The sequence below is a fragment of the Artibeus jamaicensis genome, unplaced genomic scaffold (genome assembly GCF_021234435.1).
Source record: "Artibeus jamaicensis isolate MK-2021 breed Jamaican fruit bat unplaced genomic scaffold, CSHL_Jam_final contig_1832, whole genome shotgun sequence".
NCBI lineage: Eukaryota > Metazoa > Chordata > Mammalia > Chiroptera > Phyllostomidae > Artibeus > Artibeus jamaicensis.
In genome coordinates, this window is record NW_026521362.1 from 1,105,283 (window position 1) to 1,177,371 (window position 72,089).

Consider the following 72,089-nt stretch of genomic DNA (forward strand, 5'->3'; position numbering starts at 1 on the left):
TGACATTAGACTGTACATTGAGAACCCCAAAGATTTCACCAAGAAACAATTAGAACTGAAAAATGAATTTAGCAAAGTGGCAGGATACAAACATTAATATCCAGAAATCAATTTCATTTTTATATGCCAATAACAAACTAACAGTAAGGGAAATTAAGAAAACAATGCCATTCATAATTGCTACAAAAAGGATAAAATACCTAGGAATAAACATAATCAAGGATATAAAAGACCTATACTCAGAAAATTATAAGACACTGAAGAAAGAAACTGAAGAAGATACAAATAAGTGGAAGTACATAGTGTGTTCATGGATAGGAAGAATTAACTTCATTAAAATGCCCATATTACCCACAGCAATCTATAGATTCAGTACAATTCCTATCAAGATTCCAGTGACATACTTCCAGCCAAGATGGAGGCATAGGTGGAAATACTGTACCTCCTCACACAACCAAAATTAAGGACAACAAAGATTTAGAAACAAAAACACAACAAGAACAGATAGAAAATTGAACTGTACCAAAGTCCAACAACAACAAACTATTCATCCAGACCAGTAAGAGGGGCAGAGATGGCAGCCCAAGTAGAGGGGTCACAACAGGAAAAAGCAGTGGCTGCCAGACAGATCCAGACTCACAGGAGAGTTTGTTGGAGAGACCCACAGGGTCCTAGAATGTACACAAGCCCCCCTAACCAGGAACCAGCGCCAGAAGGGCCCAATTTGCCTGTGGGAAGTGGCAGAGGGGACCAAAATCCGAGATAGAGCAGAACAAACGTCATTGCTCCCTCTCTGACGCTGCTCCACGTCACAACCCAGGGACTGGGTTGACCCACCCTGATGAACACCTAAGTTTTCACCCATCACATGTAACAGGCGCCAACAGACCAAAACATTATGGCTCAAGCAGAAGAACAGCTCAAAGCCCCAGAGTCAATACTTTTAAGTGACCAAGATATAGTCAACCTATTGGATGCACAGTTCAAAACATTGGTGATCAGGATGCTCACAGAACTGGTTGATTTTGGTCACAAATTAGATGAAAAAATGAAGTGAAATGCACAGGGAACTAATAGTGATGGGAAGGAAACTGGGACTCAAATCAATGGAGTGCACCAGAAAGAATAAAGAAACAACCAGTCAGAAAATAATGGAGAAATAAGAATTCAAAAAATGAGGAGAGGCTTAGGAACCTCCAGGACATCTTTAAACATTCCAACATCTGAATTATAGGAGTACCAGAAGGGGAATAGGAACAGCAACAAGTAGAAAACTTATGTGAACAAATAATAAAGGAGAACTTCCCAAATCTGGCAAAGGCAATAGACTTCCAGGAAGCTCAGAGAGTCCCAAAGAAGGTGGACCCAAGAAGAAACACACCAAGGCACATCACAATTACATTACCCAAGATTAAAATGAAGGGGAGAATTCTAGAAGCATCAAGAGCTAAGGGGACACTCACCTACAAAGGAGTTCCCATCAGACTGTCAGTGGATTTCTCAAAAGAGACCTTACAGGCAAGAAGGGGCTAGAAAGAAGTATTCCTAGTCATGAAATCCAAAGACCTACATTCAAGATTTCTGTATCCAACAAAGCTTTCATTTAGAATGGAAGGGCAGATAAAGTGCTTCATAGATAAGGTCAAGTTCAAGGAGTTCATCATCACCAAGCCCTTATTACATGAAATGTTACAGAGACTTATCTAAGAAAAAGAAGAAAAAATATGAACAATATGAACAGTAAAAAGACAGCAAACTCACAGTTATTAACAACCAAACCTAAAACAAAAGAAACTAAGCAGACAGCTAGATCAGGAGCAGAACCACAGAAATGGAGATCACATGGAGGGTTAGCAACAGGGGAGTGGGAGGAGAGTTGGGGAGAAGGTATAGAGAATAAATAGCATAGACGGTAGGTAGAAAATAGATAGGGGGGAGGGCAAGATTCGTATGGGAAATGTAAAAGTTAAAGGACTTGTGACTCATGGACATGACCTAAAGGGAAGAAATGGGGGAGGGGTGTGCAGGGTGGAGGTGAATGAAGGGGGGGAAATGGGACAACTGTAATGGCATAATCAATAAAATATATTTAAGAAAAAGATTCTGGTGACATACTTCACAGAACAAATAGTTTAAACTAGAACAAATAGTTTAAAAATGTATATGGAATCACAAAGTCCCTGAATAGCAATGGTGATCCTGAGAAAGAACAAAGTTTGAGAAATCATGCTACCTAATATCAATCTATACTATAAGGCCAAAGTAATCAAAACAGCCTGGTACTGGCATAAAAACAGACATATAGATTAATGGAACAGAACAGAGAGCCCAGAAATAAATCCACACCTTCATAGTAAATTAATACTGGAGAGACAAAGCAAGCATGTACAATAGACTAAAGGTAGTCTATTCAATAAATGGTATTGGGAAAATGGGACATATACATGCAGAAGAATGAAACTGGACCACCTTCTTATACCACATACAAGAATAAATTCAAAATGGGTCAAAGACTTAAATGTTAAACCCGAAACTATACAAATTGTAGAATAAAACAGGCAGCAAAATCTCAGACTTTGCTCATAACTGTTTTATCAGATATATATCCCCAGGTAATAGGAACAAAAAAAATCAGTCTTTCTCTTAGAGTTTTTTTTACTTCTCCAGAGTGATGCCTGACTTTTTAATTATGATACCAAGAGGCTGAATCTTAACCAGGTGGTTCACAGTAACTTCTGGAACTGTTTCTATCTCACCTAAACTGTCTTTTATATTAGAAAGGTTTTTCTTCCCTTTCTTATTAATATTCATGGTTGTGATAGGCCATTCATCTTTAAATTTCAAACTTTAATTGTATTACACTTATTTAAGTGTATTGAATGCCTTCAACATTTGAAGTCTGACAGACTAGAAGCTTCGGGAGGACAAGCACTGTGATTATGTGTCCACCTTGTCAAGTGCTGGGTCTTCAGAAGAGATTCATAAATGCTTGGTTAGATCAACAAATCCTATCTTCTCTCTAAAAGCTTTCAACACTCCTCCATTCATTTCTATTCAATCAAATATTATTTAATGCCTAATATGCACAGGCAGGTACTACATGCTGATCTATATCAATGCAAAGAAAAAAAACAAACATTGAAAAATTACTTTAATGCTATATTTTTATAAAGCCAAGGTATAAACATTTCCTTTCTCCCATGTTTCAATAAAATTATATTTGCACTTTCATATAATTGTGGCCATACACAATTTCAACAATTGTTTGTATTATTCTACCTGCAAAATTCAAGTATTTGGTGATCAGGGACCAGTCTCTTTCATCTTTAAATTACCTGCAGTTCTTATGCAGTACTTTGTATGTAGTCAATGCTAACCAAATGTCTGTTTAGCTAAACTAAACCATTTAGGCCACAAAAATCATTAACACACACAGCCCTTACATCATACATATATATTGCCAAACTTCACACTCAATAGTCACATATCAAAACTTCAGCTTATGCTTGTGATTTATGTTTTTCATTTTTATTGTTGTTGTTACTGTTACCTTTACACAAACAGTGAGAATCATGCCTTCAAGCCCGAGATTCTACGCCTAGGTTAGACTCAACAGTAGGTGAACCATTGCCCACCGTACACAACATAAAAGTCTCCACTTTGCAGCCCCAAGCTGAACTTTATTAGAATCTAATTCCAGACAGGAGTGTTCCCATCTCACTCTTCACAATTTTGGTTACAGCTTATCTTTTTCCTAATTCATTCACCAAGTGATGATTTATAGAACAGACCTTAACTCAGTCATATTGATCTGCCTCTTGTGGTTATTATGATGGAGTCAAATTTTACTGCATTTTCGAGATTAAAATCCTTTGTAGCCCTATCAAGTTTCCTACTAATACTTTCAATGGCTTTGATTCAGTGCAATTTCCTTTTTTTTTAACAGCAATCATCTTACATGTTCAAAAGAGAAATAGAATACCTTGGGAGCAACATTTTAAGTAAATGAAGACCTTTATTAGAAATAAAAACAATTGTGTCAGTCCAAGTTGATGCATGGGTTGCACTTCCAGATGCGATCATAATTCATTTTTAAAAATGATTTTATATTAGCATGTCCTGGCATTTACAAGGAGGTGAGATGGTAGTTACAGATATGCATACATACAAAAAATTAATACAAAGCTAAGCTCGTTTCACTGTTATTTTATTTTAACAAACTATATGAAACTTTTGGTTTGGGGAAAACATCTCCACAAATCATCATTCCCTGAATTTGGTCCCCAAGCTGCTCACCTTCTCTAACATGGACTCTTCCACACTTCACTAAAATAATGGGCATTGTTAGAGGAAATCTTTCTCATTTCCCAGCTGCTTCATGTGAAAACATGTTTATATGCCTCTTTGGTCTCAGAAACGTGTCCTTCTGCCTTTCAAAGCTTATGTCCTCTGCCTGTGCCCTGAATCCCATTCCCTCCTGTGCACTTTCTTCCCCTTCAATTTCCCATCTCTGCCTTGTCTTCAAGCTCTTCTTGTCCAAGAAAACTCCCTACTTTTGCTTACAAATGTATGTACATTAGATCTCTTCACACAACAAATTCTCTTTTATGCTTTATTGTCCCTCATAGACAGGTTCTGTTTCCCAATTTGTTTTCCCTCCTAGATTTTAAAACTAACTGATCCGACTGCCCTCATTTTTGTATCTATCACTTACCCTCTTATTCCTATATATTCTCACCTAGCATCTGTTATGCTCCTGAAATCACACTCTTAAAGATTTCATTGTCTTGGTGATCTCTTCGTGTTCCAATTCAAATAATTTATCAGATTTTGTAATGCTCTGGCTTTCTGGAATTTCTCATAGATATAATTATAACCAATATCTCCTGCTTCCTGAAATATTATCCTATCCTTCTGATTATAATTTTCTATCTTTTCATTTGCTTATCTTATTAAAATTTACTAGAAGCAAAATATCTTCAACTTTTTGCTATGCACTCTGATTTTCTCGCTATGGTTTTCAACTATTCTGTCTTTCATTATTAAAAAAAAAACTTATCATTGTGTCTCTCTCCCTCTCTCTTTTACCTCCAAGTCCAGGTCATTGCTTTATGGCATTTCTAAATATCTTCTTTACCCTTGAAAGAAGGGGGAATAAAGGAGCTTTGGTGTTTTTGCCTCAGAAAGAAGAAATTTATTTTTTGAGAGGGAAGAGCAAATGGAGCAGGATCTCACCAAGAAGAAGTCGAAGCCCCTCAAAATGAATTGGGGTGGCTAGGTTCAATCTTTAGTTCCAAGTGGCAGTCCTCAAGCCCACCAGGAAGAGAAAGAATGATGGCTGAGAGACCATCTCTGAGTGCATTTATGTTGTGGGCAGCAGGGCTCAAAAGCAGCATCACATAATAGGAAAAGCAAAAGAAGTGATGCTGAGGATACAGACTCTCTCAAATTTAGAGCCTAGTTGCACCCTAGTTTTTCAGCCCCAAGTAAACTCAGCATTCTTTCATAATCACATTGAAGGCAGAGGCTGGGAACCCTTCATAGTAACTGAGGTTTGAGGTTTTTGCCAACCAGGGCAGAAAGAAATCAGAGCAGATTAAACTTCATTTAGAGATATAGATATGTTGAATCTTAGGGCAACATTATACTCCAAATTTATATTATCTGCTTTGACCTCTCTCCTGAATTTCAGTTCTGATTGTAGAATGTACATTTTTTTCTCATATGCTACATAGTGACCTCTAAATCAATTTATCTTACAGTAGGGTTATATCTTAGGTTTTAAATAAAACTGCAGAGGTCATGTCTATAATGATGCCTTTCTCTTGATTATTTTCATTAAGATAAATTCCCAGAAGTGGGCTCACTAGGTCAGTATCAGTGTCAGGTGACAGGTGAGAACTCAGTGAAGCTCACTGCAGCAGATTGTTTATTGCATACGGAAAACTGAAATGAGTGGAAAAGACTTTGGGATAAAAATCTGTTACTGTCTGTCTGTTTTTACATTTATACTCTCTCAAAAACATCAGCTGTTGACACTCTTTATTGTGATGAAGGATCTGGGGGAGGGAGATTTCCTGTGTGTTGGGGGACGTTTAACAGCATCTCTGGTCTCCACCTACTAGATGCCAGTGCAACCAAATGCAGGCCTGGCTGCTTGCTGCTATGAAAAGCAATACTCAAGAAGCAGGTGCTGATGTAAAGTGGTTTATTCAGATCCTGGCCATCTGGAAGACGGGGGACTCATGTCTCCAAGCCCATCTCCACATCTCAGTGGAGGCAGAGGTTTTTATAAAAAGGAAGAAGGGAATTGAACAAAGAGATCAAAGAAGGGGGTTGGAAAGCTCTCTATACACAGATGAGCATAGTCCAATTTGATAAGATAAGTGATGGTCTGGTGTGCATCATCCTGGGTTAGTCAGCTGGCTCCATGCTTCAAGGCCGACAAATCTCCCAGAGCTGGGTTGCCTGAAGGTGGGAGTCTGAGTGGTCTGAAGTGAGTTTCTAGGATTCTCTTTTTCCCCCTTTCAACAGCTAGATTTTATTTTATTTCAGCTATCTCCATAGACGCTTTGTAACACATCCTGGGCATTTTGCCACTTTGTTCTTACAGCCTGTTTCATAGTGTTGGACTATAGGCCCTATATTGAATAATTCCAGGTTGCCACATTATGTAGTAGATCCACTTTGTAAACACTAAAAACAAGGTATGTTTTATAATAGTTGTCTCCCTCAAGTATCCTCTCTGTGGTAGATTTTCTTAAACTTTCTTAAATTAACCTATTTTGTTGTTGTTGTTGTTGTTCAATTACAGTTGTGCCACATTTTGCCCTGTTGCTCCCCCGCCTTAGGATTCTTATATAAACATGCTGTTTATCCACAAGCCACGTGTGAGTCAGAGTCAGCACTGAGAGGAGCAATGTCAAAAGAGTGGTGGGGTGGGTTACAATCCCCACTGTTACACCAGGAACAAACAAACTCTTTCCAAGCTATAACAATCTAAAATGTCTGCACATAGGCCAAATGTCCTCTGGGGGACTAACCAGTTTCTTTAAGTCGTAAGCAGCACCCTTTCTTCCTCCTTCAATGGGCGTGTGAAAATCACCATCATTATTGTTAAAGGAAGAGAAGCACCTAGGAAGAAGTCAGCCCATAAATGTAACAGCTTAAATGCTAACCAGCTTTGTAGAGTTTGTTTGTGATGAATAACTATTTTCAGACTGCATTTCAGCCATTTATATTAAAATGCTATATCAGTGCAAAATAACAGAGTTGCTGTAGGCTGCCACCCAGCTGCTCATTTCCCTGTCAAAAGCTGTTTCTCCTCAGAGGTAATCTGGGAAGAGGCAACTTGCCACCTTAAAGAATATTGGCGGGTGTCAAATGGAAAGACACTTCACACACACACACACACACACACACACACACACACACGAATGCATTATTTCTGAGAAAAACAATGCATATTGGTGTAAAGGTCAGTGTAAATTTACTGAATCCAACCATAGAAGATTAAAATTTAAAGGTTTTTTTAAAAGAAATTTTAAATTTGGAAAAATAAATCCTATCGAAATTTTAGCAACAATAGTGGTTTAATTCCCAGGAAGGGCCGTACCATCAACAAACTGTTGAACAAGGGCGTTCATGTATAGGGACCTGATTTTACTCATCTGCGAATCCCTAGTACCTGTAACAGAGCCGTGAATAGAAGTATTCACTATATGTTTACCATGTTGAATGTCATCTGGTCATTCCTAAATTGATGACCTACAAGATTTTTCATTTGAATACTTACTTCTGCAGTTCTCCCTGCCTGCTGGGCAGCTTGCTATCCCTCTGACCTTCTGATTTCAATGTGAAGTCGTATGTTTCCCCCAACACAGGTCTTTCTTCAGACGTCTGCAGTTCTGTGGCAAGTCTGTTTACCCAACTGACCAGAAATAAAATTTCAATTGACTCTGATTTTTCACAGTAGTTACTTTACCTAGTTTATGTCTCTCTACCAAACCTGTTTCTACCAAAACACCAACCTAATCATAGTGTCTTCCGGTGGAAGTTCGTGGACCTGGCTGCTCATCACCAGCAGTGAGACCCTGAGCGTGTCTCTTGGTGACTTTGTCCCTCTGTTTCTCTTCTGAAAAGTAAAGGGGCTACACCCGATCCCTGTTTCACAAACAGCAAGTCACAGTCTGTTAGAAAATCTTAAATATAATATGTTCCCATTAGCAATCTCTAAAATTTGAGAAGAATAGAGCAATAAATGTCAAATGTCATCATAGATACTAAGGCTAAATATGGTTATGTTCAACTTTTATTTTCTATGTATGTGTGTGTAGATAAAGCACACTTCTTTACTATGACTTATTCAGGAAAAAAAAAGAGGTTGAAAGCCACTGCACTAGATGATCTGAAAGCCCTTCCATTTATAAATTACATGATTTTTATTCCGGGCCTTTACCATTTCATGCATAGATTACTTCAATAGCCTTTTAACTATTCTACCTGCTTAGAGTCTCTTCCCCTCCCAGTCCATCACATACACTGCCACTGAGATGCTCTTCAGTAGCTTTTTCCAAGTGTAATTCCCAGACTTAAAAAACCCTTAAATTACTTCCGTTTGGAAGAAAGTCCTCATACTTATCTTAAAATAAAGAGTTCTCCCCCATCTGGGTCCATTCTGTCGTTATAACCTAATCTTCCTCTGACCTGTACGGACACTGGTTTCCATCAAATGTTATAACCTTCCAGACATCCTTTCCAGACGGCTGCCCCCAAACTTGGCCCATCAATTGTTCCAGCTTGGAATACTTTTTCCTTTACTCCATGTATCCTAAGTTTATTATTTCAGATACGTGCATCTATTTGAATTTTTAAAAGTCTTGGTAATATATAATCAAGATTATTTTGACGAAGTTTAAATCATTTAAATAGAACAGAAACAATAAGTGTCTTTCTAGTTGTTAAGCTTTCACTAAATCTCTAGGTAATGTTTTAAACTTTTCTTCATATACATTCTAGGAAATCGCCTTATGTATAATAAGCACTTAATAAATATTTATTAACAGCAACTTCATTAACTTTAATGATGAATTAGTATCTGCTTGTGTTGGGAAAGAGCCAATGTTGTTTATTTTAATTCATTCAACTTAATAGTAAGATGAAAAGTTTTTTAAAAGCTTTCAAATCAAAATTACTTGTTGAAATAATTTATAAATCCATTAAACTAGGCAAAGCCTTGGGGGCGGAATCCTGAGAATCAGGGCCCATTTTTGCTACTCCCTGACAGTTCTTTAAAAATGGGAGACAGAAAAGGTTGGTGAAAACAAGCAGGAAATCCAAAAAACTAAACTTCCCTGATACTCTCACTGACTTACTGTTCATCAGAAGTTTCATCATTTGTGATTCTGATTTCCTTTTATTTCTACAGGTTCAAGCTATTTATTAGACCTCTTGGTCTCTTCTTTAATGTGCCTGAATGGACAGTAGGTTTCTGTGACGTATTAGCAGTAGGCTTTCTACCCTCCAAGACAGACAAGATGGCACTGGGGGAGACATCAATGGTGATAATTTGGGGGGTCCTGGAGCAGCCCCTTAGTAAGCATCATGAATAACTTCCCCACGTGGGTCAGCGAAAGTTTAAACTGAAACGGAGAATCCTGAGAAACCAAGATAGTGCATCCTGTCATGGATAGAGTCTAGTGGAATGACTTTCTCACAGCCTCAATTCGGTTTGACGTGGGAGTAAGCCCACTTTAATTTTTCCAGTTTTCCATGGAACTATGATCCACCTGCTCTTCTTATAAAGAAGAAAAAAGACTATGGCATTATCACAGGAGTCCACACACAGGAAGATCTTAGAGGACTTTTTAACTTTTGAACCTCAGGGTTGTAAAACCCATTATCATCTGACTGCATAAAAATAACATAAATGTTATAGACCATAAAGCTTTGAAGTACAGTTGTAAATTATATAAGCATATCTGTACATATACATATTCATGTTGAAATGCATTCACATGATGAAAAATATTCTTTGCTCCGTTGCTGCAGTGAGTTTCCTTTCTAAAATATGTTCTGGGGACATCGGCAGTGTCTCCTCTCTTTGCAAATGACTAATGCGAGAAGGGAACTTTGGAAATTACATTGCGATGTAATCATCCATATTGTGTATTGTGGATAAAATTGATTAGAATAATATTGAAACTCCCCCCAAGGGACTCTACAATTATAAGTCAAGTCCCAAATGGAAAAGGTTTTTTGAAAAGTTGGCAGATGTCTTAATGAAAATGAAGCATTGCAGTAATATATTAGGGCAATATGTTCATTATTGACAAGCAAATCACTAAACTATATAAATTACTGGATTAGACAGGCAGAATTACTTTTCTTTCAGCGAATGGTTAATCAAATATTACTGTTAAATGCTCATTTGTTTAAGTTTTTGATATGCATACTAACAGGCAAATGGTTGCCCTTCACTTAGAGCTTCAAGTTGCCTTCAATACCAAAAATCCAAATATTTAAATTTATGTCTATTAAGAACCAAATTCCACCACAAAATCGAAGTCTCCTTACCATCCACAGTCCACGGTAGAATATGTAAAAACACAAAGATTTTGTATTTCCCCTTAATACACATGTTTACTTGGCATTTCTATTTCCTTTTTTTTTTTCCTGTTTTTGTTTTTAAGCAGCCTATCATGGAAAAAAACAAACCAGCATTGGAATAAATCCGTGAGGAACAGAGAGAGCTATTTAACAAGTTAGGTAATTACATATCACCATTTCACATGCTGGGGGGTTGTAAATGATTTAGAAGTTTGCTTCTGCATTTGTTTCCAAGGATCTGACCAAGCACAGAAGCTCCACATTTATCAGCAGCTAGGGCAAATTTATTCTAATAGGTATTTATTCCAAGAACAGGAATCTTTCTGTTTCATATTGCACATGAATATTAAATAAACTACCTGCTGGCAACTACACAATATTTTAGTCTCTAATTTTAAAAGTACACTGTATTTTAATACCTATTTTTAAACAGATATCCATTTTTATGGAGCAGTACATGAGTTGTTGATGGATAAATCAGCCAAGCATGGTTAAAGAGAGCCTAATCTCCAGCTGGTACCAGCCCCATTTAATTGTATCTCCTGACCTCACCTCACCTGAGCCTGCATTAAAATCATAATACAGTTCAAGTGTAAAAATGATATACTGTTTGTTCGCCCTGTTTATAAAGGGGCAAACATACAGTTAAATTCATATGTTTAAAATTAGTGTAGTCATTTGAAAAGGTTGAGTTAGATCAAACTGCCTCTCAGCGTTCTCTCTGCCCTTTTTTATTCAAATGACTAGGCCTCCATCACCAGATGAGAGAGGCTGTTAAGAAAGTTGTAGCGGCTTTTCCTGGATACCCAGAAGATCAAACAAAGCTTTCAAGCATCATTTAATAATGGAACAGTCCATTTTTTAATGTGTTCAGCAGGCAATCAGACAGAAACTTTGGGGTGTTTGAAGTCTTTACAAACGCAGTCAATATTTCAAAACGGCCTGATCAGCAGCCCTTGAGTTTATCTCCCTTTTCATTAGGGTAAAATGTTGTCTTTAAGTTCTGCGGTACTTTTATTTTTATAAATTACAGACCCTAGGTTTTTTTCTTCTTCAAAAGCCAGGGCGTTTGTGTGTTTGTGTTTTAAAGTGCTGCTCCAGCCAAACCTATATTGATCTTAACAACGTCTCCAAAAGCTGAATTAAGAAAATTGAAAATGGCATTGCTCTCAAATTCTGATTCAAAAAAACAATTAGCTAATACTCATCACAAATAACATTTATTGAGATCATTCTGTGCGCCACAGAGACCTGATGCTGAGTTCCTGCAACACGGAATGCACTAGAATGTGTATTCCCCCTCTCCCAAGTGGGGACCGCGTCTGTTTTACTCACCACTAAACATCTAGGGCCTAACACGGTGCCTAGGAGAAAAAGATGCCCAATGAGTAAGTACAGAATCAATGAACCAATCAATCTCTTGGTCTCTACACTGACCCTGTGCAGTAGGGCATATATTTATCCTCATTTTACAAAAGAGGAAACAAAAGTTCAGAGAACTTAAGTAAATTGCCCAGGATTACATCATTTTAGTGTCAAAGCCAGAATCTGGAACTTCGTCTATCTGATTCCGGAGTCCGTGTTATGGGCTGTGATAACAGTTCAGTAGCAGCGGTTCTCAAATGCGGGTGCACATCAGCCCTCCTCATGGGCTGGTCCAACCCAGCTCACTACCTCACATGCCCCATAGTTTCTTTTCTAGGAAGTCTGAAGTGGTTGGTTTTCTAACGGGTTCCCAGGTCAGGCTGATGTTGTTGATGTTGACCCCACAATCTGAGAAAGACTGGCCATGTGATCCAAACTGAGTCTTCCCAGTACAATAAGTAAAAGAAAATAAAAGTGTGTTCAGATCTACTTCTATCTGTGCCAGTTATAACCTTTGGTTTTAAAATAAGCCCTTTTGATTTCTATAGTTTATAACACAGATCATTTCCCACATCCATATCTACTCACCCAGAGGTCACCACAGTATGTATAACCGGTTCTGCACAATCGACCCATTGACCATTTTCATTGACCTGATGGATGCAAGTCTCTTTCCTGCACTAATTTTTACCCTTTTCCAGGGAGTTTGTGCCAAAACTAGTATATCTCTCTGAACTTAGATAGCATTAAATTGACTTCAGAATGATAAAAACCCAATATGCAGAAAAAGGAAACTCAAGGTCAGAATATTACAGTTACTCTGTTACTCTGTCAAAAAACAAAACAAAACCCAACCAAACTTAACACAATACTATATGTAACTCTCCTGGAAACATTTGCTGAATGAATGGTGAACTTAACGAGAGTTGGAAGTCTGAACTTTTTTAGTTGTATTTTTCTTTCTTTAAACTTTTAATTGATTTTAGAGAGAAGGGAAGTGAGGAAGAGAAGCATCAAAATGAGAGAGAAATATGGATAGGTTGCCTCTTTTACGCACTCCCACTGGGGATTGAACCCGCAACCTGTGATCTTTTGGTTTATGGGACGACGCTCTAACCAACTGAGCCACACCAGCAAGGGTGAAAGGCTGAAATTAATGTCATGGGAGAATCTGTGGGAGTATTTACTAGTTGTGGAATTGTGGTAGGATTTTTATCTTTTGTGTCAAGTGTAGCCAGGTACCTGGAAGGAACAAAATAAACCTACTCATCACCCTGGCTGATGTGATTCAGTAGATTGAGCACCACCAGCCTGTGAACCAGAGGACTGCTGGTTTGATTCCCAGTCTAGAGCACATGCCTGGGTTGCAGGCCAGGTCCCCAGTATGGGGCTCACAAGAGGCAACCACACATTGATGTTTCTCTATCATTCTGTCTCCCTCCCTTCCTCTGTCTCTAAAAATAAATAAAATCTTTTTTAAAAATCTATTCCTTACCATGTATTTTTCTTAGACCCTTAAGGTAAAATCAGGGCCAATTGTTCATTTATTTGTCATTGATTTATCCCCTGATATCAATTGTCCTCAGAACACACCATAGCCCTCACCCCTCTCTCCTGGATGCCTGGAAGCTCATGCGAATGGATCTGCCATCTCAGGACTGGCCGTCCCGGTCTCTCAAAGTAAACCTGCCAATTACTTTCTAAGACACAGCCCTGGAGATAGTATCCACTGGATCAATAGCTGTCTATGATACCATAACATTTGGAGATAAGATTTATTCTCGTAAACTTTATCCTGTAAGACCTCTTACAATTTTCCTGCTTCCTGAAGCTCTCACCTTTCTCTGACATGTGTTCATCCAGCCAGCTTTGCTGAAAATCTTGCTGATTCCCCAGGGCACCATCTATTTAGGCATCTGTGTCTTTTTTTTCTTCTACCTTTCCACAGCCCACATACCTACAAATATTCAGGCCCCGATACACACCTTTTGTCTACTTCCTGATCTTTCTTCAAAACATACTCTGAGTGCCACTTCCTCTGTGTCTAGCTGTTTCTCTAATTTAAGAGTCTTGCCTCTTGCTTCAACAGCACCCTTATTCATTTTCTCCCATAGGACCCAGTGCTCTGTACTCGTACAGGCAATTTACTTGTCTGTCTCCTCTTCTGGACTATATACTCCATGAGACAAGTGCTAGATCTTTTTATGGAACTGCAAATTCCCAGCACTGGTAGAGTGTTGAGCTTCTTATTAAGATTCAAAACTTACTTTGTGACTAAATGAAAGCAAAAAGAGAGAAAAGAGAAAAAGAAAGAAGGAAAGAAGGCAGGAAGGAAGGGATAAAGAAGGAGGGAAAGAGAGAAACAGAGATCAAGATAGAGACAAAGAAAGACATAGAGAGAGAAAAAGTGTTTAAGACTCTCTAAGTGGTTGTCAGGTGGCTCGTGATTTTATAGTTTGTCAAAACCAAATGATGTAGCGGAAAGGATGGCAGATATGGAATACCTCCTCAAGCAACTCAGTAACCCTCTGATAACTCATCTGTAAAATAATAGGTTCCTCAAGGTACTTTTCAGTATAAAATCCTTTGATTGGTCACTTTGGAAGAAAAAAAGGAATTCAATGAAATATGCCTTAAAATGCAGATTTTTTTCTTTGTTAACCTGCAATATTTAAAGTATTGAGAAGGTCTCAACCCTAGTAAAAAGTCACCTCCTATTCTTTGTATTTCATCAGATTTTTATATAATAATCTACATTCTAAGTAATTATGAGTCTAAATAATCTAGTAGCATCAGTGTATTACCAGTTTACGTGAGGTATCAGCTTCTTAAAATAATGATGGGCAAAGTGTTAAGAAGAGTCTCCAATCTTTAAGTCTGAGCCAGTTACTGGTTTTCAACTTTAACCAATGATCCTTTTTCAAACAAAATCTCTTAAAGCAAATATAGAAAACTTTTAAATATTTAATCTATAAAAGGGACTGAAGTGGCATCTCTTGTTTGATGGAAGCAGTAGTGGAACGGGGTGGGGCTGGAGTGCGGGCATCACCAGCCTCTCAATGCCATCCACCCTTCAGACTCGGCTGTTGGGGGCACTGAGTACTCCTTGGAGCTCAATTTGAAAACCATTGTATCTAACCCAACACTGTAAAAAAAAAAAAAGAGGCAAATGCGATTCAGTGATTTGTATAACATCTTGGCAAATGAGTGCTGTTGCTGGGATCAGAACACAAGCCCTCTGTTCCTCACAGCAGTATCGGTACCATGGCATCCCTGTGTATTTTTAGGGCTAAATTGGGTTTAGTGAAACATTACAGGATTTGTTTAACCCCCAAAAAGAACCCCTTTCTCGTCTTTCTGTTTTCTAATTAAGCATCACTCCATGAATAATCATACAGTTAGTCTCTTCACACAGATGACTTACGGTGCTTATTGATTTAGAACCCATGTAGAAGGTTTTTATGTTCAAGGGAATGTATAAGTGATTAATCACCAAAAATTCTTACACTATATCCTAGAAATGATTCCAGCTATGTCACATTTGTGGCCATGAGCAAGGCCTTATAATAGGATTTCCAGAACACCAGAAGCAGAACTGTAAGTGAAGCAAGGGTTCTCTGTTAAAAAGTCACTTTTTATCTACTGCTTTTAAATAAATAGCACATAGAAACTACAGGTGGTGAATAATTCCCTGATCAAGGTAAAGAAGAAGTTTTGTGCCTTTTTTAAAACTGCTTAGGTTTTTCCAAAAACATTTCAACCTTTTCTTTTTTTAAAACATCATCTTTTGAGGCCAACTTTATTGTGTTTTCAGACCTGTGACTTTTTGCTCTCATTGTTTAGGCAAATCAACTGTGAGAAGTAATTATCTCCTGTAAAGAGATCTCATTTTCTATACATGTCCATAATACTAGAAAGAGATGATTGAATCACAGATATTCAGGGTTAATTGTAGAGATTTTGAGCAAATGCTCACAATTCTATAGTAAATGTTTATATTTGTCACTTCATATTTGTCAAGGTCAAGAAATAGTAATGACTCTTGGGAGTTTGTAAAGGTGTTTTGTTGTAGACCGCTCTGCCTGATTTTAGGAATTGTATCTCTACCCCTTGTGGCTAAGGGTGAGAGACGACCTTTGGAATGCCAGCCACAGGAGACAAAGCCTGTCTCTGGTAGCAAACGCTGCCTCAGTTCCTCTCCCTGCCCCAAAAGCTTGGTCAGAAGTCAATGACGGGTAAGACCCTTCACAGCAGGGGGCAACCTAAGCCAGACTCGATCACTTGGGAGATCACTTGGGAGTCCTTCATGGAAGGACTCTGGGTGCTGCAACAAAGAGCAATGGGCTCTCACCCCTCCCCCCACTGCCGGCTTTGACAAAGCCTGAGTCCCCATGTCCTCTGGGAGAAGCACTTCCTGGCTCTAATCTTCTTAAGCCTGAATACCTGATGGGGAGAGGTGCAGCTCTTGCCTGGACAGAGCATGCCCTGGGGAAATCTGGCACCACAAAGACTTGCTGATAAACCTGTGAAATCTGCTATGCTAAGAGTGCTTTCATTCATATGATAAGGGTCCAAGAGGAAATGGATATGTCTCCCAAAGTTTCTGCAACTCTCTTCCTGACAGACACTCACTCAGACTGAAGCCCTCAGATCTCTTTGAAATATTATCTACTGTTTGATCCTTGCCACCCTGTATTCCTGCGTATTACAACCCAATAAAAGGCTATGGAGAAAGGTGCTCGGGGCCTTTTTCTCCTTGGAAAAACTGGCCACTGCTGGCCTTTGTCTCCCCTGAGAAACTGGACACAGCCTCCTCCTTCCTCCCCAAGCAGATCTCATCTTGTCTTGGCCATATTCTTATTCATTCACGTGTGTCCATGGCACCAGGGGGACTCGTGGAGAGGTCACCCCCACAGTGTTTGGCATGCTTGCCCTATTTTGTGGAAGCCACCAGTCCTTATAAATATGTGCTAATAAAGACAATAGATAGCATTTAAGTATTCATGATATGCCAGACAGGTCTTGTGTGGTTTCACACCTTTAACTCATTTAATCTTCAATAAACTGTACAAGTTAAGTACTATTACATCTCAATTTTAAGAAAGAGGAATCTGAAACAGTGGGTTTATATAAAATCGGCAGGATTACATAGTAATGAAGTATCTGATCCCCAGTGGTCTATGCCAATGTTCTTAAACATTCTGTTACACAACATCTAATGCTAACATTGGGTAGGATCCCTTTGGAAGGATGGCAGGTTGATTTAAAAAAAAAAAAAACTGTCAAATTTCCAGTCAAAATGGAGCCATAGGCAAGACACACTTCACCTCCTTGCACAACCATAGGAAAAATTACAACCAGATCTCAAAACTAATAACACCCAGAACCATCAGAAAATTGAGCTGTATGGAGGTCCAATAACGAAGGATTTTAAAAAGATACTTTCATCCGGACAGGTAGGAAGGGAAGAGTTGCTGAGATGGGTGGAGAGATGGTGCGGTACAGAAAGGCAGAGTCAGCAGCAGTGGAACAGATGGGAGGGATGCCTTTTGGAGTGAGTTATCCTGGCTCTGGGCCAGACCACACAGCCCAGGGTACCAGCACTGGGAAGATAGATTCCCATTACCTCTGGCTGTAAAAACCAGAGGGGGTTAGGCTGGTAGAAGAAACTGCCAAATTTCCACCACTTAAAGAGCAAGCACAGTTTTAGAATGTATGAAAACCCACCCATTCTGGAATCCAACAGTAGAGTTGGGCAGCAGGAAGGGTGCCAGTTGCACCCAGGAAGGAAATGGGGTGACTGGGAATGGGATGAGCTCCTGGTGAACTGCCAGAAGCCAGGCATTAGCACTCTCTCCTCTTGGAGGCCTCCCCACACAGCCACAAAGTAGTGAAGCAGGTTGACCTACCCTGGCGATTACCTAAGGCTCCACTCCACACAATTTACAGGTACCTTTTCTACATAGGCCATGCTATTAAGACAGAGAATAAAAGTACCTCTACCTAATACACAGAAACAAACACAAGGAGGCTATTAAACTGAGGAGACAAAAAAATATGGCCCAAGTAAAACAACAGAACAACACCCCAGAAAAAGAACAAAGCAAAATGGAGATAGCAAATCTATCAGATGCAGAGTTCAAAACACTGGTTATCAGGATGCTCAGAGAACACCTTGAGTATGGCAAAAAAATAAAGGAAGAAAAAAAAATCATGCTAAGTGAAATAAAGAATAAGCCACAGGAAACCAACTGAGAAGGGAAGGAAGCTGGGACTGAAACCAGTGATTTGGAACATATGGAAGAGATAAACATTCAACAGAACAAAAAGAACAAAAAACAATTCAAAAAAATGAGAATAGGCTGAGGAACTTCTGGGACATCTCCAAACGTACCAACATCTAAATCATAGGGATGTCAGAAGGAGAAGAGAGAGCAAGAATTTCAAAATGTATTTGAAAAAATAATGAAAGAAATACTTCCTTAATTTGGCAAAGTAAATAGACATACAATTCCAGGAAGCTCAGAGGGTCCCAAACAAGTTGGAGACAAAGAGGACCACACCAAGACACAACATAATTAAAATACCAAAGGTTAAAGGTAGAGAGAGAATCTTAAAAGCATTAAGAGAAAAACAGAGAGTTACCTACAAAAGACTTCCCATAAGACTATCAGTTGATTTTTCAAAAGAAACCTTACAGGCAAGAAGGGACTGGCAAGAAGTATTAAAAGTGATGAAAAGCAAGGAACTACAACCTAGACTATTCTATCCAGCAAAGCTATCACTTAGAATGGAAAGGCAAATGACATCTCAGGAAAAAAAAAAAAAGAATGTAAAGGCAGATAAAGTTCTTCCCAGACAAGGCAAAGCTAAAGGAGTTCATCACTATCAAACCATTATTACATGAAATGTTAAAGGGACTTATTTAATAAAAAGAAAAAGAAGAAAATCATGAACATTAAAAAGGCAACAAATTTACAGCTACCTACAACTGAATCAAAAAAAAAAAAAAAAACCGACCAAACAAACAAACAAAACAACCTAAGAATTCAACTAGAACAGGAACAGAATCATAGATATGGAGATTATTTGAAGGGTTATCAGCTGGGATGGGGAAGCGGAAGAATGGGAAAATCACAAAGGGATTAAGAAGCATAATTGATAGGAACAAAATAGAGTGGGGGAAGTTAAGAATAGCATAGTAAATGGAGAAGCCAAAGAATTTAAATGCACGGCCCATGGACATGAACTAAGGCTTGGGGAGAAGATTGCTGGAGGGAAGAGGGGTACAGGGTGGAAGGAAGCAAAGGGGGGAAATTTGGACAACTGTAATAGCATTATCAATAAAGTATACTTTTAAAAAACTATGAGAGAAATTTTATTTCCCCAAACAACACTCTTATCTGAGTGACTTACAAACTTTACATTACAATAATTGTGGGGCTCTAATGACCCAATTATCCATAAACCCACCATTGAAATATATGTTTAGAGCAATTTTTCTAGCCTTTTATCTCCCCTTGAACTTTTAAAACTGATTTGGTCTTGGCATAGTGAAATATGACTTGTCATGTTTTCCCTATTGTAAGATCTAAGAACACAAGGATAGTGTCTTATTTATAACTCTAATCTCTTCTTTATCAGGGACCATGTCTTACTGATATTGGAAATGCTACTCTGTCTCCTTATTTCCCACTAAGTTTTCTATAGAATCAAGGAATATTATATTCCCTGGCCAGGTGTATGCTAATAAATGTTTAACAACCTGCTCTCTGGAGGAATTTGTTTAAACCCTGCTTTGAAGCATTTGCCAATTCCCATGGTGTACCTACTATTGCCATTACCAGTTTCAAGCAATTTACTTACATTACATTACTGAATAGAGTTAGAGATTCTAACAACAGGGTCTTGTCAGCTGTCAGCTGTAAGCCAGTAAAGACTCCAATCCATCACTGCTTTGCCCATGAAAAAATCTTTAAGTCCCACTGAAGATGGAGGAAAGAGCTAAATAATAGGAGGTGTGAGTAAATCTTGATGTTAGGGTTTTCGCATAACCTCCTCTGGTCCCATGAACCTTCACAAACTTGGTGAGCTGCTTGTTCCCACCATTGCCCTTTTAAAACATCTGTGAAGACCATTCATCAAGACATTAACCCCTTTTTCTACTTGTTCAGCTTACCTAGTCAACTGTTAAGTCTTCAAGAGCAGGAATTATTTTATCACTATTTTCTGCTCTTGAAGAGTTTACTGGTCCAAAGAAAGTATGACAAAATTATTGAAGAAAGGAATGATTATACAAAATCATTCTTTCAGTTGCCATCATGGGTGGCAAATAAAGTTCCGGAGGGATGTCTCAGTTGCTGGGATTGCTCAAAAGTATGACAAAATTATTGAAGAAAAGAATGATTATGAAAAATATTATTCTAGCACTAGACATTGTACTTATTTCTTTATTAGCAAGTAGAGGTCATGAATATCAACCTGGATTTTGACCATAATGTGGAATTTGCCTGCCTTGTTGATTTATGGTTAATCCATAGCATTACCCTTTAACATAGGTATTTGTAATTGGTGATTAAGTTCTGTGAACTTATGATTAAGGAGCAATTAATTCTCTATACTTAACACTAATGAAATTTCATGTGAAATGAAAAGTAACTCCAGAATTAGCATTTGCATCTACTTAGAAACTTGTCTCCATTATATAAGAAATAGAAACAGTGTACTTCCACTCCATCCTATGCAAAGGTTTGTGAATAGAGTAGAAAGAGCTGGGTAAAAAAAGACACACAAGCATACAGACAAATAAGCAGAGAAGACTAACTTAAATTATTATAAATGTATTTACAGAGTTAGGTTATCAGTTTGATTGCAGATATGCTGGATAATAGAATAAAAATGGAATTTTTTATCCAGCAATTTTCACATAAGCAATATTATTAAAATGAAGACATGAAGGTTATAAAGGAGCATATATATAGTCCAAGAATAAATGCATCAGGCAGCAGGGTTGGTGAATGTTTCAGTCGGTTTGGACTAGGTTTTGTAAAAAAGGAAAAACTACTCAAATTTTGTGAAGTCTTAAAATATCTGCTTGCTGGATGCACTGTTCAGAGTGGGAAAGTTCACCCATCTTTTTATTGCTAGTAGTGTTCTCAAAAACTAAAAGCAGATCTTTGCCACATTACTGTTCTAGAAAAAGTAAGAGAGAGTGATGAATGTGTAGGTGGAAACAGGGAAGGAGAAGAGACCAGCAGAGGAAGAGACAGTGGTAACAACCCAATAAAGCCGCGCGTGACTGCTGGTCGGAGTCCCAAACTTCCCACGGCGTTTTGCCCATTTAAGGGGAAAAAAAAATGACTCCTCGTGGTAATTTTTTTACAGTTAACCCATTTCCTCCTTAACATGTACAATTATATAAATGCCATTATATATATTTTAAATATATACTGACCTTTACTATAGATAAAATGAAAATATATTATCATTATTTTCTCAAGGAATAAACCTACATGCTAGCTAAGCAGAGTTAGATTTTACAGGTAAGTTACAGCACATTCAGGCAGAAAATTCTGATAAGCAACTGTTTGCATTTTAATAAAAAATAAAATGGGATGGAACCCCAAATTTTAACACTTTAGAAAAAGATGATCCCTCCACTGGTGAAAATTTAGTCAAAAAGGGGTATGTTGAACATCAACTTTGGGGCGATATTCTCTAATAGTTGCTGTTAAAAAGAGCGGGTGGCAGCCTCAAATGTCAAACATTGAGATGCAGCGAGCACTCCTGAAACCAAATTCAGAAGCAAACAGGCAATTGCTTCTCGGACTCGCACTGCTACACCTGTGGGGGGTGCGTGCCTGTGTACACGGGTGCATCTCACCAATTCTGTTATCTGTGCTATTGGTTCAGTGCAGAGATGCGGACCATGCGCATGCTTGCCCTTGCTTTGAGCATTTGTTTCCAGATAATATTGCCTCTGCTATTGAGAATTCTTAAATATCATTCTATGTTAGTGAGTTTTTTAGATATTACTTATTTGTGGCTTTGAGCATTAAATTACGTTTCTTAAAAAGTTTGTTTAGGCTTTCCAATAATATCTTAAAATATTTGTTTTTAGCAGAGTAGAGCTAATTGAGTCTTTCTTTGATCCTCTTCTTCAGGATCACCGATGGCATTTACTGTTTGATTCTGTCATGCAAGGAGGCCTTCGAGGCCCACTCAGTGTATTGGGTCCTGCGACTCTACACTGAAGGGCCTCGCAATGCTATGTATTTGCAGTTGTTTACTGACAATTTGGTTGCTGTAAATTAAGTCTGCCAGAAGTAGACTTAACTGTAGCATCATTATATGTTCTCTTTTGTTAAAACCTGAAACTGAGTCATCATATTTATCAAAATGGTGCATATAAAAATGCAAAGTAGAAGCTCTTTAGTGTAAAAATCTAATACTATCTCTTTGCACCTATCTTTGGATTCGCTTTTAGTTTATTGGTTATGGTTAAAATAAATGAGGCATTTGTAATACCTACATTTGAAAAACCAAAGTGTTCAATGTCATAGGAAATCATGGAACCTCAAACAATATAAAATAAAAATAAAGTCCTCCATGAAATTATGACTTAAAAAGGTGCTCAGCGATCAATGGGTATGATGCTGGTCTCTTCTTGTCAACTGACATGATGAGGATCCACAGAAACAGTTCAAAGACTGCTTCTCTCTCCCTGCTTCTCTCTCTCTCTCTCTCTCTGTTTTCAGCCACTCTCTAACACACACACACCTTTTTTACCTTCTCTGATAAGAAAAAATATTCTTTCTACATATTTTTAAATAGTCGTTTTCCTTGATAGCCTGAGCAGAATTCCTTCTGCATTTCAGCCCACATGTATAATATGAAACAACAGAGATAAAATCACAACAGATATTTTGAGTAAACTGATGCTGCTGACCCTTTTATCACTTTCTCCTCCAGCTACAGTTTCACAACAGAGAAAGATGAAAATTCTCTAAGCACAAAATTTCTCCAGGGCCATGGATATTTGAATACAATTCTAAATATTTTGACTTCATTTCTTTGGTAGAAATCCAACTTATATCACAAATGTTAATACAAATTTATTTAAAGATAGAGTGACTCCTTTGGGAGTGAGAGGGGAACAATTTTTTTGTTTTGTTTTGTTTTTAATTGTTGTTCAAGTATAGTTGTCTCCATTTTCCCCCCACCACTTCCCTCACCCCAGCTTTCCCCACCTCCCACCCTTGATCCCACCTCCTTTTGTTTTTTTTCCATGTGTCCTTCATAGATATTCCTGAAAATCACTTCCTGTTTTTCCTTCCAGTATCCCCTCCAACCTCCCCTCTGGTTACTGTTAAGTTGTTTTTATTTCCGTGGCTCTGGTTGTATTTTGTTTGCTTGTTCTGTTGATTAGGTTCCATTTATAGGTGAGATCATATGGTATTTGTCTTTCACTGCCTTGCTTATTTCACTTAGCATAATGCTTTCCAGATCTATCCATGCTGTTGCAAAGGGTAGGAGCTCCTTTCTTTCTGCTGCATAGTATTTTATCATGTAAGTGTACCATAGTTTTTTGATCCATTCATTTACTTATGGGCACTTGGGTTGCTACCAGCACTTCGCTGTTGTGAATTGTGCTACTATGAACATTAGGGTGTATAGGTTCTTTTTTGAATTGGTGTTTCAGGGTCCTTTAGGTGTAATCCCTGCAGTGGAATAGCTGGGTCGGAAGGAAGTTCCATTTTTAATTTTCTGAGGAAATTCCATAGTGTTTTTCCATAATGGCTGCACCAGTCTGCAATCCCACCAACAGTGCACTAGGGTTCCCTTTTCTCCACAACCTCTCCAACACTTGCTTGTTGATTTGTTTATGATGGCCATTCTCACCAGTGTGGAGTGGTATCTCACTGTGGTTTTTTTTAATATTTTATTTATTCATTTTTTGAGAGAGGGGAAGGGAAGGAGAAAGAGTGTGAGAGAAATATCAATGTATGGTTGCCTCTCATGCGTCCCCTGCTGGGAACTGGCCTGCAACCCAGGCATGTGCCCTGACTGGGAATCGAACCGCAATACTCTGGTTCACAGGCCCGCGCTCAATCCACTGAGCTACAGGGCTCACTGTGGTTTTAACTTGCATCTTTCTGATGGCTAGTGATGCTGGGTATCTTTTCATATGTCTCTGGATCCTTGGCATGTCCTTGGAGAAGTGTCTGTTCATGTCTGAAAAGGGGAACAATGAATTATTAATATTGGTGAAGTAGAACATAGTACAACTTGGAGGTCCCCTGGGCAGACTAGAAGTGTCACCCTACTCAAGTGACACCTGAATCTGTGAGTAAAGGTACACACTTTCATCATCCTGAAGACATGTTTGTCAAGACTGCACAGGCTTTCATAATGCAAAAATGGCAGAGATATCCAGAAGAATCAACAGTGAACATGCAAAATTTAATATGTAACCATTTATCATTATTTGATACATTTTAAAAATCATTTTATTTATTCATCTTAGATATATGATATCCTGTATGATTAGGTTATAAAAATGTTAGCCTTAAAAAGAAAAGGTACCTATTTCAATACATTCCAAAAAAAGTGGTCCTCAAAAAAATTTTTTAGCCCTGACCAGTGTGGCCCAGTTGCTTCAGCATCATCCCACAAACTGCAAGTTCACAGGTTGAATTCCTGGTGAAAGCACATGCCTGGGCTGCAGGTTCAGTCCCTAACTGGGGTATGTACAGAAGACAACCAATTGATGTTTGTCTCTTACATCCATGTTTTTCTTCCTTTCTTTCTCTCTCTCTTCCCCTCTCTCTAAAAAAAAGGAAAGAAAATGAAAGAAAAACATGTCTATCCCCAATGGTGAACATACATAGATGGAGAAAAAGTAGGTTAACAGTTGTGAGTATGGAAAATAATACAGTAATTAATAAATAATAATATAAAAATAAACTATTTTGCATACTCACAACTATAATCCTACTTTTGCCCCACCCTGTGTTTAGTATTTAGAGGCATTCTTTTGTTCTTTGTCCTTATAGTTTCCACCTCAGAGAGGTACTACAGTTTGTATAACAGATGACTATTAGATAAGTACTCTTAATGAATAAATATGGCTCTAGTCACAATGTTTAAGGAGTCCTTATTAGAAATTAGAATGATATTATGTTGATCCTAAAAGTCTGGCTGGGAAGAGTAGAAGCTTCAAAATATGTGAATCAGGCTGATTCTCAGCCCAAGAGAAAGATTCTACAGTCAGGCTGGGATTCCTTGGAGAAAAGAGATGTTACTGATTGGTGATATCCACTCCAGGAGTAGGATGGAGAATGTGCTGTGAGGTCATGGGCCACATATTTGCTGATATTGGTCTGTTAGATAAAGGCTTAACTCTATAACTTAAACCTATAGCTTAACCCTATAACCCAGAGGCTCTGAAGCTGGGTTGGCCTGCAGAGTTATCTCATGCTGAGTTGAGGAGACTGGTCTGTGTGCCTTTGTCTTATCCCATTGTTGGGTGTGAGTTGCCCTTTGACAGGCTCTGTAACCTTGGATGACCTAGAGATGAATGCAGATTTTGGACAAGGACTCAGCTATGAATTTCAGTGGTCCAACCTCCTGAAAGCTGAAGAAGTGAGTACCTGTATCCAAAAGCAGGGATACAGATGACCCACCATCCCATCAAAGCTGCTTTGATGTCCTTTATCTTTCCCTCCTAAAGAACTCTATTCTTACAACAAAGATCAAGCACCACTTGTTCTTTCTTTCTTGGTTTGACCACTCCACGCTAGAGTTTCCACCCCTTGAATTCCTTTATTGTATCATAATAGCTCAGGGCATAGCTGCTCCCAAACAAAGCACGGGAAGATTAAAGGTTGGGACACAATCCCACCCATTTAGGCAATATTTACTTTTACATTAATTGATATGCATGAGAGTTTTATTTTGGGTTAAAAAAAAATAAGGAAGGTACCTGGTGCCTGGGACCCAGAAATACGTGAAAAGCATGAAGCATAAAGGCAACGACACTGAATTTGTTTTCATGTGATCCCAGAAACCCCCTTACCTTTACAGCAGTTGTAACCAGAAGTTTAAGGTGATCTTTTCAAGCAAGTTTTTAGGATACTTAGGATTCAACTAGTGCCACTTTTAGGGCTGATGTGACTCTGGTTACACAAATGAGGGAGCGTATCTTCTTGCCAACTATTCTGCAAACCACTGCATCCCTTGTTCTCCAAGAAAATATGACATAGCTTCCAAAGTTAAAGTCATCTCAGGGATGGTTCTGGCAGCCACTGAAGAGGTGAGAATATTTTTCTAGAGTCTTACAGGTATCAGTGAGGAACTGGAGAAAACATGAATGGACTATTCATAAGCACATTTGAATAACTCTCTTGGGACTTTTACGTGTGGGAGAGATGGTTCAGATTATGCCCTGATTTATGGGGTGGGTGAGTTAATAAAATGTATGCATAGATTATAGTATGAGCTAATATGAAAACTTTAGGGAACTTTATTCACGTGTATATCTTCTTTTACTAACTAGGTTATAATATCCCTGCAGGTAAGGACTGTGTCTTTCCTTCATGAATATGTGATAATTAATTCATAGATTGATGGCTGTGGGTCTCATAGGGTCCCTCAGGATGTTATTTTTATTTACTCAATTCTTACACGTAGAGCTGGGTTTAGTAAGCAAAAAATAATAAAGGAGTATTTTCTCAGTAGTCACCATCCAGTGATTAGTGTCCTACTCCACCAACCCTTTTTTTCTTTTCATTTCATAGCCCCTGTGCCTTTGTTTGTCTTCTTTCAGATGTCTCAGCTTCCTGTTTTCACTTCAACCATCACTGGAGTTATCTCACTGTAGTACAGCCCCATCCCCCCATCGAAACCTACGGCATATAAGATAACTGAGTTCTCACATGCTGATGACATTAACCCAGCGTAATGGTTTTTGATAGGTTTGAACCACGGACAAGAAAGTGAGTTAAACAGAGGCCCTAACAAGCCTACACTACTTTTCATCTTCTTCCTTATGCTCTCAGATTTGGGGGGTTTTGTCTTCATGCAATGGCAATAAAACCGAAAGCTGATAAAACATTAGTTGGTATAGTCACAAATATTTTTAAATAGTAAATATGAGGGTCAGATTAACCAACTAGTCTATAAGGATTTCATGGGATTACCCATGGAATTGTAGGTTGGTTGGTTATTTCACTGTATTTTTTTCCTCTCTTTTCCAAACATAGAAAATTCTCACTATACAAAGTCTGCTCAATGCTAAATTTCAAAAATGACCTCCAACATACATACTTTGTTCAAGATGTGGGAACCATTTCCTGAATTTTAACTGGGCCAAAGAGACATATGTGTATGCATATCCATGATATTCTCATAAATACATAATATGTTACATATATAAATGTTTTATACTCTTTTCATAATGAACAATATGTAGACAAACACAGAGACTAAGACAAGTGCAAACATAAATAGGCAAGGATTCTAAGTCATATCTATGGAGGAAAAATGGATAGTGCTTTAAGGGGTCAGTAGTTTGCTTGATAACAGGGACTCTGTGCTGAGAACTTTTTCTGTATACTTAAAGGAAGGTTTTGGCTGCACATGTCAGATTATAACATCATCTTTTTCATTTTTTTGGTGAAGGTAGAAGGTAAGAAATGCAAAAGAAAGCAAGAAAACTTTCTTTTTTAAATTAACAGCATTATCTTGCACAAGATGTAACTACCTTGTATAACTGCTAAGTGGCAGTAAGCATTATGAAATCATCTTCTGAAGGCATATCCTATCCCTGATATCCCAAAAGCATCTTGAGAGTTGGCTGTCCCCTGGCCGAACTCCTTATCTCACCCAGTCTTCTTTCTGCAAAGCTTTCTTCGATCAGGAATTTCCTTCCTACTACTATTTACAAAAATTGAGAAGGTCACAGTGCAAGTGGTAGTTGCTTTTGGCACTTTAAGAAATGGTTTTCTTTTTGTACCTATTATTTCCTCTAAAACCTTCTTCTGTTGAGGTTTTATCAATTATGTTTTGTACTGTAGATCAACACATTCAGGGCCTCCCCACCAGTGAAGTTCCCTTTACCATTAGGAAGTCTAAAGCCCAGTGAAGCAGCTCAGTGTAAATATACTTTCCATGTCATAATTCTGACAGAAGACAGAGATGTGAGCAGAAAACAAAATTCTTTTTCTGTGTTTATGGTGTAGTCATAGAGTATTTGACATTTGGGGACTCATTCATAAAGCTGAGTCAAGACATGTAAGGAAAACTTTTAAAAAAGAAAAAGCTTTCATCTTATTTTCCTCTTTTTAAGATCATTATAAAATGAGAAAGATACATAAGCACTCCATCTTTTCAAAGCATCTGCACCATTCTATTTAGATTCCTTATTGCCATCCTGCTGCTACTTCCATGTGCCAAACCACTGCCTCATTTCTCCCTTCAGTGTTTCTTAACGACTTGACTTCTCCTCCAGCCTTTGTTATAAATCCAGAGCTTGGGTTGGACCTATCTCTGCTTACTTTTCTTTCTTCAGTAGTTCTCTTGAGCTGTTTGCTCCTATCCATTACACCTACTTCATAGAAAACCAAGTGGGAGGCATTCTGAGTTAAATTTCAGTTAGAGCTGTCTCCTAATTTCATTCAGAAAAACCATTATTACATTGAGCCCTTATCTGTATGGACAATGAGAATTTTTATTAATGAATTAAAACTCCATCTTTCTCTTGTATACTTTTAATAGCAAACAATAGTGTTTGCTATAATAAGAGCATGTAATTGTACCTTGAAGTTTTATTTCACAAGCATCAAATATCATAGTAAAAATAAGTCATATTTTTGAAAACTGACCCAAGTTTTTAGAATTAATGAAGAAGGGGAAAATCCTGAAGGTATTCATAATCTATCAATCTTTGCGCAAAAATGTATTTCAATTTGTATTTACTAACTTGCCAGAGTGACTCATGTTTCCCAGTAGCAATAAGAAAGAAGATAGTAATACTTTCATTCCTATAGCCCTTTTATCCCAAGATCATAAATATGCTGCAACCATTAATTAATTAAGTGTTGCAGCCTTACCAGTGAAGTAGGTGAGTTTCCTGTTTCCAACTGAGGCCAGCTCTCAGAGAAAGGCTGAGTCTTCCCTAATGCAGCTAATTAGGCAGTGCTACACCGCTAGGGAAAATTTCTGATCCCAGCTGGAGACCAACTTATGCCCTAAAGAAATGGGACTTGATAGCCCTTCAAGTTTTCTTTCTAAACTCTGTCCCTGCTGTTGATATTCTTAATCATATCAATATCTAGTTCTTTTTGGTCTATTATAGAGCTGTTGGTCCACAGGGCATCCAGGGCCTAAAAGAAATCACAGATGAAAAGCACACTGTGTTAAAACAAACAAACAAACAGATCCTTAGCCTCCATTTTTTAGTGTGAACCTCTGTCTGCAGCAAGGACACATATGTAATTGGTCTGAAAATGACTTCAGAGCTGGGAAAGGAGTTGACCCTGGGGTTTTATTAAAGGTGGTTAAAGAGTAAGGAAGGGGTGGGGGTCCCAACCCACTGGTTGGGTCTGACGTGGTTTGAACTTCCCACCAGTGGCAAAGGAGAAACTATGAGGGCTTTTTTTATAGCTTGCCTGGATGTGAGGTAGGAGAGAAAGAGGGAGAAATGATACTTGAAACCGTCAGCAACATCAAAGATTCAGTCACTTTAATACAATCAACCTTCTGCATAAATATCTCAGATCATACAAAGATGCTGTATATATAACACTCTATGAAAGAATTATATGTTAAAGAAACAGTTTGGAAAATAGAACAGAAATGAGTAATTCAAAATACCTAAGACTTTAGACTGGGATGTTATAAACACAGGGTATAGCAGCTGGAGGGTCTGTGGTAACAGGAAATAAAAAAAAACTGCCTCTCCTGGCAAACAGTAATGAAATGTGTTAAGGCTCCTATAGAGATTCCTTGTGTTCCTGGACTTCTCATTTGACTTTTATCCTAAGAATATATCTGCTATTTAAAGTATCACCATATTACTCTTATAATATCCATAGGAGTTCAAGGATTGTTTCTGGTTACTTAACAATCATGGAAGCGGAGGCAAATAAGAGATTTAACCTAAGGTCACATAGTATCAAGATTTCTGATGTAGCATTAATACCCCCTTCTCGTTCTTATTGCCATAATTTCAAAAAACATACATGTGTGATTTTTCTCTCCCTCCCAGATTTCTAAAAACCATGATGTCTGATTTCTATTTGGTCTTGTCATTGCATGTACTGTGTAATTTAGCTATGCCATCTTGAAAGATTACATTTATATGAAAGAAAACTTTTAAGAGAACGTTAATGAATTAAAGGTTCCCAATTTGTCACGAACAAGACAAATTGGTCAATATTTTAATTTTTTTCATTGTCTTCTCCTGTTATAACCGTTTTGGTGCTGTCCCTAAATGTAAGTTAGACAAAATTATGTAGCACCTAACATTTCTCTCCAGGTTGAATGAATCCACTCTTGCTGCCCCTGTGTTGGTTCACCCATTGCTGCAAAACAGCATTTCGTGCTGAGTGCCTGCATTCCTCCTTTGTTTCCTTCATCACACACTTCTATCCAGAAATGATCTGACACCTGCTAAGTGTAAAGAGCTTTGTCATTACATAAGGAAGATAATTTGATTTATTCTCTTATTCATTCAACAAAAGTTTATATCCCATATTATATTCTGGGCTATGGCAAAGCTAGACAATCTAATTCCTGCCCTGGTGAAGTACAGTGTAACCCTACACTTAATGAACGTTCATTCTTCATGTACTGTAGATAGAGTTTTCATGGCCTCCCAAATGTCTCAAAGCTAGTGGGTGGAAGAGCTAGTATGCAAATAGGTGCTCAAATGATTTTAAATCCCATACCCTTCACCATACCCTCATGTGGGAGCAAGGAGATGTTCCTATGTTTAAATTCATTCAATTCCTTGGGGAGCTATTCATTTCACAAATGGAATTGAGTATTGGACAGCGGGCCTTACCTAAATCAAAACCATTCCATACCACATAGCCTGTCTCTCTTCCATCCCTACTTAGAAGGCTTGGGGAAATTAATTTATTTTCCTGAATGTTTATGTAACCTTTTTATTATATTTCTTTAGGCTCCAAAATGCCTCAGTAGAGGTTTGCCTATTGCTAAAGGCCAGGAACACAGGAATTGGCTCCAAGCACAGTTATAAAATAAATACAATTCGTGGTTTTTTTTTCCTACCAACAAGAGTAATAGCCATGAGAAATCCAGTTTCTTAAACAAGATGTGCTGGGATTTATTTTTTCCAATCATGATTGATTGTGGCACCAAACTAGAATTATTGTTTTGAACACCTAAAATATTTTAAAGCCCAAAATAAGTGTGTAAAAGCACATTTAAAGCAAGCCGACCTCATAATTCTTATGATTCAACACAGGATTCATTCCAAGCCTGACCATTGGCAGATTATCTTAATATGTATGTTCACTCAGTTACTGGAATGTGAAATACCCTGTCACCTGTACAGTAGCTGGTTTATTTGGCATATGCTATGTAACACCGTTGAAAAACAAGCTACTTGACTTTGTGTTTGAAAATGTTAAAGAACTACACTCCATAATGTTTATTCTGCAAAACAGCATCTTTGCAAAAAGGATCAACTCAGAATAAACGCATTTTCTTTCTTTATGTTGTCAAGGAAATGGGCCAATGTTAGATCAGTTTTTGTCAGTGTTAAACCAATTCCAGAATGAGTCTTCACAGTGGATGGCTGCAGAAGTGTATTTTAATTTGTTACACTCTGCTGAAACGGCTTTGGCATAATGTGTTTTGACTGTTTCAAAGGTTCTCAGGACTTGAATGTCTGGTCATTGTTATGTCTTAAACTCTCAACAACCTGTCAGTAAAGGGTGGAATGTGTAGTCAAAATATAAAACAAATGAAACATTTCAGAGTAAGACAGTCTTGGGCTGTTTGGTTTTTTTAAACAATCTATATTGTTCCTTTAAATCTTGATACCTCATATGGGGCGGGGGGAACAGTCTAAGTGAAAAGAAAATGATGTGACATAAAATTACTTCCACAAAAATAAAAATTACTGAAGAGAGGAAACATGTTTGAGACTGAAACTTACCATCCTGTTTGAAAGCAAGGATGTATCTCTGCTTCTGAAATACTTTATCCCCAGTCTACATTCTCCTTGATATTTCTAGTGACATTTTCTACCATTCAATTGTAGAAGAAATCTATCCAGTTTTTAAATAATAAAAAATCTAAAACATTTTCTCAATTAGATAGTAGCTGACAGCAGCATTTTTATTTATTTTATTTGCTAATTGATTTATTTACAACAAATCGTGAATGGGTTCAGTTTATAAGTCCTACCAACTATTAAATTTACCTTATGATTTTTAAAAAGATTTGGCTGTGTATCAAAAAACCTCATGTTTTCCTGTGAATAATAATTAATGTTCATTTTCTCTATAGTTAAATATCACCTAACTCCATGTCTTTTAATAGCAAGGTTTAGCCTCAGTATTTTTCTAACCATTCAGCATTTATAAAAAAAATATTCACTTTTGCAAATGCTGGAAGGAATGAAGCCAAAGCCTTAAATTGTTAATATTGACCAAAAATGTACACAGCCGCAGCATATGCCCCTTGCCATTCACAAAACATATGCTAATTGGAAGTAAATATCATCCATCCATGACTAGACTTGCAAACTCAGAAGTGTTTTATAAATATCAAAATGTGCCTTTCCTTAACATGCAGCAGGAAGAAGAAAAAGCACCAGTGGCTTTGTGAATGCATTAATCGATACCCCATTATTTATTTGACTAAATAGAAGTTACATTTTTAGTGTTGTCATTGAGTCAATGACAATACACGTAGGTAAGGAATAAAGAAAGAATCTTAAATAAAATTTCTCAATGACTGTCATGCCCATTAAGGAAAACATGTACTTAAATAATTTTTAAAAATTCATTATAATTATTTATTGATCTCAAGTTTACTTGGTTGGTTTGTCAAATAAAAATGATGTTTCCGAATATTCAGAATTTTTTACTGATTTGCAGAAGCTTGAAGAAGTCAAATGACCAAAACAAATTGTTCTGATTTGCTAGTATCTTACTATATACAGTTGGACAATTCATGGACCAAGTTGAATGTCATCAGGACTATATGTAAGAATAGGATGACTTTTTGGTCTAATGGTACTCTCCTTCAATGCTTCTTTCCTCACATCTGGTCGCCAAAGAGTCATTCCGTCACCAGGCAGCCTGCTAATGAGATCCCCCATTTAATTAATACCATAAGAATTTTAATTCTGACTGAATCAATTTAACGTGATGTGATTTTGTCAGCTCTATTCCCCAAGTAAAAAGTGAGCCTGATGCTTATTACATACATCATTTCACGGGCCCTGCATTCCCTGCTGACTTAAACAAATTCTAATTAAGACTAATTAAAGCATCATTTATGAAAGCGCTTGTGATAGCTATGCAAACATTCTGGGTGGGTATGCTTTGCATAATAATTATCCTAGTTAATATTAAGGCTAGGTCCTTGGCAATTAGGTCTTTGAAACAGAGAGTTATTCTGAATTTAGTCCTTTTCAGTGTGAGCAATTAATTTTTAAAAAGTGCTAAATTTATGTAGTGGCTTCATTAAGAAAATAAATTTAGAAGTAGTAGTAGTGTTTGCATTTTTTAAACTAAGCATAATTCTTAACACAGGTGACAGTTCTTTTTTAAAAAGGATGTGATTCTTTGATCTGGTAAATGCATTATAACCATCTCCCCAAAAAATAACTTTATAAGTTGCACTCAGATGTTCTACTAAAGCTTATTCAGTCTAAAGCATATTGCTTAAATACATAGTTGTCTATAAGGATTATAGACTTCTGAAATGGTATTTTATTTTAAAAGTTGCATTTTTAAAATAATATTAAAAATCTGATGCAGGCTCAAAGTATCATTAAAGCAGATTAAGTTCTTCAATTTTATAATGACTTGACACACCTAATATGAAAGAGAATGCTTCCCTACACCTGCTGAGTTTAGTGAGATTAAAAATTCCTACAGCATTCATAGTTAGCTTTCTCTTTGTTTTTAACATCTCTGTTATACTGTCAGCATATTCCCTGTACTACAGAATTGAAACACACTAGAAAGCTGTAGGACTGCTAGCCTTTCAAACTCTTACATACTTTTTCTAGGACTTTATGGCAGGGTCAAGTGAAGTTGGAGTTTTCAAGAGGTGAACAGAAAAAAGTAAAATGTGACTCCTTCACTAAATGAGTAAAAGTGATTGATAATAGACATACCCCTAAAAGAGGACTAAAAAGCTCCTTTCTCTTTCATATTTACAAATACAGTAACCCCCCAAAAATAGGACAGGAAACTCAAAGGTAGCAAATTACTGAAATAGGCTGGTACACTAAAAATATAGAGTTTACTGGCTTTTATCCAGCACTGTTGAAAAAACAGAAGTTTCCGATATAATCTTATCTTTAAATATGCATGTGTTGAGTCACTGAAATTGAGAAAGTATGTAGAGAAACAGGGGATCTCTCTAAATTTCTATTGGACACACAGCCACAAATTTAAAAAGCCTGTATTAAACCTTCAGGAGAGCAATACAATGCCATGAAGAGCATCTGATAGCAGACTGAACTGAACTGTCTCCAGTGATTTTGTGGAACAAACTTGGTATACAGAGTAATGTGTATAAATCTAGTGCATTTGATCCCAGTACACGAAATTGCCTTTGATAATGTGACCTGATTCCACAACTCTCAGGGCAGTGCTGAATTGCCGGGGCAGGCCGTGCCCAAGCAGTGGGTAATTTAACTACTCTAACCTCTTTATCAATGTGCTGGGAGTAGAAGAGTAGGTGGGCTGATTTACTTCACAAATAACAAAAATGAGAGGGGTATCATTTTAACACCTTGAGAAATCGTCCGAACTGTGTCTAATAGAATAAAGCTCATTGGAAATATTTCCATAGCCTAAGTTAGGGAAAAACTATACAAGACAGAGATATTAAACAGTTTCAAGGAGTTGTAGTTAATAAGAGTTTGATCATAGTCTATCCTCAGTTTAGCAGATTTTCCTAAATCCACCTGATCCTATATATATATCCTATATAGATAGAACTGTATTATACAGTTGCTTATACTGTATTATAGGCAACCCTTCCTTCAAATAAAGGTACTGTAGCTACAGAGAGATGGGAAAATGACCAGTGAGGCAAGGTTGTTTAAGCTAAATGATTCGATTCAATTTAATAAAGAATTATTGAGTATCTTTTCAAGGCCAGACTCTTTAGGACGATTAAGGGGAGATATAATCAGGGTTTCCTGTTTTAGTAATTCAATTTTATTTTTGTAAAGAAGACTCTGAGAGTCAGATGAACAATTAAGTGACAAATCCCAGAGGTTTCTTCTGGAAACACGGGCAGAATGTTTGGGAAACTTCTCTTCAAGTCTGGTGAAACAAATAGCTCCAGGACAGCAAAAAGATTATGGGGCGGACAGAGAGTCAAAGTCTGGGCAGAGGTGAGGACAGTTCTTGCCCAAGCTAAACAACTGATAAACATTTAGGCTGAATCACCTGAAGGGCTTTTGAGAACGCTGGCGGCTGGCCCCCACACACAGAATTTCTGATTCAGTGGGTAGACCTCACAACCCTGGGGGTGGAGCCTAAGGGTTTACCTTTCTTAGAGCTTCCCAGGTATTGCTGAGGCTGCCAATGCTAAACCACAGTTTTGAGAACCACTGTTCTGCCCAAAGTTCAAAGTCTGGGTATTGAAACCATAAATGTAACCACTAGTCTGAAGCACCGCAATCTTTATATTCAATATTACTAATATTCAGCCAGTAGGCATCTCTATGGCCATACTAGTTTTTTCCACATGGTGTCCATTTTCATTGTTTCATACTCAGGCCCAATTAAATGATTTGGTCATTACCCCTGAACATTATTCATGAAATGTCCATATATTTCAAATTCTATACCAAAATTATTCTTGCTGAAAAGAAAATTACAAAGATTTTAGGCTTAATCTAAATATTTTATTTGATAGTTGGGCATGAGTTGAACTTTTCAATCACAATATGTATAATCGGCAACTAGTAATGGCTGCTTAAAAATATTCAAAATGGCCCTGGCTGGCGTAGCTCAGTGGATTGAGCACGGGCCTGCGAACCAGAGTATCGCAGTTCGATTCCCAGTCAGGGCACATGCCTGGGTTGCAGGCCAGTTCCCAGCAGGGGACGCATGAGAGGCAACCATACATTGATATTTCTCTCCCACTCTTTCTCCTTCCCTTCCCCGCTCTCGAAAAATAAATAAATAAAATATTTTAAAAAAAATATTCAAAATGATCACAGAATAAAAAATTCGTATGGCACTCTAAATCCTGATTGTTAGAAATACTAGATGTTTCTCCAGTAACACTTGAATAAACAGTTCAGCTATTATAGACATCAACACCTTTATTAATCTTGTGGGCAAAAAAATGAGGGGCTCATTTTACATTTAGGATATAAAAAATATATATTAAGGATGCTCTTAAAACATTGGGTGGTTTTACCAATAAAGGCTGTAAAATCTTTTGGCTTTAATAGACTTTGAAGTAGCATCGCTTCTTTCTGCTTTGCTAAGTACTATCTTGCTTGGAGGCAGGTAAAAAAAAAAAACTACTTGAGGTTACAGATTCCTTTATAATCCTGTAAGTACAGATACATTTTAATTACCACAAATAAGTTATTAGGATCTCAGGCTGATGTTTAGTATATGTCATTACTAGATATGGTATTTCAAGCACATTTAAGGTTTATAAAATGTTAAAATGAATTAGAAATGGTCATTAAACTGCTTAGGAAGAGGAGAAATGCCATCCCCATTTTAATTGTAGGCAACTTGTCTCCATCCACTTCACCTTAAGAAGGAATAGACCCCTGGCTGGTGTAGCTCAGTAGATTGAGTGAGGGCCTGAGAACCAAAGGATCAAGGTTTGATTCCCAGTCAGGGCACATGCCTGGGTTGCAGGCCAGTTCCCAGGAGGGGGCACACAAGAGGCAACCATACATTGATATTTCTCACCCTCTTTCCTTCCCTTCCCCTCTAAAGATAAATAAATAAAATCTTTTAAAAAAGGAATAGAAAATATTCCTACACCAATTCACATAGTTGAGCCAATTCACTATATAGAAGAGGAAACTAAAGCTCAGAGAGATTAAGCGTCTTACCGGAGACCATACATACAGCATTGCGTCAAGATTAAATTTTCCCAAAAGAAGGCAGTGATTTTTCTAGTGCTATTCCACTTCCTCCATACTAAACGACTGAGAAGAATGGATTAAAAACTGGCCATCAAGGCTAATGTTCCTAGAGTGGTAATTTTGTCTCTCTTAGTGTTTTCTGACTTTTCTTGGTAATTGCCTGCAGGAAGATGAGTTGTGTTTCATCCTTCATTTGAAATGCTCGCTTTGGACAAAGCTACTGTGTACACATCTGGGTGCTGTGGAGCAGTACTAACTTGTTGGTAGATTGAAAGTGAACCAGCTCATGGGCTTGTGCTCCGGTTCTACCATCCTGGAACCAGGGATGCATTGGCAGAAACAGCCTGATTCGAAGACTGCGTTGTGCTCCGTGGAGCCTCTAGGAAACTGAGTGACAAGAGATTGGGGAATTTTCATTTGTTTTCTTTTCTAGCACACAAGGTTTGTATGGATTTAATTTGATCAAGTGGAAAGCCTATAAAGAGAAAGGGGTAGAATGAGATTTCAGGAGCTATATTCTCCAGTGACTAATAACTGGCCGTGACAACCCGGGCCTACGTGGAAGTGAGCAAGTTGGGCAGGGATTTAACTCACACCCCAAAGGGAAGGTCTGTATATGGATTGTTTGTTCAAATAACAGTGTAGCCCAGGAGTTTAGTACAAGGTATTCAAGTAAAATAAAAAGTAAACCCCACTCAGCAAGGCAGCAAGATCAAGAAGGAGTTTGACTTGTTGATGGACACTTTAAGAGCTGGTGGGAAGAAATCTGTCTTTCTTTCCTAACAGAAAGGGTCAACACTGGATTTAGCAGAAATCAGTCACAATGGTTGTGAGCTCTTCCTGGGTTTTCAGCTGCCACTGCGATGATCACCTCCTTCCTCAGAGGAAGCACAGGGGCCGACTGACCGGGGGAAATAGTAATGAACTCTAATTCACTGCCTGTTACTTTTGGTGTTCAAAAAGGTGGGATGAGGCAGAATTTGAAAGCAAGAAGGAGAACCTCAGCAAAAATGAGGTTTAGGGATTATCTTTGAATTTCATTTCATCATTCTCTACCTAACCCTCAGTATAATGGAAAAGTGAGAGTTAATTTTATTCACTTCCAAGAATATGGGAAATTCCGTCTCTACCTGCCACTTGTATCTCCACATAGAGCATGTAAATACATAGTGCAGCTGGAAATTAAATTGTTTGGTTAGTAAATATTCAACAGGCTGAACCAAAAATTAAAATATAAATATGCATTGTATAAACAGAAATTTAGAAATCCATGTTAATTGTATCTAGTTAATTTTTAACAGCTTCTTGGTATATTAGCTTTCTAGGTTGTACTCTGTTCCTTTCCGTATTACTCTATTGACAGGCAGCTGGTGCAGTAATAAAACTGCTATTCCCAGATCTGCCAAGGGCTCAGAGAGAGATGAGTACAAGACAGCTATCTACCCACTCACCATTTAACGTGTACCGTTTCCTACTGAACATGCAGATGGCATGGCGGTCCCAGATTTCATTTGAGTTAATCTAATCCCTCCACTGCTCCCACTAGAAAGGAGGGCATTAGCAGCCATATGTCAACCAGATTTGTCAGATTATTCATTACAATTAATTGCTGTTCTCACTTAAGGACTTTAAGGCTGTGAATTGCTCTGAATTCTATTGCAAACACAAAATTATGAGTAAAAGACTTTAGCCCTGTCATTCAAATTTCACCCTGACCTTTATCAGCTTTTGGCTTTTCCATGGGTGCTGGGCTGAAAGCTTTCTAATTGGTGTTCCATTTCTTCCTCACTACAGGTAAGCTGTCGGCCTAGGCAATAAGTATGACCAGAAAGACAAGAGGAAAAACTCTTAGGTCCCAGCAGACAGTATTTAACTGCCAACTAATAATACATTAGGAGGGTAATGAAACGAGCTAGATGTCATAATGACCCAGTACACTAATTAAGCCTCTAAATACTGCAGGTTTTTAAGACATTTTCTGTCTTAGAAAGGCTTATTTTTGGAACCAAATTTCTTTCTACATTGTTTCGTTATTCAAATTCTTTTGTAAGTTATTATGGATGATCATTAGAAATTAACCAAATTAATACCCACACCTTCACGTGGAGGGGAAGTCAGGTTCCAGCGCACTGGACCCTTTCAACGCTGTCATTTTAATATAGTTTCCAACCAAGAAAATTTTGAGACTTCTCAGCTCTACAAAAGTTGTTACTGAATTTATTTTATCTATTGCTACCTGAAACAATGATTCGACATTAGAAGCAGCTCACTGTACACGTTCCTATGATTGTCTAGGTCCTAGTGAATCTGTTTGGTTGTGGTTAAGTCCTCTCTCTTCTCTATAAACTCAACTGAAGTGATGTTAAAATAGAATCAGTATTTTTTTTATTAGATGATCATCAGCAGAACCTTGGTTGCCAAAAAGTGCCTGTCATTGAGATTAAGCCACAGCGGGGCTGCTTTGATTAATACTTTGTTTGTGACTTCAGATCAGTGATTTTTGTCAGATATTACACAAACCTTGACGGGAAGGTTTTATTAAGGGTCTTCTCAGCAGAAGTTGACAGTTGAAATTTCTGGTAGGATTCTCTTATTTGCATTTAAAATTCTTGTTTGTAGAATAACAAGGTAATATCTTGGGTGGGGATAAAATGAAAAAGGGGAAATTAATATCTTTTCCTGATTGAAGTACTATAAAAAAAACAAAAGAAATTCTTATCACTCCAATGCTAGAACAGTCATGGAATGTATGGATGATAGCATAAGGTTGGCAATATTTTCCAAAACTAGAATGATGATTTAATGTTTCCTTAAAGCAAAATTGTTTATAAAATAATGAAAAAAACAATTATGGAAGTTAAATCATGTTTGCATTGAAGCACACTGCTTATTGTTCTTTTTATTGAACATGGAGATTTTCAGATGACAATGCAGGTCAACCAAAGAGACCAGGACATAGTCATTGGCTTATAAAAGATATAATTAATACATTTTCCCTCTAAGTGTAAAAAAAAAGTATTCTTGTTCACTTAGGCCTTTCTTTTAATAAAATACTTCTTTGTTTAGTTTTTTTTAAAACCCTGAATATGATTTAGAGAAGCTTACTGAGATGACTACTATGTTATAATTTAATTTATCTTTTTAATTTAAAAATCAAAGACAGTATAAAAAATATAAAACATTTGATTTATTGAGTTGGCCAAAAAGTTTTTTTGTTTTTTTCCATAAAATGGCTGCAGTAGCACCTAGTTGTCTTTAACTTCATTTGAAACAATTTTATTAGATTGTATTGTGACAGCTGTCCCATCAGCATGCATTTAAAAAAATGAAAATTGATAAATTGTTGTGTAACCATTTTAATATTAAAGTTGGAAGTACTACTCCAACTTCAATATTAAAAAATAGTACTATTATTACTATTTAGTGCTAATAGCATTTTTAGTACTTTATGTTTTATTATTTCAAGAAAGGTAAAAATGCAACTGAAATGCAAAAAAAAAATTTGTGCAGTTTATGCAGAAGGTGCTATGACTGATCAAATGTGTCAAAAGTGGTTTGCAAAGTTTTGTGCTAGAGATTTTGTGCTCCACAACTGGGTAGACCAATTGAAGTTGATAGTGATCAAACTGAGACATTAACTAAAAACAATCAATGTTATACCATGTGGGAGATAACCAACATACTCAAATCAACAAATATCCAAATCAACAAAGTTATTGGTGAAAATGAAAAATGTGTCTTTTATCTTATGGAAAAAAAACTAAACAGGCTTTTTGGCCATCCCAATATGTAAAGATGTATAAGTTCGTATCTTTCATCGCTATGTATAAAAGAAAATACCTGTTCCTACAAATTAATACCCTAGACAAAATTATTACCAATTTTTAAAATGATGGAAAATTACTTTCTCTAACTCTAAAGACATCTGGGAGGCTGGGCCCTAGGAGATCGTTAGGGTTTAAGGGCTGATGATTGACAGGGGAGTCAACAAGTAGGGCCTTATATGAACCCCTTAGTTTAAACTTCATTAATGCCCTCAGATATGTGAAAGAACTAAGCTTCTTACACAAATACACAAGGTGGAAAATGTACATCTAAGGACAAAGGTCTGGAGAATTTTTTATTTAAGGGGCAAGAAGAGAAAGTCAAGTTCTTGAGAAAGCAGTCAGAATGCTCAGATACAACCAAGAAGTTTCATTTCATAGGAGAAAAAAGGGAGAACACTTCAAAAGGAGAAATGAATGGCAGCAAGGTCAAGATGCTCTAAAGGGATTGGGAAAGAATGTTAAGGGTTTCAGCTTCATGACTGCCTCTCCATTTGTCCACTCCCTGCCTTTGAAGCTGCTCCTGGGACAACGGCAACACTCGCCCCCAAAACTTCACTGAAAAAAATGAATGTTTTAAAGGAGAGAAAGAATAAAGCAATAAAACCCTGCCCTGAGGTTCGCCAGTTAAGAAACCTTGGATTTTAAACCTACAAGGATCTTTAGAGTCATTTAGTACAACCTTCTCATTTTATAGGCATGTGTATGTGTGTATGTGTGTGTGTGTGTGAAAGAGAAACTACCACCAGATTTTGTGGCTTCTTCAGAGTCACCAAATCTCAGGACCCTAGAACATACCTTAGTGCTTGACTAGTCAGCATCTTTACTGACAGCAACCATAGCTAATTTATTGGGAAAAGGTGAGAACCACAGGAGATTTCACAGAGGTTATGAGAAGGAATTCTGAGCCATTCTGTTTTGAGGCCTCTTGTCTGAAACTAAGGTCTTCCTTTTCCTTGAAGTGGGCTTATCCTTAGTAAAAATTTACCATAATTAGTTTTATTTTTATTTGTTTCATGATTCACAGGTAAAATAAGTAGCAAATTATATGTATATATATGTGTAATTATATAATTATTAAACTCATATTAACATACCTTAGAGGAGGCTTTGCTCTGAAGCTAATGAAGATTTAGCACCCCCCACATGGACCATTTTCAAGGATCTGACAGAGGCCTAGGAATTGTGTATTCATAATTCTGTATATATATATTTAAGAGGTCCTTCCAAATTGTACACAGTTTCCAAAACCAGGAACAAGTCTTACTCTTGCTATACCTGGTGAGCTTTCAAAATCTTTAATATTTAAAGCAAAATTAAAAATGTAAAAGCAATCACAGTTTAAAAGAAACCTACCTATGGGAGAGTACCCTGTAATAAAAGACCTCTGTATATAGTCCTCAGCCGCCAAACTGAACTGTAAAAGATATTTCAATTTTGTATGACAGGGTCCAAGTTTCATTTTAGCACAACTTTTGTCAAATACAATTTTGTGAAGTAGGACTTTTCTAGCTGAAGAAAGGCAAGAACTTGTTCACTTTCCACCCCTTTGAGCCCAACTACTGAAGCGCCTCTAGAAAACAGGATGGCTTCTCTCCTCAGCACAATTTGGAAACCACTAACCTAGACTTCTGGTCAATATGGAGGCATAGGTAAACACAACTCACCTCCTCACACAACCACAGCAAAACTTACAACTAAATTACAAAACAATTATCATCCAGAATTGTCAGAAAATCGAGTTGTATGGAAATCCAACAACCAAGGAATTGAAGAAGTGATATTCATCTAGATGAGTAGGAGGGGCAGAGATGCAGAAATGTGGAAGGGCAGTCCCAAACCCAAGTGTGCTGGATAAAAATTGGGAGGGATAACTCAGAATAGAAGGATGTCAGCCCCACACCAGAACACCCATTCCAGGGTTCCAGTGCCGGGAAGGTAAGTTCTCATAACTTCTGGCTGTAAAAATCAGTGACATTAGGGTGGTAAAATAAATTGCAGGATTCTCAGGTGTCAATTCTTAAAGGGCCCACAATGATCTTGGGACTTACGTAGATTCACTTTCTCTGGGCTCAAGCACTGGGGAAAACTTTAGAAAGGTACCAGGAGCATACATAGAGAAACTGAAGTGTCTGGCATCAGAGTGAGTGACAGGGGATAGCTCTCTCCCAGACCAAACTCCAGACCAGGAAACAGCCATTGTCCTTTTTCTGAGCCTTTCACCACACAGAGCCACAGAGCAGTGACACCATGACTGAAACTCCATCAGCCTGGTTCACATGGGTTGCCCCATTCTGTAGGTTACCTAAGGCTCCACTCCATCCAGCTTACAGATGTCCTTTTCTATAATAGGTCATGCTACTAAGAAAGGGACTAAAAACAGCTCCACTCAATACATAGAAATAAACACAGGGAGGATAATTAAAGGAAGAGACAAAGAAATATAGCCCAAATGAAAGAACAGAACTCCAGAAAAAGAACTAAACAAAATGGAGGTAAGATGTCTATCAGATGCAGAATTCAAAACATGGGTTATTAGAATGTTCAAGGAACTCACTGAGTACTTCAACAGCATTAAAAAGACCCAGGCAGAAATGAAGTTTACACGAAGTAAAATAAAGAAAAATTTACAGTGGATCAACAGTAGAGTGGATGAAGCTGAGAATCAAATCAATGATTTGGAACAAAAGGAATTTAAAAAATCAGTCAGAACAAGAAGAAAAAAGAATAAAAAAAATAAGGACAGGTTAAGGAACCTCTGGGCCAACTGCAAATCTACCAACATTCAACTCATAGGGGTGTCAGAAGGAGAAGAGAATAAAACAAGACATTAAAAATTTATTTGAAAAAATAATAAAAGAAAACTTCCCTATTTGGGGGAAGGAAATAGACAGACAAGTCCGGGAAACACAAAGTCCCAAACTAGATGGACACAAAGAGGATTACACCAAGACACATCATAAGTAAAATGCCAAAGATTAAATATAAAGAGAGAATTTTTAAGTATATTTTATTGATTATGCTATTACATTTGCCCCAATTTTTTCTTTCCTTTATCCTCCTCTGCCCTGCACCCTCCCTTCCACCAGCATCCTCCCTCTAGGTTCTTATCTATGGGTCACAGATATAAGTTCTTTAAAGGTTTCTCAATTTCTTACACTATTCTTAATCTCCCCCTGTCTAATCTGTACCTTCCACTTATGCTTATTATTCTCTGTACCTTTTCTTATATTCTTTCCCCTCCCCCTCCCCACTGATAACTCCCCATGGGGTCTCCATTTCTGTTCATTTGTTTCTGTTCTAGTTGTTTGCTTAGCTCATTTTTGTTGTTGTTTTTTTTAGGTCTGGTTGTTATTTGTGAGTTTGTTGTCATTTTACTGTTCATTTTTTTTAATCTTCTTCTTTTCCTTAGATAAGTCCTTTTAACATTTTATAATAAGGGTTTGGTAATGACAAACTCCTTTAACTTGACCTTATCTGGGAAGCACTTTATCTTCCCTACCATTCCAAATGATAGCTTTGCTGGATAGAGTAATCTTGGACGTAGGTCCTTGCCTTTCATGACTTTGAATACTTCTTTCCAGCCCCATGTTACCTGCAAGGTTTCTTTTGAGAAACCAACTGATAGTCTTATTGGCACTCCTTTGTAGGTAACTGTCTCCTTTTTCTCTTGATGCTTTTAAGATTCTCCTTCTCTTTAACCTTGGGTAATATAATTATGATGTGCCTTAGTATGTGCTTTTTGGGTCCAAGTTCTTTGGGACTCTCTGAGCTTCCTAGACTTTCTGGAAGTCTATTTATTTTGCCAGATTGGGGAAGTTCTCCATTACTTTTTAAAATAAGTTTTCCACTTTTTGCTCTTCTTCTTCTCCTTCTGACGCCCCTATGATTCAGATGTTGGAGTGTTTAAAGTTGTCCTAAATGTTCCTAAGCCTTTCCTTATTTTTTTGAATTCTTGTTTCTTCATTCTGTTCCAGTTGAGTGCTTACTTCTTCCTTTCTATTCCAAATCATTGATTTAAGTCCCAGTTTCCTTCCTTTCATGTTACTTCCATGTATATATGTTTTTATGTTACTTTGCATAGACTTCACTTCTTCCATAAAGAAAGAATCTTAAACACAGTAAGACAAAAGCAGATTGTTACTTATAGGGGAGTTCCCATAAGACTGTCAGCGGATTTCTCAAAAGAAACTTTGCAGGCTAGAAGGAACTGGCAAGAAGTATTCAAAGTGATAAAAAGCAAGGACCTAGAGTACTCTCTCCAGCAAAGATATCATTTAGAATTGAAGGGCAGATAAAGTGCTTCCCAGATATCATTACCAAGCATTTTATATAAAATGTTAAATGGACTTATCTAAGAAAAAGAAGGTCAACATTATGAATGTTAAAATGGCAATTAATTCACAACCATTAACAATTGAATCTAAAAAACAAACTAAGCAAACAATCAGAACCAAAATAGAATCACAAATATGAAGATCATTGGGAGGGTTATCATTTGGGAAGGTGAATGGAGAGAATGGGGGAAAAGATGCTAGGATTAAGAAGTAGAAACTGATAGGCACAAAATAGACAGGGGAATGTTAAGAACAGTATAGGAAATGGAGAAACCAGAGAACTTATATACATGACCCATGGACACAAACTAAGGAGGCAGATTGCCAGAGGGAATAGGGGATACAGATGGAGGAAGGCAAAAGGAGAAAATTGGGGCAACTATAACAGCATAGTTAATAAAATACATTAAAAGATTAAGAGAAAAAAGAAATCTCTCTAATCTTGACAGTAGTACACAGTAAAAGTATAACTGAACACAGAGAATGAATGCCTCACATGATTTTTTTAGAGTATAAATACATCAACACAGAAAAATTTACCAAGTAAGACTATAAGATCTTTATCCCCACCGAACCAAAAACTGTTTTACTGATCAGGTGACATACACTTTTGCCTCAAGTCATGGGAGGACTATGTGAGATAAATTTTCAAGGCTTTTTCTTTGCCAGTTGATTCTCTCAAGTCTCTTAACATAAGAAAGGAATAACTGCTTTCAGAGACATTTACATTCTAATTGTTCAGAAATTAATGTTGACTGCTACAAGGTATTGAAAATATGTGGAAGCATAGTTCAAGTTTTAGCAGGTGAGTTCTTTTTTATTTTAATATGGAACCCTAAAAAACAATGTCTTTTAAAAGGCCTTGAATTCAAATGCAAAAACACTCAAGAAAATACCCACCATGCCCCACATTTCACTGTCTTTCTTCTAATTACACTTTGAATTTTGCAAACGTTTCCTGAGCCAACTGAATGAGATTTCAAAGGTATCTTCTTGACCCTAGCTCTTCTAAATATTCAATGGACTGTTTTTCTTTAGGAAACATGTTCCATTATTCACATTGCTCTCTTTTTAATGTATGGAATGCAAACTATCAATTATTTAATTATGTCATTTGTGAAGGTATTCAGTTCTTCTTTGCTACTCATAGTCTTTAATCATTCCTCCATTCATTCAGTAAAAATGCATTTATTGTCTATCTGCCAAATTCTGTATGAGAAATGAAGAGTACAAAGAGAAATAAGATTAAAACTTGTCCTTGAGAAAACTAGGTCCCAAAGGCCAAAGACCATTCTAGTTGATTCATCTGTGGAATCTTCAAACTAGCTAGGTATTTAACAGATGTGTTCTAGTGCCATGGAGTCATCATTTAAGCAAGATGCATGAAGACTACATTTTGGTGGAAGCTTTTTTATTTCCATGAATACCTAGAAATAGGTTTGTCAATTTCCTAATTATTGGCTTATTCTATGTGTGTTTTATTAAATTAATACCCGGGATAAGTTTTTTACTACCTACAGATTAAGTTCCTATCACTAATATATAAGATTCTAAATAATGAGCTTACTTAAAAATGGCACATACTTATTTTATACTTTTTATTTTTATGTCTAAAGAACCAGAATCATATAGCCACTTAGGAAAGGCTAATTGTATTATCAATTAGTGTTTGTAGCATCAGCCAATAAATTAGTGATTCACTAAAATGTCTTCTAACAAGAATTAAGAATAATTTATTTGGGGGATTCTGCTTGTACTGTTATGAATTAATTCAAATAGTGTTGGGGCCCAAGATGCTAAGCGTCTCTTCTCATTGGTTTTCTTTCTCCCTCATCAACATTCCCAACACTGATTAAGCCTCCAAAGAAGATTCCAACTGGTAATTAGAGCCTTAATCCATTAGCACCTGACACATGCCTTTCTTTTATTTAAAATTCTTGGATTCAATGACATTTTTAGTAAGCAGAGTATGGGAGTTATCTCTTACTAGTTTCTACGCTAGCCTAGAAGGGAAGAAAACAGTAGAGGAGACTTATTCATTGTTTTGAAAACACCTGGTCTGGGGAGAAAACCCACTTTTTATTTATTTTACTCAATGACCCCAGACCTACTTTCATCAACCTCTACTTCATATGCTTTGTGATATACCTGAATGTAGCCTGTCATGGTTACCAATGACTAGTATTAAATACACAAAGTCATTTTACCAGATGATAAAAGAAGCTACAGTGTCTAAAAATTTCATATACCTAACGTGTTGTATAAACAGCCTAAATCCCTATATATTTTATAACTTCAGCAGTCTAAAGGTTAAAGCCTGTCAGTTGAATTTCACGAATTCCAGGAAGAAATGGGGAAGTAGCACCAACTCTTCATTGTATACCAGTGATCAAACATCTCCTCATTACACTTCAATATTGTTGCCTCTAAAGGTCACCATTGCTGAACATAATCACACAAAATCAAAACCGCAAACTTTATATATCATGGAAGTAGTAAATAGCTTGGAGGTTTATTTTCTGGTGCCTGAACAACATTCTGAATCCATTTATAAATTCCTGGGAACTGTGGCATGAACCAAACATATTTGCAATGCCTAACAATAGCTTCAATTAAGTCAATTTTCTATAAAATAATTTTATCTTAGTCATTTTAAGTAAAAAACCACAACTCCTCTACCCACAAAATAGAAGTCATTTTAATTTGTATGTGTTAAATGCGTTTTTAGCCTTCTTATCTTCCTGTAAAAACAAGTTTGATAATTATTTGCAAATCACCTTCAGGATGGGATATCTCAAAAGGACGTCATGAAGATCACTTAATAAAGTACTGGTATGCCCAATAAATTACATATGTTCCTTACTTTTTCTATTCATTGATTTTGCTGTATGTTATTTGAGTAGCTCTCTTCTAGAATGCTTTCTCAGGAAAACTGTTTTACCCACCCAAGTTGATTACCTCCCCTCACTGCAAACTTTCTCTATCCCATGCTCCTGCATTATTTCTATCATAGAACTTACAATTTGAATTTACAATGTCTTATGTAGATAATTTGCTGGGTAGTTTTCTACTTCTGCCTTCATTGGTGAACAAATTACACTGGAAGTGGGTACTTAGTCTATCTCATTCAGTGGCATGTAGTAGAGCTCAGTAAAAATTTGTGGGGTTTTATATATATATGTATATATATATATATACACATATATATAGTTTATTAGTTTTTAGAAATTTATGCTTTAAAACAAGTTTTCAGTCTTAATTCATAAAAAACATACTTTAATATGCATAGATGCTGCATAAGTGTGAAGTATACGTTTATATGTTACGCTATTTTACATATTCATTTATAATTTTATAATTTTTGTTTCTGTAGCATGGTTAATTCATTATCATGTCTTTTAGAAAGTGTATGATTTTCACCATGTTCTAATGAAGAACAATTTTAATTAGATTTCTGATTCTTGATACAACTTTTACTAAAATGATAATAGTATTTGTTTTTCAGTATGTAGTGACCACCATGGAGTATCTTTTTAAATTATTTTTAGTTTACAATTATAATGGACACTTAATACCATATTAGTTTTATGTATATAGCATCGCAGTTAGACATTTACAGAACTTACGAAGTGATCCCTCCAATAAGTCTAGTACCCACATAACACCATACACAGTTATGACAATATTACTGACTATAATTTCTATGCTGTACTTTATATCACCATGACTATTCTGTAACCACTAATTTGTATTTATTAATCCCTTCACCTTTTCCATCCAGCCTTCCACTTCTCCTCCCAATCTGCAGATTAAATGCAACTCCTATCAAAATCATAATGACTTTTTTAAGAAATAAAAAAAAACCTAAAACTCATAAAGGGCCCTAAGGGACTATGAATAGCCAAAACAATCTTTAAAAAGAACAATGTTGAATGCTTCATACTTCACAATTTCAAAACATATTACAAAATAATAGTAATCAAGATGATGTAGTAGTAGCATAAAAACAGATATGTAAACCAGTGGAACAGAATAAAGAACACAGAAATAGACCCTTGTGTATATTGCCAAATGGGTTTTTTTAATTTAATTATTTTTCAAGTACAGTTTTCTGTCTTTTACTCCCATCCCAGCCCACCCCCCCCGTGCCCCCCACCTCCCTTCCATTTCCACCCCCTTAGTTGTTTTCCATGTGTCCTTTATACTAGTTCCTGTAAATGCCAAATGGTTTTTATCAAAGGTGCCAAAACTACACTTGGGGAAAGACAATTTTTTTAACAAGTGATCTTGGAAAAACTAGATATCTAGACACAAAAGAATGAATTTGGACCCTTATCATACAGTATACACAAAAATTAACTCACAATGGATTATAGACTTAAATGTGAGACTTAAAGCTACAAAATTTCTGAAGAAAGCAGAAGATGAAAGCTTCAAGACATGGGATAAGAGTAAATATTTTCAAATCATATATCATATAAAGGGTTAATATCTAAAATATATAAGGAATTCCTATAATCCCAACAACAAAAACAGAAAACACTCCAAATAACTGGATTAAAAATGGGCAAGAAACTTGAATAGACATTCTCCAAAGAAGATGTTTAATGGCCAAAATGCCTATGAAAAGATGTTCAACATCACTAATCATAAGAGAAATGCAAATCAAAACTATAATGCTATGAGACATCATCTCACACTGTTTAGGATGGCCATATCAAAAGAACAGAAAATAAGAAGTGTTGATGGAGATATGGAGAAATTAGAACACTTGTGCACTGTTGGTAGGAATATGAAATGGTATATTCATTGTAGAAAACACTATGGTAATTTTTCTAAAAATTAAAAATAGAATTCCCACATGATCTAGCCATTTCACTTTTGGGTACATATTCAAAAGAATTCAAAGCAAGATCTTGAAAAGAAACTCCCTGCACAGTCAAAATTCCCTGGGGCATCAACTCCCTGCAGAGTCAAAATCTATATATGTACTTTTTTAAAATATATTTTATTGATTATGCTATTACAGTTGTCCCATTTTCCCCCTTCATTCCCCTCCACCCTGTACACCACCTCCCATCCATTCCCCTCCTTTAGTTCATGTCCATGTGTCACAAGTTCTTTAGCTTCTACATTTCCCACACTACTCTTGCCCTACCCCTATTTTCTCTCCACCATCTATGTTACTTATTCTCTGTACCTTCTACCCCTCTCTCCTCCTCCTACTCCGCTGTTGCTAACCCTCCATGTGATCTCCATTTCTATGGCTCCAATCCTATCTATCTGTCCACTTAGTTTGCTTTTGTTTTAGGTGTGGTTGTTAATAATTGCCAGTTTGCTGCCCTTTCACTGTTCATATTTTTTATCTTCTTTTTCTTAGGTAAATCCCCTTAACATTTCATATAATAAGGGTTTGATGATGATGAACTCCTCGAACTTGACCTTATCTGAGAAGCACTTTAACTGCCCTTCCATTCTAAATGAAAGCTTTGTTGGATACAGCAATCTTGGATGTAGGTCTTTGGATTTCATGACTTGGAATACTTCTTTCTAGCCCCTTCTTCCCTGTAAGGTCTCTTTTGAGAAATCCGCTGACAGTCTGATGGGAACTCCTTTGTAAGTGACTGTCCCCTTATCTCTTGCTGCTTCTAGAATGCTCTCCTTCATTTTAATCGTGGGTAATGTAATGATCATGTGCCTTGGTGTGTTCCTCCTTGGGTCCACCTTCTTTGGGACTCTCTGAGCTTCCTGGACTTCTTGGAAGTCTATTTCCTTTGCCAAATTGGGGAAGTTCTCCTTTCTTATTTGTTCAGATAAGTTTCCCACTTGTTGCTCTTCCTCTTCCCCTTCTGGTACCCCTATAATTTGGATGTTGTAACATTTAAAGATGTCCTAGAGGTTCCTAAGCCTCTCCTCATTTTTTTGAATTCTTGTTTCTTCATCCTTTTCTGTTTGGTCATTTTTTCCTCCTTCTGGTCCACTCCATCGATTTTAGTCCCAGATTTGTTTCCATCACTATTGGTTCCCTGTGCATTTTGCTTCATTTCACTTAGTGTAGCCTTCATTTTTTAAATCTAATTTGTGACTAAAATCAACCAGTTCTGTGAGCATCCTGATCACCAGTGTTTTGAACTGTGCATCACATAGGTTGGCTATCTCTTGGTGGCTTAGAAGTATTGCCTCTGGGGCTCTGAGCTGTTCTTCTGCTTGAGCCATAACATTTTGGTCTGTTTGTGCCTGTTACATATGAGGGGCGAAAGCTTACGTTTTCACTTGGAAGGGTCAACCCAGTCACTGGGCTGTGACTGGGAGAGGGGTCAGAGAGGGAGCAATGGCTTTTGTTTTGCTCTCTTTCAGATTTCCGTCCACTCTGCTGCTTCCCACAAGCAAACTGGGCCCTTCTGGTGCTGGTCCCCAGGTGGATGGGTTTGTGTTTGTTCTAGGACCCTGTGGGTCTCTCCAACAAATTCTTCTGTGAGGCTGGGTGCCTCTCCTAGCACCTCAGCACCCCAAAGTTTTTCCAGTCAGTGCTTTTAGGCTTTATTTCTCATCACTGGGGCCCTGGATTGTGTGGTCTGTCTCACTGACTGTTTTATTTTATATATTTTTATTTAATTATTATTCAAGTACAGTTTTCTGTCTTTTACTCCCATCCCATCCCACCCCCCCTCCAGTGTTCCCCACCTCCCTCCCACCCCCACCCCTGTTAGTTCTTGTCCTGTGTCCTTTATATTTGTTTCTGCAAATACCCCCTCCCCCGAAATTCCCTCCCCTCTCCCCTCTGGTCCTTGTCTGCCTGCTCACTGACCGTTTTTAAACCTGCCTGGTTTCTCTGTGCACAAATGTGTGTCCCTGGTTAGCCAGCCACTTTGCGAGCCTCCTCAGGTTTCCATCTGCATCCACCCGGGTCTCCAATCACCGCCTCCTCCTGCCAGGACCCCTCTCTGCTGCTGCTGCTGCTAACTCTGCCCCTCTTACCAGTCTGGATGAATGGTTCATTATCTTTAGACTTCAGTACAGTTTACTTTTGGTTGTGTTTTTGTTTCTAAATCTTTGTTGTCTTTAAATTTGGTTGTGTGAGGAGGTACAGTATTTCCACCTACACCTCCATCTTGGCCAGAAGTCTATATATGTACTTTTGACTTCCCAAAAATCTTAGTTGTTCCTCAGTATACACAGGGGATTGCTTCCAGGAACCTCCATGGAAACCAAAATCTGTGAATGTTCAAGTCCCTTATATAAAATGGCATAGATGAATGCATACAGTCAGCCCTTTGTGTCTGTGGATTCCTAGTCATGTATCAAAACAGTAAGGGTATTCTTTGAAAAAAAATTCACATGTACATGGACCCATGCAGTTCAAAATCATGTTGTTCAAGGGTCAACTGTATATACATGCAATGGAATATAATAAAGCCTTAATAAGGAAAATCCAGTTGTATGATAAAACACCCCTGAATCTCCAGGACATTAATGCTCAGTAAGATGAGCCAGTCACAAAAGGACAAATACTATATGATTTCACTTTCATGAAGAATCTAAAATAGTCGGTATAATAGAAAAAGGAAATAAAAAGGTGGTTTGTTTCCAACGGCTAGGGGGAGACAGGAGGAGGTGTTAGTGTTTAATGTATATAGAATTTTAATTTTGCAAGATGGAAGTTCTAGAGATCTATTCACAATGACGTGAATATACTTAACACTACTGAGTTGTACACTTAAGAATTGTTAAGATGACAGATTTAATGTTTTTATCACAATAAAAATGAACTCACAGTAGAGCTTTCTAGTCTTATTTCCTATAGCTTATTACAGATTTGGATTAATTGGTTCTGGTTAATTTTCTTCATTGTTCTTGTTGATAAAAAGGTAAAATTGAAGAGACCGAGAGCCACTGAAAAGAACTTTTGTCAAGGCAAATTAGCAAACTCAAAGAAACAAAACTAATAAATAAAAGCTAAAACTGATTTCCACACTGAAATAATGCTACTTCCCACAGTCATATCCACTGGTTTACCTGTAAATGTATGTTTGTATGTTATGATGTGTGAATACTTAATTTCAGTGAAAGAAATGTGACTGACCATCTAGAAATTCTAAAATAATCAGTTCAGGGACTGAATTATTTAATTTTGCATTTCTTATAACATGTTTTAATTAAATTTTCTTCTTTATGAATGCCTCCCAAGTATCTTTAAAAAAGACTTCTGAAAAATCATATTGAGGAAAATCAACTAATAAAATTTTGTCAAAATATGAGAAACAAGTATCAACTGTATTCATTTATTATAGGATTAGATTCAATTAGCACAAGAAAAGTACTTTAAACACTGTTTTTCTGAATACAGCCTGGTTTTTGTTTCACGTGTTTTACCATGCTGTGTGGTGGCGTTGTTATTCTTATCACTGTTTAATTCTTTACCGGGTACAAATCCACACCTGTGTGTGCATTGCTCCATTCCAAAGGACTTTCTTTCCCTCGATTTTTCCATTCTCTGTTCATCTCCCATTGCCAACAGTGATTCAGGTCCAAACTCCCTCTGAGGCAGGAATTTCCTCAGAGAGTATTATTTCTCAGGCTTCAGTGTCTCCACTGCCTCCAGGACATGTGCAGTTTTGCCACTTCTTGGGCACACAGGTCTCTCAAAGTAGGGATAAAAGAGAATTACAAATAGCCATAGATCATTGGTTTTTTTGTAATTTTTGACTTCTTCATGCACTGATTCTGCTCAACCTAATGACTTAACACTGAACCATTACATTTCCCACTGCAGCTGAAGATTATTTCCTGTAGTTATATAGTTTTATGTTTCTTCTCTTATTTATGTTGGTTTTGAAGAATTTGTGAAATGCTTTTTAATCTGCAATAAGATGATGGTTTTTATATTGCAAAATAATGAGACTACATGCTGCATGAGCTACCTTATCTTTTGTTCATTTTGCCTATTTTATTACACCCATTGGTAGCCAATAAATATGTCAACATGCTCTCATGGGAAACCTGTCAAACCTATGAGGCATGACTCCCCATCATTGGATAGAAATCTGAAAACAAATTTATCCCTGAAAAGAAATGAATGATAGGTTAAAGTATTTAAATCAGCCAGGGATTGGTAGCAACAATTTTCTTAAATGGCTATATTTAAACAAAGAGCACTTTCTTTTTCTACATTGGAATCATTAAGAAGTCATAATCTAGAAGGAAATCTGCAGAGTAATTGCTACTAGCTGAAAGGTAGAATGGCTGCTACCATCATCTCTTAGAGTTTAAACCCCTATGATTTCCTCACTCTTACTATCTCTTTAAATAACTGAAAAGCAATGATGACATAACATCAGTAGCTACAAAGCTACAGTATCCAATAAGGTAGCCACTAGCTACATATTTAGATTTCAATTTAATTAAAATCACAATAGCCACATTTGTCTGTGTGTGCATAGAAGCTTTAGTCTTAAAAAAATTAAAAATAACTCAAGTATCCATCCATGATAAAATAAATTATCATGCATTTATATGATGAAATATTACTTGGTAATGAAAAAGAACAAGTATTGTTACATGCAACAACATAAGTTAATTAATCTTACAAACTTAATATTAAATAAAAGAAGCCAGAGCCAAAAAAAGGTTCCATTTATTTAAAGGTTGGCATAAGGCAAAATTAATCCATAGTGATAGAGGTCTAAATAATGAAAGACTGCTGACTGAGTGGAGAAGAAGGGGGTAAAGAGGAGGAGGGAGGAATGGAGGAGGGGAAGAGGAGCCAGAAGAGGGCGAAGAAGAGGCGGGAGGAGGAGGTAAACAGGGAAGAACGGAGGGTCAGAGACAATGCCTGGGATATGCAGTGGAGGAGGCAGAGTAATTAGCCACGCAATTTGTGGCAAATTGGTATGGCAGCCACAGGGAACTAGTAAAAGGAAGGGACTGGAGCAACACCTTAGCATTTTGCGACGCTGCATGGAGTCCACCCTGACTGGGCTCACCACAGCAGAAACCCAAGGGGAGAGCTCTGAAGGTGGCGGGTTTCGGAGGAGCCCTTGTCTAGGGAAAGGGTTTGTGGCCCCACCCATGTGGCTTCCCAGTCCTCAGCTCCGGGCTTTGGACAGCGGACACCAACTGTTTTCCTCTTCCCACAGGCCACCGGAGCGTGATGCTGCACGGGGCTTCGAGTGCAGACCAGACCTGCACATTCTCTGCCAGAGTGGATGGCACGGCCTGTGTGTGGAGTTGCTGCCAGCCTGTCGCCCCTGAGCTCCAGCTTCCTCATTTTTAAGTGACAGTAATTCTGTGGGCCTGTCTTCTGCATGGGGTTGTGAGGATCGGACGGTAGGAGGTGCCTTTCCTGAGGTGAATGCCTGTTCTGACCTTCTTGCTCAGGTTACTTGCACTGCTTCCTCCCACTACACTAGCCACATTTTAAGGGCTCAGTAAACACATGTGGCTAGTGGTGTCCACACCGGACAGCATAAATAGAAGATACTCCCTTCGTCTCAGGAAGTTCAGCTGGCTAGCACTCTCTGAAGCATCATGTATACACATTTGTCAACATTTTTAGTCTTGGAAAATGTGCTCCGCAGTCATATCGCTAAATGCCACTTGTCTCAACCTGCACCTGTCCAATTTTACAAAGAATTTTAAGAAATCCCTAATTTGAGGTAAATAACTAGTGAGTGGCTGCCTTCTGAAACATAAGGGCCACTTTCATGGTTTAAGGATTCTCAAATATCCTTTAGAAAAGATCTAATAATCCCTTTTAGACAATTGTTAGATACACTCATCTTTGTTTTTGTGAATTTCAATGAGTTTAGGGAGTAAGCAGTAAACTTGTTTTGCTATTAAATATTCAGAAGGACTTTAAATAATATAAAAATCTCTTGTAGTAAGAAAATGAAACATCATGCTCTATTCAATTACTACCCTATCTTCATTATTTGCGTGTCAGGTCCCTTTTCCAATCTGAAAAACACCACTTAACCATAATTCACCCTCTTTATTAAATGCAGAAACACTTTCTTTCAGTGGGGGAGTTAAGTGGATTTTTATCAGTTGAAAATGAAATGGTGGTGAAAGAGGGATATTTTAATATAGGGACAGTGGAAGGATAAGAAGGTAAATCAGATTTTCTGATCATATGGGTATATCTGCTTGTATATCACCCACAGAAAGCCATTTCTCCCAAGGAATATTCAGTTTTGTTCCCTGACCCACTGCTATGCCTCCTTCCACTCCCCAAGAAACCCCTTCCCTCCTTCCCTTCCTCTCTCTCTGAAAATAAAAAATATTAAAAATAAAAATAAAACTCAGGCAGCAACACATTTCACTGCAAGTAGTGGGATTATTAATGCCTAGTCTCTGTAAAGCAAGGAACTTCAGTGCAAATAGCAACTATGAATAGTGGTTTGTGCTATTCGCATGAAAGAGTATGTGCCACGTGACAGACAAGAGGAAGGCTCTACTCAGGACCACACACACACACACACACACACACACACACACACACAGCAGGGCAGGTTGGGCAGTGCGCACACTTTCTGAGCAGCTCCAGCCCTTCAGCCCTGCTCGCCTGGGAATACACCCAACAGCAGTCCTGAAGTGGAAATCGACATTTTTGAAGAGTCTAATTTTAACAATGAGGCAATTACAATCTTGACTTGGATGGTTTGTTACTCTTTGTTTTATACTTTTACCAATTAATTTGGGTGAGTATTTTCACTCCTGATAACTAATGCCATTATTAGGCAGTTTGACTTCTCAGTGGGACCATGAGGTATAGTGAAGTCATACACAGTTGGCTCAAAACCTCAATCTCTGCCACTGATTACTGTGATGGTCTTGGGTGAATCCCTCAACCCCTCTGTAACAGCTTTTCCCTCTGAAAACAGTAAGCTCTTTGACTTTAAATGATGTCTATGAGTAACCAATCAAATTGTATATGCTGAAAATGCACTATGTACAATTTGTACTAAAAATGAGTTAATTTTTTCTATTATCTGTTCAATATTTCAAAGTTGTAGATAATATTCTTCCTCTTTCAAATACTATTTTTTATCATTTACCGCACTTGCCAAATAATTTACATATATTAGGTTACTTATTACACACACTTTCATTTCAGGTGAGGAAACGCTGGTAAACAGACATGTACGTGTTGAAACAAACCAAGAATTTGAACCCAACTCTTTAATCCCAAAGCTGTAGTTTGTACTACCTCCCAATAGGTGAAAATATAATGTTTAGTTTAGCAGGTATGTAAGCAAAATTCCAGAAAAGTGATCACTTGCCCCCAAGAAGGTAGAAAGTATTTTGACCATTAAAATTTACTTCTGATTAGTCAAAGAAAGCTTCTTTAGAGGTTGAGGACATGTGTCTTTATAAGGCGTGTATCTTACCCCTGTTTTTCTGTGAGTTGCACAGTGCCTCTTGAATATGTGATTAATTGGTTCTTGTTAAACGTTTCTTAAATTCACATGAAATGTTTTTCATTGCTTCTTCAGCAACAATTACTGAAACATGTGGATACATTTAGTGCTTTATTCTTCTAAAGTATGACTTTTCTCTGAGGATTGTTTAAAAAATTAAGTGCTAAATACAGAAGAATATATATACATATAAATATATGTGCATTTACAAAACACATATGCATACACATACACATATCCATAATATGGCCATGCATTTTAATTTTTTACAAGTTTTGAGAGAAACACAGAATAACTTCCATTTTGGTTAATAGTACCCTGGGTTTAAGTTGTTCTTTTCTTTTTTTTTTTTTTTGCAATTTCCACTTCTGATTTCAACAAAAGGAACAGTTCCCTCCTTTTATTTCTTGAAAGAGTATTGGGTTGGTAGTAAATTAAAAACAAAATTAAGATTTGGCCACTACCATCCAGAATGCTCACTCTGCAACATGAAGACAAAAAGGAAATGGAAAACTCAAGGTTAGTGAGATTATCACCATTTCCTTTCTTTTTTCTTTCTTTCTTTCTTTCTTTCTTTCTTTCTTTCTTTCTTTCTTTCTTTCTTTCTTTCTTTCTTTCTTTCTTTCTTTCTTTCTTTCCTTCTCTCCTTCTCTCCTTCTCTCTTTTTTTTGTATTGTGTATATAAATCTGTACTGCCCAGCTTTTCTTCACCAAGCAGAAGATTGTAATCATTGCTAAAGTCTCAGGTTTTTGCTTCTCTGCACAAAAATGAAATCAGTGGTGTGTGGCTGAATGCATTCCAGATCACAATAGCATGTCATTAGCATATTGGTGACAGCAACAAAAAATACATGAAAGCAAAACCATTGCATACAAATGGAGCTGTGTAAGAGTTTTCTACACAAGAGAAACTGTTTCACTTGTGGCTTTTGGGATGGGTCTTGACATTACTGTAGGACAGAGCTGAAGCTTTCAAAACCTGAATCTTACGAAGGAAAATAAAAAATGGAAGTCGCATAATCCAGATACCATCCCTACTAAGTCATACAGTGTTCCAAAGCATGTCATTATCTCTCTGTGCTCCAAAGTTTATCATCTACCTGACCAAAGCTAGCAGTTGTCTTCATAAAGCATTTAGTAAGGAACCCCCAGTAAAATATTCAGTTTGCTGTATAAACAAGCACATGATACAGTTCAGCCTATAAGGGTTTTCATTTTTTCCTGTGCATTTTTACTTTCTATCTCCCAATAACTTAAGTATAAGAAAAGTATTATAACCAGATATTTTAGGATAGGCTAACAATGAAAATAATAAAAGTACATAACTATCAGTGCATAAATGATATATAAAATAAATATAATAAATGCATCTGTATCCTTTGATAGATATGTATGTATGTATGTATGTATGTATCTATGCATGTATTTCTCATTCCCTAATAGACAAACACACACACTGGTCAGGATGAAGTGAAATGCGCATATCTAATTGCAAGAGAGGCTGGGAAATGTCCTCTAGCTTATGTCGAGGAAGAAGAAATAGATTTGGGTGAACAGCTAGAAATATCTAGCACATTAGGCAGGATTCCTTACATTTTGTCTGGCATAAATAATCACAATTCTCTTCTAGAATTTTCTTTATCATAGAAAGTCACAGTGTTCTCAATGGAAGACACTCAACTGCAAAACTAAATTTTACTCATTCTCTTCACTATTCATTTAGAGCCACAACAAGCCCTTCTGCCCTTTTGCAGTTTGATCTCTCTACCACCTTCTCTATTAAGAATGTTGACTGTTATGTTTTCAGTGATTTCAAAACTCACTTTATATAGGATTTCTTTCAGAAATAACATCAAAGAAGAAATCGCTATTTTTGAAAAATGTAAGACTCATCTGTCTGTACTTCTGACAAATCAACAAGGACTAAGAAAATATTGATTGTATTATAGGAAAGCCATAAAAGAAAAACCTTTCTCCAAATGGCATGCATAGTTCATGACAGACCTTCAATCTGAAACTAAATACATCTTTAAAAATTAGCAGTTTTTCTAGGTGTGAGCATGACCCATTTTAATCAGCACACAGAAATTTTTATGAAGTCAGAATGCTTTCGTGCTAGTATATCCTCCTTTAGTTAATTAGACTTCATTTCTGAACCCATGATGTGCACTCTAAAAATTCTAAACTATTCATAAAATGTATTTGAAGAACAGATTGAGGTTTCATTATTTATAACTCAGTCAAGATACCAAACTGACTAGATTGTAAACCTGCTGATACAGTAGCTTTTCTCCACCACTCTTCAAAGTGTTGCTACTCAAGTTTCTAATTTATGTGCAAATTGAATTTGCCTAATGCATATACTAAGCTCTTTTTTCTTTCTCTCTCTTTTTTGAGCAGTTTCCTATACAGTGTGGTTTAAAGCATTGTTTCTGTATATTATAAAAAGATAATTGTACCAGGTAGATTTATTTATTTTCTTTGCCTTCTGTCTTACTGTTTATATAACCCACCTAGAAAGTGGATTGAGTTCCTACCAAGAACTAAATATTCATCAGGAAGCAAATTCTCCTATGCCCTGACAAGATTTAACTAAAGTAAGAAATAAAGGCAGAGCTACTTTTGTGACATGCTAAAAGCACAGAGGTCAAAACTTCAAGATTCTGTTTTCAATATTAGTTCTAATCTCCTCAGTCAGGTGACTTGACATTGTGTCCATTACATTCTTTAAAAAGAATATATAATTCCTTTAGGGTAAATTTACTTAATTTCATTAAACTTTCACTGTATTAGGCACCATCTAAAAAACTGGGAATCATAGACAGATAAAATGGTTATTGTTGTAGAGCAATGCAAAGTCAACCAGATGAGACAGGCATGTAAACAAATCACTTGGGTACAAGTGGTTATCAACCTCTCGGGGTTCTAGAAATACTTTCAAATACCATAGTCATTTGGAATATTTGAAAAGATTAATAAAGACTCAAAAATGTCAGAAATAATTTCTAAAGTGTCGCTACTACTGAAAAACAATTTTGTAGGACTCTAGGCAATATTTGATTCTCTCACTATTTGGTAACTATAGCATTTTGTTGCTGTTTAAATAGACTGCCCTGACCATATTCTCTTACATATTCACTAGAAAAAGTTAGCATACATTCCAGTAAACATGGAAGTATTTTGTGGGACTGAGCCACCTACCTACCAGAAACATGTTCCTTAGATGGTGATGAACATAACACATATATTTTCATTACATTTGAGGCATCATGCATTTGGAGGTCTGTCTGTTACCACTGCCTATCCTACTGTAACTAATACTACAATACATAACTTTCTGTAACTAGTTTTGCTACTTTATCCAAAAGGATCCTCAAGCAAGCACTAAGTAGTGATAGGATAGTCACAAAATAGCTCTCTTCTCTATCTGATCACTAATAGCCTCCCTCATAGAAACATCTGCATATTTCTCTCTCGTGCCTTTTTAACAATAACCTCTTCATTTACAATCTTGTTAATTTGAAGTCCCTGACCCTCTAGACAAATTGTTAGCCACTGTCCACTAGTCAGTGTCCATGTACTCCTCTGTCTCATCCAAGTATTCCTCCAGAAAAGAAAAAAAAAGAAAGAGAGAGGAAAGAAAGAAAGAAAGAAAGAAAGAAAGAAAGAAAGAAAGAAAGAAAGAAAGAAAGAAAGAAAGAAAGAAAGAAAGAAAGAAAGAAAAGGAAGAAGAAGGAAGGCAGGCAAATGAAAAATACTGCTTTAACTCAGGACCTGAGTCTTTCTTTTGCTCAAAGGCCTTCAGGGCAATTGTGTGAGCCAGTAATGTTACCATAGTCCACTCTGGACAGTGCCATATTTAAACTAAGCTATTTTTTCTTCAGTGAACTTTTTGTAGGAAACCCCATGGGGGCACAGGATTTATTTGAGGAAGAAGAGGCAGTGCAACCTGAGTAGATGCAATGAGTTTGACCCATCCACGCTTTCAATTTATTTGTGCTTTCAGGTCCTGCTTGAGCTCCTAACATGGAGCCATAACCCAACAGAATCAGCCAAGCTAGAGGCAGTTTCACTATGTTGGACAAGAATCATCCTGAAAAGAAAGTTACCTTTCCTAGAATAAACATTCCTAAATAAAATGTTTTTAATTACTCACAATTCTTCTGACATCATCTCCATACATCTAGTTGCTGAAAATCTTATTCTCTGCCAAATATATTTGGTATTATTGGGTTGGCAAAAAAGTGCATGTTTTTTTCATAAAATAGAAGACATATTTTGGGACTTCTGGCCAAGATGGAGGAGTAGGCGGAAATACTGTGCCTCCTCGCACAACCAAATTTAAGGACAACAAAGATCATTTAGAAACAAAAACACAACCAGAACAGACAGAAAATCGAACTGCATGGAAGTCCAACAACAACAAACCATTCATCCAGACTGGTAAGAGGGGCGAAGTTGGCAGCCAGCAGCGAGGGGTCCTGGCAGGAAAAGGCAGTGGTTGGCAACCCAGTGACTGGGTTGACCCGCCCCAATGAACAACTAAGCAAAAAAGGGCAACAAGACAGACCACGCTACCCAATGCCCCAGCGATAGGAAATAAAGCCTAAAAGCACCGACTGAAAAGGTGCTGGTTTGTGGGAAGCAGCAGAGGGGACTGAAATCTGAGAGAGCACAGAAGAAGCGCCATTGCTCCCTCTCTGACCCTGCCCCCATATATAGCATCACAACACAGCAACTGGGTTGCCTGAAGCTGGTGAACACCTAAAGCTCCACCCCTTATACGTAATAGGTGCAACCTGACCAAAAATGGCTCAATCAGAAGAACAAATCAAAGCCCCAGAGCCAATACTTTTAAGCAACCAAGAGATAGCCAACCTATTGGATGCACAGTTCAAAACACTGGTGATCAGGATGCTCACAGAACTGGTTGATTTTACTCACAAATTAGATGAAAAAATGAAGGCTACACTAAGTGAAATGAAGCAAAATGCATAAGGAACCAACAGTGATGGGGAAAAAATTGGGACTCATATCAATGGAGTGGACCAGAAGGAAGAAAGAAACATCCAGCCAGAAAAGAATGAAGAAAAAAGAATTCAAAAAAATGAAGGGAGACATCTCTCTGAGATATGTCCCTCCGAGACATCTTTAAACATTCTAACATCTGAATTATAGGGGTACCAGAAAGGGAAGAGGAAGAGCAACAAGTGGGAAACTTATTTGAACAAATAATAAAGGAGAACTTCCCCAATCTGGCAAAGGAAATAGACTTCCAAAAAATCCAGGAAGCTCAGAGAGTCCCAAAGAAAGTGGACCCAAGGAGGAACATACCAAGGCACATCATCATTACATTAGCCAAGATTAAAATGAAGGAGAGAATTCTAGAAGCAGCAAGAGATAAGGGGACAGTCACCTACAAAGGAGTTCCCATCGGACTGTCAGCTGATTTCCCAAAAGAGACCTTACAGCCAAGAAGGGGCTGAAAAGAAGTATTGCAAGTCATGAAATGCAAGGACCTACATCCAAGATTGCTCTATCCAGCAAAGCTTTCATTTAGAATGGAAGGGCAGATAAAGTGCTTCTCAGATAAGGTCAAGTTCAAGGAGTTCATCATCATCAAACCCTTATTATAGGAAATGTTAAGGGGACTTACCCAAGAAAAAGAAGATAAAAAATATGAACAGTGAAAGGACAGCAAACTCACAGTTATTAACAACCACACCTAAAACAAAAGCAAACTAAGTGGACAGATAGATAGGAGTGGAGCCATAGAAATGGAGATCACATGGAGGGTTAGCAACAGCGGAGTGGGAGCAGGAGAAGGGGCGGGGGAGAAAGTACAGAGAATAAGTAGCATAGACAGTGGGGAGAAAATAGGGAGAGGGCAAGAGTACTGCAGGAAATGTAGAAGCTAAAGAACTTAAGACAAATGGACATGAACTAAAAGGGGGGAATGTGGGGGGAGGGGTGTACAGGGTGGAGGGGAATGAAGGGGGGAAATGGGACAACTATAATGGCATAGTCAATCAAATGTATTAAAAAAACATTTTTATTTTCACCAATAACTGTATTGATTTGGATATTTTGAGTATGTCAGCTATCTCCCACATGGCATAATGTTGAATATTTCCATTTAATGTGGTGATTTGAGTGCTATCGACTTCAGCTGATCTACCCAACAGTGGAGCATCATCTAGCAAGAAATCTCCAGCTTGAAACTTCAAAAACCACTTTTGACACATTTAATCAATTGTAGCAATATCTCCATACACTGTACAAATCTTTCTTGTATTTTAGTTGTATTTTTACTTTTCTTGAAATATAAAATATAATATTCCCAAAATGTTGCACATTTTTCCATCTTAAACATTAAAATGGCTACACAAAAATTCATCAATTTGGACAAGTTTTTTTAATGCACACTGATGTGTCACAATACAATCTAACAAAATAGTTTCAAATGAAGTTAGAAGTCAGCTAAGTGCTACTGGAACCATCTTACAGAAAAAAACAAATGAACTTTTTGACCAACCCAATACTTTGACTAATAATTTGTTTTACAGTAAAAGAAGTGAGGCAGTCAATGTGTATTTTTAGATTTTACTACATTTAACATGTACTTCATTGTCCAGAGCAGTTGGCTTTATATAATGATGGAATTGTCAGCTGGGGGTGATATTTTATGAAGTTGGGCATTTAGTCTACATAGAATTATCAGATAAGATATAGGACACCTGGCTAAATTTGAGTTTCAAATAACAAATTTTTTAGCATAAGTATACAGTCACACCTCAGTACTTGTAGATTTCAGAACTCATGATGAGTACCAGAACAAATTAACCAGTACTGAGGTACCACTGTATTTCAAATATTGCATGGGACATATACTAACAAGTATTCTTTGTTTACATAAAATTCAAATTTAACTGGAGTTCCTGTGCTTTTATTTGCTAAATCCACAATCCTAGTGCCATGGATACAATTCATGTTCTGTGCCAGCAACCTATAATACGACTCCATTTCTCACATTACCAGTGTACATGAGCTTAATCACCAAGAGGTGGAAGTAGGAGCAGCACTGATTGCACCAAACAGAACACCAGAAAACAATTGGCTCCCATCTCTACAACTTTGTTGTGTCTAGTTTTAGAAGTCATAGTAACCAATAAAGGAATGTTTCCACACATAATCATGAAAGCACAATCATGCCACACTGAACTAAAAGCTGAGGCTCCTCAGGCCAAGGAACCAACAAAGAATAAGACCAGTATATGCTATGTATTACTGTGTAACAAACTGGCTATGTATTACTTCTTAAAGAATTATCCCCAAATCAGTGACTTCAAGAAACACAAGCATTTAGTTTGTTCAAAAATCTTGAATTTTTCAGACTCCATGTTGGCTCCACTCAGAGTCAGCTACGACAGCTCAGAGGCTGGGGATTGGAACCAGCTGAAGCTCAATCACTCCTAGGTCTGGTGATTGATGCTGGCTGAGTAGACCGACACCTCAGCTGGGTCTGGGATTGGAACATACGTATGTGGCCTTTCCATGTTGTCTCTTGGCTTTCTCACAGTATGGTGGCAGGGTTTCATGAGGCCAATATTTCAAAAGAGAAAACCAGGTGACAACTGTATTGCCTTTTCTACCCAACTTTGAAAATCATGCAGGATCACTTCTGCCATATCCCATTTGTTAAATGCAGGTTACTAAGTCTGGCATAACAAGAGAAGGTTAGACTCTCTCATTGGATAGGAAGTCTGTCAAAGAACTTAAAGTTATTTTTAAATAACCGAAACCTATCCTCTGCCCACAAATTACTTACATTACTCTCACTTGTAGATTACACTTACCCCTCCTCAATACCGACCAGAACTGTTATTTATTATGACAGCAGTCTCAGAGCTTAAGTACAGAACTTCATCACTCAAACCAGATCCGGGTATAGATGAGATTCCTAGCTTGTCATTCTTCAAGTGTAGCCTAATATAGTTCCTCTTAATTTGAATATCTATAAACTAAAGAGACAAGTCATTTCCTCTCCACACATTCAGTACACAATGGAAGACATGGAGATGATAACTTCTATAAACCTCCTGTTTAAAAAGGGGGGAAATTAGAGATATTCAAGAGTTTCTAGTTCATTACAATTCTGGAATCCAGCTAGGGACAAATTTTCATAATTTGGGTTAGGGCTTAAGGGCTTAGTTCTAATGTTTGGGAATGATTCCCCATGGCTTTGGCTCTGCTCTCTGAATTCCTGATTCACCTTCTGATTCATTCATTGTACCTTTTGCTAACTGGAAAAACCAGGAATAAAAAAGTTTGTTTTAGTTTTCAAGTAAAGAAATTGCAGGATCCTCAGCATTTCTTTCTTCACCTTATATCTTCTTACATTTTACTATAGGCAACTAGAAGAAGCTAGAGAATACCTTCAATACTATATTTGAAATTAACTTCAGCTAGACCACCATTTCTTTAAATATATTTTCTATTTTCCATGTTACTGCAGGTGATAGTATTGCTAAGCCTTCCATCACCACAGATCAAAAACCACCTTTATCCCAGCTTGTAATAACACTTTCTTCACTTTTTATTAAGTCTTCACCAATAGCCCTTTCATGGGCCATCAGTCTTCTGTCAACAATCTCTTCAAGGTGCTTAAGCTTAAACATAACCCTCCTGGTCCTTCCATATCTCACTCAACCCAATTCCAAAGCAATCGCCACATATTTTAATTTTGCATTATGGCTGCAACCCACTTCTAAGTATCAAAATATGCCATCCATTACTAGGTAATAAACCACTGCAAAATTTAGTAGCATAGACAGCAACAACATTTATTTTGCTCACAAATCCAAAATTCAAGCAGGACTGACTCCACAAGGACATCTGTCACAGTGCTAAACATGGCTCAAAGACCGAGAGCTGAAATTCAGGTGGAAGTCACAAAACCCTTTCTTGATCTGCATGTCATTTCTACAACATTCTACTCATATAAGTGAGTCACTAAAGCCAACCACATTCAACAAGTTTAGAATTGGAATGTGTCACTTAAAAAAACATTTCAGACATTTTAAGACCCCCACAGCTGGGAAGAATGATTCTGATTATCAAGAGCAAATCTAGTAGTTACTAGATAATGTGGCAGAAAGAAGTATATCAAGAACCCAGGCGTGTCTTTGGGGTGCCTACTAACACTTTGGTAGCCAGCAAGAAAATTAATGGGTGTTTACGGCAATCCAATACTGGTTAGATCTCTAAATGGCAAAGACACTCCTAGAGTGAATAGTTAGGTAAAACCACAGGTAAAGAATACAGACTTGCTTAGGTATGGGCTGATGGCAAAGGAAATAACAAGTAATGGTTTAAATCCTAACTATGGCCACATGACTAGTTGCAGAATGAGAATTATAATGGTTTCTTCCTCATAAATATATTTGTATGTATTTAAATTTTTTGTCTCCTTTCACCTCTGTTTTTCCCATACTATTTTATACAAGATGGGTAACTTCTGGTGACCTTCAGATTTTTAGGTCACAGGATTTTAAGGTACAATTTTACTCAAACAAGAGGAGTTACCATAACTACTGATAAGCTGTTTTTGAAAAGATCAATGACATTGCTAAGCCTCTAGCCACACTGACAAAAAATTACTAATTACTAATATCAAACTACTAATACCATAAATGAAAGAGAAGCCATCACTACTGATTCCATGGACATTGAAAGGATAATAAAGGAATATCATGAACAAATCTATGCCCACAAATTTGATAACTTGCATGAAAATGGACAAATTTCTTGAAACACACACACAAAAATAAATAAATAACTTGAATAGGCCTACATTTATTTTAAAAATTAAAGTAATAATTAATAACCTTCTAAACCAGAAAGCACCAACCCCAGATAGTTTCACAGGTGAATTCTACCTAACATTTAAAAAAGAAATGATACCAATTCTCTATAATCTCTTCCAGAAAATAAATCAAAAGTAATACTTGTCAAAAACAGACAAAGACAACATAAGAAAGGACAACTACAAACCACTATTTCTCATCAGTATAGATGCAGAAATATTTTTTTAACTGAATTTAACAATGTACAAAAAGAATTAGACACTATAGCCAAATGGGATTTATTCCAGGCACGTGAGGTTAGCACTACATCACAATGACAGTTTAAAAAGAAAAGTCATATGATAGTATCAGTAGATGTAAAACAAAGATTTGGAAAAATCCCACATCCATTCATGACAAAAAATCTCCCAACTAACTGGAAACAGAGGGCTACTTCCTCAATTTGATAAATAACACCTACCAAAAAATCTACAGCTAACACTACACTTAATTGTAAGAAAATAATTTTTTTTCCTTAAAATCAAAAACAAAGATAAGGATGTGCCTTCTTACCACTTCTCTTCAACACCATACTGGAAATCCTTGCTAAGACAAGAAAATAAAGAAAAGGTATACAAATTGAGATGAAAGAAATAAAGCCATTTTCTTTGCAGATGACATGATAATCCATATAGAAAAATCCCAAAGACTCAACAAAAATCTCTTAGAGCTAGTAAACAGTTATTGCAAAGCTTCACAATATAAGGTTAATGTACAAAAATCATTTTTTATATTCAAACAAAGAACAACTGTGATTTGATTTTAAAACACAACGACATTACAATAGCAACTTCCCCCAAATGAAATACTTAGGCATAAATCTAAAAAAATATATACTCGATTTTATGAAGAAAACTATAAAACTTTAAAAAAAGAAATCAAAGAAGAAATAGGTAAATAGAAAGATGTTCTATATTCATGAATAGAAAGATTAAAATTCATCATGTCATTTATTCTAAATTTGACCTCTAAATTCAAAACAATCAGAATAAAATTTCTATACATCTATTTTTGTTGATACTGACAAAATAATTTTAAAGTTTATATAGAAAGGAGATTTCTGATTAAGGTGGTAGCATAGGTAAACATGGCTCGCTTCCTCACACAACCACATCAAAATTACAACAAAAATATAGGACAACCATCACTCAGAACCATCAGAAATCAAACTGAATGAAGGTCTAACTACAGAATGTGAATTAGAGAAATCACGTCCATCCAGACTGGTGGGAGGGGCCGAGACAATGAAAGGGCTGGTCCCACATCTATATGTGGTGAATAAAAAATCAGAAGGGATATGTTGGGAGTGAAGAGTCCCAGACCCACACCAGGCTCCCCAGACCAGAGTTCTAGTGCCAGAAAGATAAGTCCTCATAACTTCTGGCTGCAAAAATCAGCAGGGACTGAACCAGTGGAAGAAACTTCAGGAGTTCCAAGCAGTTCTCTTAAAGAACCCACATATGAACTTACTCAGACTCATTCGCCCTGAGCTCCAGCATCAGGATAGCATCTTGAAAGGCACCAGTGGCATACAGGTAGGAACTGAAGTATCTGGCATCATGGAGGAAACTGGAGGATAGCTTTCTACCAGACAGCAAGGCAGGCAGAGGCCATTGCTCCCTTACTGAACCCTCTATCCAGAGTCAGAGCCAGCAGGCAAGTGGGTATTATACCCGAGATTCCATCTGCCTGGCTAATACTGTTTACCCCACCCTAAAGATCCCCTGAAATTTTGTCCCAACCAATATATGGGCTTACCCAAACTCTTAACCATGACTTTTTCATGCGAATGGCTGGTCTTGGTTCATGCTTTACAGCTTCCTAAATTTTATCAAACAAGAAACAGCTGACCTCAGTAAGACCTTCACCGCCATACTTCTTCTTAAGTGGCCCCAGGACTGGTACCAGCAGCAGCCAACCTAGATTCAAAGCTTGGTTTCACCTGGGATCTCCAAGCCCAGCACATGTAGCAGCCACCTGAGATTGCTTCATAGCTCATGTAGGGTGGCCCCAGGCAGAACACCAGTGGGGGCTGACCTTGCCCTGAACCACCCAGGAAACCCCGGAACCTGTGTACCCAGTGGATAGCTACAGACCATGTTAGAGTACCACCAACCTGCCCCTGCACAGCTGATCTGCCACAGAAGGCAGAGGTTGGTGGTCAGTGGTCACAACTAGTTTCTGCAGCTGACTGGTTTGGGTAAATACCTCCTGTTGATCTGCCAGCAACAATCAAGGCTCAACTACAAGAGACAGTGTACTCAGACCACACAGAGGGTGTACCTCAAGCGCCTGCTTGGGTGAAAGAAGAGGATGTGCCACTGGCCCTACAAGACACCTACTACATTAGCTAATGCTACCAAGATAGGGACCCATAGCAGCTCTACCTAATACACAGAACTAAACACAGAGAGGTTGCCCAAATGAGGAGACAAAGAAACATGGCCCAAATGAAAGAACAGATCAAAACTCCAGAAAAAGAGTTAATCAAAATGAAGATAAGCAATCTACCAGATGCAGAGTTTAAAACACTGTTTATAAGGATGCCCAAGGAGCTTAGTGAGGACCTTAGCAGCATAAAAAATATCCAGTCAGAAACACAGGATTCACTAATTGAAATAAAGAACAAATTACAGGGAAACAAAAGTAGAGTGGATGGAGCTGAGAATCAAATCAATAATTTGGAACATAAGGAAGCAAAAAAACAAGCAATCAGAACAAGAGAAAAAAAAACAAAAAACATGGATAGTGTAAGCCGCCTGTGGGACGACTTCAGGTATTCCAACATTCACGTCATAGGGGAGCCAGAAGGAGAAGAGAAAGATAAATAAATTGGAAAACTATTTGAAAAAATTATGAAAGAAAATTTCCCTAATTTGTGGAAAGAAATAGACATGCAAGTTCAGAGATGGATACAAAGAGGACCATACCAAGACACACCATAATTAAAATGGCAAAAGTTAAAGATATAGAGAATCATAAAATCAGCAAGAGAAAAGATTAGTAACCTACTGTGGAGTTCCCATAAGACTGTCAGATGATTTCTCAAAAGAAACTTTGAAGGCTAGAAGAGATTTGCAAGAAATATTTAAAGTCATGAAAAGCAGCAACCTATGGCCAAGATTGTTCTACCCAACAAAGCTATAATTTAGAATCAAAGAACAGATAAAGAGCTTCCCAGACAAGAAAAAGCTAAAGGAGTTCATCATCACGAAACCATTATTACATGAAATGTCAAAGGGATTTATTTAAGAGAAAAAAAAGGATCAAAACTATGAACAATAAAATAGCAATAAATATGTATCTATCAACAATTGAATCTAAAAAACAAACTAAGCAAACAAGAAGAACAGAGACAGAATCATGGATATGGAGAGTGTTTTGATGCTTTCCAGATAAGAGAGAGTATGGGGATGGGTGAAGAGGTGAAGTATAAATAGGTAGTTACAGAGTAGCCAAGGGGATGTAAAGTACAGTGTAAGAAATGGAGTAGCCAAAGAACTTTTATGCATGACCCATGGACGTGAACAGTGGTGCGGGGATTGCCTGAGGGAGTGGAGCAATCTGAGGGAGTGCATGGAGGAAAGCAAAGGAGGAAGAATCAGGACAACTTTAATAGAATAATCAATAAATATAATTTAAAAAAAGAAAAGGGAAGAAAAGTAGCCAACATAATACCATGAAAGAAAAAGTTAGAGAACAGACACTACTCAGCTTTAAGACTTACACTAAAGCTTCAGTGAGCAAAACAGTGTGGTACTGGTGAAAAAAAGACAAATAGATTAGTAAAACAGAATAGAAATTCCAAAAATAGAGCCACACAATTGAGGCATACTGTCAATTATTTTTTGGCTAAGAAACAAAGGCATTTTGCTCTGGCTGATGTGGCTTAATCCTGCAAACTGAAGGGTCACTGGTTTGATTCCTAGTCAGGGCACATGCCTGGGTTGCAGGTGGGTCCCCGGTGATAGGGGGCAACCAAGACTGATGATTCTCTCAGTCTCTTTCTCCCTCCATTCCCCTATCTGTAAAAATAAACAAATAAAATATTTTTAAAAAGGTGTTTCAGTGGAGACAGTCTTTTTTTTTTTTAGCAAATTGTGCTGGAACAACTGGACATCCATATGCAAAAACATTAATTCAGACATAGACATTAGACTTCTCACAAAAATTAACTCAAAACAGATCACATACCTAAATGTAATATGTGAAACTAAAACTTCTAGAAGATAGCAAAGTAGATAATCTAGGTTTGGCAATGACATTTTAGATATAGCAACAAAAGC